The following is a 69,161-nucleotide window of genomic DNA, read 5'->3' as shown; positions in this document are numbered from 1 at the left end:
CTAAACTGTAGAAAAGAAGTTAGAGCGTGTCTCTAAAAGATTTGTGGTGCTTTGCAAGTGACTTTAGAATTAACGTAATAGCTTTTGTTATTGACTTATGAAGTTTGGACTGGAATTATTATATATTTCTTACTGCAGTTTCGATGAAGAAACGCTACACTAAATGTGACCTGTAGCCAAATAGAAACACAACTGACAAAGATCAGACATTTATTTCACAGGAAATAAATCAGACATATAAATCAGAAAGATCTCATCTGATGCCTGCCTTAATACAGCTTTACTGTGGCCCCAGGCAGAGGGAACAGCATAAGATAAAGTACATCAGTCGTAAAACGTCAATCACTGTGTAGCGCAGGCTGTTTGAAGATCATTTAAGATGCACTGATCGTGAAGAAATTTTTATTTTATTTATTTCAATTAATAATACGAGTGTTTAATTAGAATTGCATCTTTAAGCATTTTTATTGTTGTTATAAAATTGCAGATGTATTAGAGTTAATAACTGTAGGGTCTGGTATTTAAAAAAAAAAAAAAGAAAGAAAAGAAATATTTTTAAAAATTATTTTAGTTCATGGATTTAAGCAAAGCCAAGCTATACAATTTATTTATATTATTTAAAATATGAATTTTGTATATTTTCTCTAAGTGCCATCCTTCATATACTCACGTTTTACATTTACTTTATTTATCTTAACCATTTATTCAAGTTTTTATTAATTGACTCTCTAATCTCTCTCTGATGAATGCTCGATTCTGACTGGTCATAAGTTGTTACATTTTCTTACATAGCACCTCCTGACAATAGTGCCGGCTCCAAGGTTTATATCAATGCACTGAATCTAATGTGTTATTGTTTCTATAGTCAGAGCTAGAGAAAAAATATATTTAAAGAACATATATTTTGGAGTTTGCTGGGAGAAGAAGTTTATTTAGCAGTCCTCAGTTCCAGCACACTGAAACAAACCATCAGTGTTTTCCTACACAGGAAAGTTGTAAAGATAAAGGCGTTTGCATTATTATTTTTTGTTTGTTTGTTTGTTTTGTTTTTGTGATAATTATAGCATGACAAGCTGCAATATTCAGTGTTATAAAGTTCATGATAGGGGGGAAAAAAGTAAGAAGGCTGATGAGGAAACAGTTTAAAGCTGTTATAAAGCAAAGTAATGACAGGAACTAAATGGTTCTGTCAATGTTCCATTAAACATTAATGGATATAAATGAATAAAACGTTCAACATATCATTCTTTAATGAACACAAAAATTGCTAGTGTTAGCAAATTGGTGTAGAATAAGAGGAATAAAAAACCTCACACTTCACATCATGTCATTGTTTATTTTCCTGTTACAGCACATCCCATTGTGTTATTTTCTTTATTTAACAAAGGCAAAACAGTCGGAAGAGAACAATGAGTCACAATTAAAATGCATGCACCTTCAGAGAGAAAGCCAGGAGGAATCACAGCTAAACACCAGGGTTAGATAAAGTACAAGTTCAGTGGAGTGCTATAAATGTCCAGCTTTGATCAAACTAATTCGACATTTAGGGGTCTGCTATAGATATCTGGCAACAAAGAGCTTAAGTACTTTCAATTATAATGAGTTTTGCAACAGAAATGAATGTAATGAAGCACTGTTTCAATTAAAAAGAAAATATATATATATATTAGTGTAAATTATTGAAATGACCAATCTGACAGAAATCTGCTTTCTCACAGGATCTGTGCCAAATTGATCTGACCGGATGTCATCTTCATTCGAAAGATGAAGTGTGCTTCTGCCACTTCTTAATGAGTCAGCAGATCATGCCAAGAAGGTGGTCATTACCTCATGGGTTAGAGAGAAATCCACTCAGCGCCTAAACTGAACCGGTTCTCTCAGTGCAGTCATTCAAACTTTCATTGCGTCCTCTGATTAAAGAAAAGTCTAAAAAAGTTTAATACTTCAAGACAGAGGTTTGTATTTTGGGAGAACAGGCTAAAAAATACACAGATCAGGCATAACATTATGACCACCTGCCTAATATTGTGCTGGTCAGCCTTTTGCTGCCAAAACAGCTCTGACCCGTCATGCACTGTGTATTCTGACACCTTTCTATCAGAACCAGCATTAACTTTGTCAGCAATTTGAGCAACAGTAGCTCGTCTGTTGGATCAATGAGCCTTGGCCGCCCATGACCCTGTCGCCGGTTCACCACTGTTCCTTCCTTGGACCACTTTTGATAGATACTGACCACTGCAGACCGGGAACACCCCACAAGAGCTGCAGTTTTGGAGATACTCTGATCCAGTCGTCTAGACATCACAATTTGGCCCTAGTCAAACTCGCTCAAATCCTTACACTTGCCCATTTTTCCTGCTTCTAACACATCAACTTTGAGGACAAAATGTTTACTTGCTGCCTAATATATCCCACCCACTAACAGGTGCCATGATGAGGAGATCATCAGTGTTATTCACGTCACCTCTCAGTGTTCATAATGTTATGGCTGATCGGTGTATATACAGTCGGGGTAATAAGTTTGCATACATCTTGCAGAATGTTAATAAGTTAAAAAAACATATTTCACATATATCTCATTTAGTCTATAAGACACAATAATAACTAAATGTACACATCAACCAGCTCAAAAGTTCACATCCCACTCGATGCTTAATAGTATGTGTTGTTACATGAAGATCAAGAACTCTTTTTATTTTTTGGGATAGTTCTCCATGAGTCCTTTTTTGTTTTGTCCTGAGCAGTTAAACTGCCCGCAGGTCTTCAGATATCTTCAGATAAATCCTCCAGCTTCTGCAAATTTTTTTTTGCTTTTCCAGCAACTTCTGCACATTTGACCCATTTCCAACAGAGAGCTGTATGATTTTGAGATCCATCTTTTCACACTTAGGACAACTTAGGGACTTGTACACAACTATTACAGAAGGTGCAATGTCCAAGAAGGTACAATAAACGACACATTAAGAGCCAGTGATGTGTGTAAACGTTTAAACAGCAGGATTGGTGTAAATTGTCATTAAATTTAGTCTTGTGGGAAATATGAAAATTCCTTAAGTAGCTACTGAAGGGCAGGACTATATAAAAATATAAGGTCATTAAACAAAATGATAACAATTAACAATTTACACTGATCAGCCTGCTCAAAATTTTATACCCCCCTGGCTCTTATATATAATCCATCCATTTATCCTACACAGGATTGTGGAAAACTTGGAACCTATCCCAGGGGTCTCAGGACACCAGGCAGGGGATACCTCATCCCTTATCGCAAGCTATAATCACACACACTCACACACACACACACACTCACTCACCCATTCACACACTCTGGACAATGTAGAGATGCCATTCAGCCCACAATGCATGAGAAAATTAACAGAGCAGAGCCTCAACCCCCAGAGGTACAAGGCAAGCACTGCAAGTACTGCAATAAAGCTCTTACAAGAAAAGACAGGTTTAGCTTTCATCATTATAATAGCAGTGCTGGCAGTTTTATCAAATTTGTACACATAATGTCAATGAAGATGTTCCATAGAAACAGTTGTAGAGAAAGTAATAATGGGTGTTTATATGGAATTTTCTGTAAGAAGATGTATATATAGAATATAAATATATATAGAATATATATATTTGAAAGGAAACTCCAGAGCATTGTAACAGCCAGAGGGAAAGCGGTACAAGTTCTGACAGAAGAGACAGAGAGCTTTGTCGTTTCTCACTAACCTGACAAGTTGCCCTTTTAACTTTCTGTGGCAAAATTCTGTGGTATAAGAGGAACAAAACACTCTGTAATGTCCAGAAAAATAATTGGCTTCAGGAAGGAAATAGTAACTCCATTTCACTTGGGAATCCACTTATTATTTTCCTATAACATCGTGTCCTGTCATGTTCCTCTACACTGTATGCTTTAAATCTGAGTTTTTTCTCTTTTTTTTGGACAATTTCTTAGACTTTAATAATCCTTCTTTGATTTCTAGGGCTTGTTTGTCCCTGCAAAATTTGTCAATTTTAGCTTAGTTGAGCAGTATACAGGACACATAATAGTGTAATAAGTATACAGAGTCATGACTATCCTAAAGCTTCACAGACAATTTGTTTTTATTTCAGACATTTCTACATCGTTATGTAGCACCTTTTTTTGCCGCTCTATTGAAATTATTTTCCCTCAAGCCTTCCTGTCTCATAAAAGTCACTACTTATTTTTCCTTATGCCAGTCCATATTTAGTCCCTGTTGCACTATGGGAAAGCAAAAGCAGCTTGCTCAGTGAGAAAGATAAAAGCCTTATGTGTTAATTAACCTATGATGAATAGGCCGTGCTCCTGCAAACAGTTCTCTTATGAGTCCCCAGTGTATTTCCTGTGTGTGTGTGTGTGTGTTGGTGATGCAGTAAGGAGATGTGCAGATAAACGATGTGTATCTGGGGGCTCTCCAAAGTCACGAACGAGCAATGCTCCAGAGAAGTGGGGCCTCTCTCATCACCATCATCAGCGGCAGCAGCATCGTTGTCGTCATCACAACGACATATCTAAATCTGCTTAGTTAGTGAGCTCTGACTAACGAATTATCAGCCAGATTTGAGTAATAGACTCCTCATTTGGGCCTAATGCGTTTTGCATAGAGAGCAACCTCCTCTCATCAGTCTTAAAGATGAATCGGCTTCGCAGGCAAAATTCTAAAGATATTAGTCTAGCAACCACTGCATAAATCATAAGATTTTTACTAATGGGACCAAAGTTAAACACACTCCTATCCTCTTAAGGACACAAAGAAGATTATTATAATGTCAGGATTACAGATGTATTGAAGCAAAGGTTACTTTTATTTAGAGCACACATGGACGATGGCTTTTTCAAAATATGATAGATGTTTTTTCGATGTCCCTTAGCCCTATAACAAACTGCACATAGGGAATAGTATGTATTAAAGAAATTATAGTCATTTCTAACCATGCCAAGTCATTGAGGGAAGGTTTATTGTGTTGACTTAGATAACCGGGAGTTTGGAGAAAGCTGACTCACAGAGTCCAACACGGCGTGACCATCTGAGCTTGTTTTCTGTTATATGATAACAAGATGATATACAGGTTGTTTTTTTTTGGAAACTCATCATATTTACAAAAAAAAAAAAAAGCCCCAAGCATCCTATTTATATCAAAGCTCCACTCAAATCTAATTCAGTTTCTGTAACTGTAATATTCACTATCGTATTTTTTGTCGTTAGAACAATTGACCGTGTTGTACAGAAGAGATAACAAAGGGATTTGCTTTCGGCAGGAGAATAAGGGAAGTGGGAATGTCAAGGCGCACGGCGGAATCAAAAGCCCCGCTGCTTTCGTCTGCGTCTCTTTTGTGAGTCCTCCTCTCCGGAGGCCTGTCATACAAGACTACTCCTCTCCCCTTCATTAGACAGGCGTTCGCTTCCTGCACCCTATATGCGCCTCACCCCCCGCTGTCAAATTAAGCACACACACACATATGCACACATGATCCCACGCACAGTAAGCCTCATGCCAAACTACTATTTGTGTGTGCCTGAACTGTCATACCATCCTCACACACACACACATGTGCAGGTAGCATGCATGCTTTCATTCTCACACAGCACATACATCGCTTTGTCATGCATGTAGCCTACATTCGTGGTCGAAGGCACCGTCCCGGTATCAGCAATGTTTGTATTTGTGTGTGTGTGAGTGTGTGTGTGTGTGCAGGTGCATGTGTGATGGCACTGGCTTTGTTTTGTAAGTCTAATTTGACAGAGCATTAGCTGGGGCCCCGGCACTTGCCAGCTTGGATGCCTGTGAGGAGCCAGAGGTGCTTGCTTGAAGCCGCTCTGTGAAGCACAGTCACTTTGAACAAGGCCGTGCTCACCCCACACTGCTCGCACCGAGGGCCTCTCTCCTCTCTCTTGTTTCCTCATCGGCTTCGAAGTGGAGTGTAAGGGGAGGTGGGGGGCTTGTATAGAAAGCAGGACGACTGGCCTGAAAAAAACACACACACACAAAAAAAAACTTGCTCTCTTCTCCGGAGTGTTCGATTCTTCAATCAGCAGTGTGCTTGAAGTTTGTCAAAGCAGAGATGACAGAGATGACCCTGTCCCTCTCACCCTCTTTCATTACAAATTCGGAGGGGGGCTGTCGGCCTTGGGCTGCTTCGGTGGGATGCTTTGCTCATTAGAGGAAGAAAGAGCGACTTGAAGCTCCATTACACCGCAGCTCTGCCTGAAAACAGGTGTGGAGGAAAAAGAGTCGTCGGTGTTACAACAGCCCCCCACTGGCTTACTGAGAGCATGGAGTGGCCAGAGCAGGAGGACAAACAAGGGCCAGTGTGTGTTGCGTCTGTTTCCTGACACCATACGTTCAAGGCTGGGAAACAAAAGATGACACCAGTGCCGAGAGAAGCTGGAAGAGGAAAACATCTCTGACCTTTAAACCCGGAACATTCTTTAAAATATGCTGGTGTCACACGAGCAGGTTTAGGAAGGCAAGATCACGACCTTACACATTTTTAGCATCTAGTGTATGTTAATATAATCATTATAACGACCGTTAAAACATCATAACATATTTCTACCTGACTAATATTTTGATACGTTATTGCCACAAGTAAATTCTGACCCAAAAAAAAGATTTTTTTTTTTCTTTTTTCATTTTATTAAATCAAGTATTAAATAAATTCAACAGAAATCCAGTTACTTTTCCACAAAAAAAAATATATAGGAAATACAAATTCTGTGTGTTCTGTGTGAGAGGGCTTCTAAAGATAAGATCGCACATGATATAGGGGAAATAGGTGATATACCTCTGCTATCTAGATATCATGCAGTCATTCCAGATTTCCTTTGGGATAAAGGATATCAGTGTCATATCAGATGGGTTTAGCAAACGGGAGCGGGAATTTAACTGAAGGCATTGTTGCAGTGTGAGGCAGCAGAGTTGAACAACACAGATAGATCCAGCCAGAAATGTAAGACATAGAGGAATTTTTTCTCTCTATATATAGCTAAAATCTATGTACATATTTGATATATTTGACCACTGTAAATATTTCAGATATAAAATACTTTTTACACTGTGATAAGCTCAAAAAAATCCTGACCCTATACAGTATGCTGATAGTTTAATGAATTGATAATAATTCTCATTTCATAGCCACTGCAAAAAAAATAATAATTAAAAAAAAAATTCAGATGTTCATTATATCTCCTCAAAATCACGCCAGGTGAACTGGACTGGACTGGACTGGACATTTCCACCAATCTGGACCAGGTACCAGCATGGAAGTGAAAGGAAAACCAATTAGTCGTTCACTTTTTGGGGTTTCTGGGGAAGTGTCTATTTCTGGAGTATTATTCGTCACCCTGCTGCTCTCTGTAGCTGGATCAGTGTCTGTGTGTATGTCCTTTTAGCTGCTGCTTTAATGGAGCTCGTTGTTGGGAAGGCACAATACGACTAGCTGACAGTGCCATCTATTGACTGAGGAATGGCACGAGCTCATCATACACCGGTCACTGAAGGATTATAGAGAGTTATGTAGATAATCTGAGGAAACTACCCAGAAAATGATTTATTTTGTTATTCCATGTCAAGTCCTCATTTCCACAGTTAGCATATATCTAATAGCAGTGTTAGCATCAGCGTTGGGGTTTATTATTAACAATTCCACCAGCCTTGAGAGCATTAAAGGATCTGAGCTATTTACAACATAAAAGCTTTTCTGGTGTAGTGTAGCATGACAAAACTAGCTGGCTAGTAGAGGTAAATGCTTCTTAACAAGAAGGTTTAAAAACAGAAATGTGAAATCTTTTTGTTGTGGAATATTATTGTACAGAAAATGTACATGTTTTGGTTTTGTGTGATAGATCAGCTGCACTATCAAATAAGATGCTTTTTCTCACTCTGACAAAGTCGCTTCAGTGGATTTAGTAGCTTGCAGTGTATAGCTAGCTATTTCCTCACAAACCATTTACAGTAACAGCACATGAATAACCATGCACTAATACCTGAATTGATACCTGGTTAAATATGAACTAAAGACGAGTTAAGGCATGTACTAATCACAAGAGCTAACCTTAACTATGACCTGAGTCTTATGAATTTATACACAATAAATACCACATTATGTACATGTTTGTGAGTTTGTGATTGTATTAACACATAAGATAACTCCAACCTGCAGTATAATAACATATATGAATTAAAAGTGCATAATTTCAAACAATTTGCCATATGCAGCCTCATACATAAACATAACTGGATGGCACTGGGATTACTTTCATATTTTACACTGATCCGCATTAGTGAATACTGAAAGAAAGACTAATAATAAAAAACAAGCATTTCATCTCAACCCCGTTTTGTGTCATTTTTCCATTTCTTTTCACTGTAGTACTAGCACATGCTCTGTCTGGCTCAGGCCTGGGGGCCTGCTCTTTTATCCAAAAGAGTAAAATGAATACAGTAACATCTATCTATCTATCTATCTATCTATCTATCTATCTATCTATCTATCTATCTATCTATCTATCTATCTATCTATCTATCTATCTATCTATCTATCTATCTATCTATCTATCTATCTATCTATCAGATGCTGTTATCTATTAACATTTTAAACCAGAGATCTATAAAATTATTTACTCAAATTGTAGAAGATGAGAAGAAGCATGTTTGATTTAGTGCCTTAATACATTAACTAACATACATGTAAACTGAAAACACACAACTCATTCAACGTACATCTATGATTACAGCACCACTCGTAAACATGTTGTTTTTGCACATCTCTATTTAATTGCTGCCATCAGCTGCTGCTACTTGCAAATGCTATTGCATTTCTGACAGACACACTTATCTGGAGCAACTATTTCTCTCATTTTATACAACTGAGCAAGTGAGGGTTAAGGGCCTTGCTCAGAGGCCTAGCGGTGGCAACTTGGTGGACCTGGGGTTCGAACTCAACTCAACTCAAGCTTTATTGTCATTCTTCCACATACACAGTACATAAAAGAATGAAATGTCATTACTAACGGACCAAGGTGCATAGACTGTAAAATAGCAAGAGTAAACAAATATAACAGAGTCAAATTGCAATAAACATGAGGTAGATGTGATAAGTATGAGGTTGAAATGTAAGTAATGTAAGAACAAGAGTGAAGTAAAGTGCAAGTGGACAGTCAGAGGTAACCGTGTGCAATGTCCAATGTGCATATTTTAACAGAATGAGTGGATGTCTAGAGTAAACAGTAAAACAGTTAAAGTCCCTGAGTGCAGATGTCTGCAGATGTGCTATAATGTCCAATGTGCATTTTTAGTGCACAGTAAAGTGGCTGATTGTGGGTGCGTGTTAATGTCAGTTGAGTGACCATTAATGTCTATAGTGCACAGTTAAGGAGGTGGAGGCAAGGTGATGGGTGGCACCGGGGTGTTCAGGGCTCTGACAGCTTGGGCGAAGAAGCTGTTGCAGAACCTTGTAGTGCGGGTCCTGATGCTTCGGAACCTCCTGCCTGATGGCAGAGGCTTGAACAGACTGTGGGAGGGGTGAGATGGCTCCTTCACAATGGCAAAGGCTCTGTGTATGCAGTGTGTATGAAAGATGTCCTGGATAGAGGGGAGGGAAGACCCCTATGATCCTCTCAGCTGTCCTCACAGCGTTCTAAGGTTTTGCAGTTTCTGAACCACACAGTGATGCAGCTGACCAGGATGCTCTCTACGGTTCCTCGGTAGAAGGTGGTGAGGATTAGTGGTAGGAGGTTTACAACCTTACAATCACACCTTCCAATCAGTAGTCCAACACCTTAGCCACTTATATCCCACATATGTTTACAAGAATCCTCTTACTGTTTACATCTTCAACAACTGTAGACTGAACAGTGGTCAGCGTTATTTTATTTTATGTCCTGTAAGTGTACTGTATTATCTGTCAGCCCTGTGGCTTGTCTTTGCACTAAGTTGCAAACTATACACTTTATTTGGCTGGGACAACTTTCTTTAAGTCCTTAGCTTTGTGTTGTTTTATGTAGCACCAAGGTCCTGGATAAACATTATTTCATATCACTGTGTACTGTGTCAGCTATATATGGCCAAAATGACAATAAAAGCTTCTTGATTCGACTCTTTATAACATGTACTTAGGGTGGTTGTAATTAACGCATGAATTCATAAGACTCTTCTAACATCTTACAATCCATCACGCTCCTTAAGATCACAAAACTCCGGACTTCTGGTAGTTCCCGGAATATCAAAGTCCACAAAAGGGGGTAGAGCGTTTTCGTATTTAGCTCCTAAACTTTGGAATAGCCTTCCTGACAGTGTTCTGCTCAGACACAGTCTCCCAGTTTAAACATAGATTAAAGACATATCTCTTTAGCCAGGCGTACACATAATACATCCCATAACCTTGTGCTCCAGTACATCTGATTAAAGGCACACTATCATCTAGTGCTGCTAATATCATGAACAGAAGCTACGCTAATTCCTTTCCACTTGTTCCCTTTTTCTACACATCCCGAAGCATCTAGAGACGGACCAGCTCCTAATGGGTTCTGCTTCGTGAGGATTTGGGTATTCAAAGCAACGCTGCCAAACCTGTGTGAACTTTGAGGATGACAACAACCTCCTAATTAATACACACACTAACATTCTACATATGCTGTATCTGCATCACACAACTGACTGTATATGACTGTAGAAAGGACATTGTTCATAATCACACTCTTCAGTGTTTAGAATAATTTATAATCACACTCTCCGCTGTCACCCACATGAGGATGAGGTTCCCTTTTCAGTCTGGTTCCTCTCAAGGTTTCTTCCTCCTGAGCGAGTTTTTCCTTGCCACAGTCACCTCAGGCTTGCTCACTAGGGAGGATTTTGTCAAACATCTAGGACTTTTTGCACTATGCTTTTTGTTTCTTATGCTCTGTAAAGCTGCTTTGAGACAATGTCCGTTGTTAAAAGTGCTATACGGAAAAAAGTCAAATTGAATTGAATTGAATTGAACATCATAGTGCGTCATTAGTTTGTGATTAGTACATGCCTGAACTCATCATTAGTTCATATTTAAGTAAATATTAATTTAGGTGTTAGTGCATGATTATTCAAGTATTGTTATTTTATCTAAAGGGAAGATCTGAATGCAGCTTAGCTGTTTTAAATCACGTGTAGTTTAATACACTACACTTGCAAAGTAAGTTCCATGGCACTGATTACTATTCAACTGAAGCACATTATAACTCAAGCGTCCGAAATGTAATAAAGGAAAACATGAAAATAAAGGAAAACAAGGTTTTAGGACAATATATGCTTTTTTTTAAAACATGATCTTTTATGATGTATCATTAGACCATGTTTTATCAGAATGTAGTAAATGATTATATATAATAATATATACTTTTATTTATGTTATACCCCAAAAAAGTAGGTTTTACGCTGCTTATCCAAAATGTCTTTTCAAATGATACATTTTCATAGCTTATTTTTAAGGGTTACATTCCCATAATTGTACCGTATTATTCCCCAATAGCTTATATTCTGTTTTAAAAATGCTTTTCTGTCCTTTCTCATGCTTTCATGCCACACAAAAACGTCCTATGTCAAAACATCGCGAATACAGACACTAGAAATTCAATCTCATATTTCAATCCTGATTCCTATACTGACATTTTTACCTTGTGTGTGACTTTTGCTTTTTTTCTGACATTTGACACTTTTTTTTTATACAGATAGCTGGCTTTCTAAAGAAGGTATACACCTATGACCATGTCTATTGATCAAAGTTCTCTGACCCGAGCGGATTCATCTGGACTGGACCGAATTCTCTGCAGCAGATATTGCCTGGAATTGCAGTTATTTCCCCGTGTGTATGTGTGAGTTACTTCCTCACTGTTAACAGAAATATTGTAGGATTGTTCTGGCCCTGCTTGCATGCATTTACTCATGTTGGGAGCTCATATGCCTATGGATTGGGAATAGTATAATGTTTGACAGTAGTAACACAATCGTATACACCTTTGAGCAAATATCTCACTGCAGGGGTTTGTGGTTTCTCTGTGCAAGTTATCATCCAACAAGCATTGTACGAAGAAGTATTCATCTTTATGTTATTATAAATTATTACAGCACTGCATTTCAAATCTGTCTTCATTTCAGTTCAAGAGATAGAGAGAGAACAGACAAGAGGCTGGTGAAGGAGTTAAAAATGTAATGAATAACAAGAACTAACTCACTGATCTTCCATCTATCAAGAGTTAAACATGTGAAATGTTATTTATTAATACACGAAAAGTCGTAATTGTTGGTAAATTGCTGTGGTATAAACTTAAAAGAAACACATAATGATATAATAAAATATTTAACTTTTATCACACCAAATCATTAGCACTGACTATTTTCCTCTAAAACTACAAAACATCCTGGTTTACTCCTTACTTGCAGCACTCCGACATAGTGCTATGATTTAGGAAGCTGTTTCAGTGTCAAGGTTTGAATTTTTAGCTACTTGACACGGATCGCTTGAATGTTTTCTGCTGTCTTGGATATTAAAATAAAAAAATCAGAATTGAAAAACATTTAATATTCGTCATTATTTGATGTTATACTCTAAAATGATTATGTACATGCTAGCTCTCCTAAATTTAATTTAGCTGATTAATGATTAGAAATATCAATGCACGTATATATTATTTCCCTCACATTCATATTCCATATTATGTATTGTCTTTTATCAGCCATGTTGCCCACAATAAACCATAATACCCTAACATTACTCATGAAAAGACAAATTATTATTGCTGTATGCATTATTTGGGTAAAGTTATCCAGGTATTTTAAATGCTAGATAATGTCAAAGAAAAAGCTTTTGGGAATAAATTAATAATAATGTTCTGACATTTTTAAAGAGTGTACCAATGTATCAATTCTTGCAGGGCAAATAAGGACAGTGAGCATTGTGTAGAGAACAAACATTTCTGATGCAAGGTATTTATATATATATATATATATATATATATATATATATATATATATATATATATATATATATATATAGCCTTTATATGTCACATATACATTACAGCACTGTGAAATTCTTTCTTCGCATATCCCAGCCTTGGAGGTTGGGGTCAGAGCACAGGGCCACAATCAGCCATGATACAGCACCCCTGGAGCAGAGAGGGTTAAGCCCAACAGTGGTGCTGGGGCTTGAACCACCAATCTTCTGGTCAACGACCCAGAGCCGTAACCACGTGAGCCACCACCGGCCCTATACAGTATATATAGCTTTTGCCTGAAAAACGCTTTTTTTTAATCCATCATGCTGTGCCTCAATATTAACAGTTTTTATCAGCATCCATATCTTTAAAATAATTCTACATACAATAATGTCCAACAACACAACTTCTTGGGAATTTTTTCTCTCAGCTCATAAAAAAAACAAAAACATAAGCATGATACACGTTACTGTCAAAAGCCACTTGTTAAAATCATTTTTCTCATGGCCAGCTCACTGTGTGTGCGTTCACTAATGTTTCGGAGCTTGACAGGAGCCATTTTGCACGGGCGAGGAGGCTGAAGAGGCCTGGTGACCCCTTTCCACCACAATTTCCCCACATCACACTGTGAGACTTCATTAACTCTGAGGGCAAATTCGACACTTTTTTTTCTGAGGCATTACCATCGTAGAGTGCTGTATATTACACAGCCTTGCCACATAAATGAAATTCAATAATAAGGTGTTTAGCATGAAGGCCACAGGACCGGCTTTTCACTTTAGCTATAAATTTAATGGAGTCATTCTTCTTGTGTGTGTCAGGGGCTTGACAGGAAATGATGGACAACTGTACCAAACCTTTCCATTTTTTTTATCCAGTGTACTATTTCTTTTTTGTTTGTTTGTTTTTAATAAACACAGAACTTTACCTAAAAGATGAAAATACTAAACTTAAATCTATGCCACCTCATATATGGCCTTTTTGCTTTGTATATATCCATTATTTTTGGTCACAATCCTAATAGATTCAACTTAAGAGCAGAAAAATTTGACTGTTCATTTTTTTCTGTTATTGGTCTGTCTCTGAGGAGTACAGGATGCTTTGTGGAAGAGTTATAAAAAGTGAAATGGCGCCCCCTTCTGAGAATTATTCAGTCACAGCAGTCCAGGTGAAGTTTTATAAGAAAATAATTTACCAATGTTCATAATATCTTGCATGTAGGGAACACAAATAATAACTTTATTCTTTTACAGTCTGTGGAGAGGTATATATATTGGCATCAGAACACAGCCTGTCTGTCTGTCCTACAAAGACAAGATCTGAATTACTTGAGCTACATATCCTCCCAGACAGGACAGTCCAGTCCCTGTGCACTCCAATAAGCGATGTTCATCTGTCTAAGCGTATCTATAAACTCTTTGCCCTACCAGTACCTTTAAATGATACATGAAGTAACAGGGGGAGCTTTCTGGAGAGACAAATGCCAATGGCTCGCTCAGAAATGTCAAACATGACAGTTCGAGACATCTGATGGGAAGATCTGCGTGATCAATTTGAAGCACTGCTGCTCATATGATTGCCGGCAACGGTGGATTTGACCTGCCTAGAGGTCAAATGTCTCTCCACTTCAAGCATGAATGGAGCTGTTTACTGTCTGGAACTCAAGGGAGGGAAAAGGCAAAGGCACCTATAAACAAGTTAAAGCCAAAAAATAAATAAAAATATGGACATCCCTTATGGGTGCACACCGATCAGACATTAGATTAAAACAACCTGCCTAATATTGTCTGAGTCTCCTTTATGCCTCCAAAACATACAGCTCGGATGCCTCGAGGCATAGACTCCACAAGACCACAAGAAGGTGTGCTGAGGTTTCTGGTCCCAAGACTTTAGCAGCACATCCTTTAACCTCCTAAACATCAAACTCCAACTGGAGAAGAATGAGGCTGCCTGGACTTTTGCAACTCTTAAAGCATTTTTCTCTGTGATGTTACATTTACCACTACATGTGACTATTTTCTACAACTACAAATAATAGAGGTGCTAAGTTTTCCTCTAATAATACACCGATCAGCCATAACATTATGAGCAGTAAGAGGTGAAGTGAATAACACTGATGATCTCCTCATCATGGCTCCTGTTAGTGGGTGGGATATATTAGGCAGCAAGTGAACATTTTGTCCTCAAAGTTGATGCGTTAGAAGCAGGAAAAATGGACAAGCGTAAGGATTTGAGCGAGTTTGACAAAGGGCCAAATTGTGATGGCTAGACCACTGGATCAGAGCATCTCCAAAACTGCAGCTCTTGTGGGGTGTTCCCAATCTGCAGTGGTCAATATCTATCAAACGTATTCTTTACATCCTGTAAGTTCTTTAAGTCGTGTAAGCAACTTACAGCACTGAAAGGATCTGCTGCGAACATCTTGGTACCAGATATCACAGCACACCTTCAGGGATCTAGTGGACTCCATGCCTCGATGGGTCAGGGCTGTTTTGGCAGCAAAAGGGGGACCAACTCAATATTAGGCAGGTGGTCATAATGTTATGCCTGACCAGTGTACCTTCACAACCTTCTTTTATTTATCCAGCTCTGATGTTTATGTCCCCATTGTAGGTACTTTCTGTAATGTACACTGACTGGTCTGCAGCTACACAGTATGTGATGCACTGTATTCTGACACCTTTCTATTAGATCCAACATTAACTTTTACAGCAATTTGTGCTACAGTAGCTTTTCTGCAGTCCTGGACCAGACCTTAACTCCCCACACCTATCAGTGAGCTGAGGGTGTCCATGACCCCATCACTGTGTCACTGGTTGTCCTTCCTTGGTTCACTTTTAGTAGGTACTAACCACTGCATACCACAATGCCTTCTAGCCATCACAATTTGGCCCATGTCTCTCAAATCCTTACTCATGCCCATTTTTCCTGCATGTCATATATCAACTTTGAAAACTGACTGTTAACTTGCTGCCTAATATATCCCACAGACTTCTTGACAGGTGCCACTGTAGCAAGATAATCACCATTATTCACTTCACCGGTCAGTGGTTTTAATGTTATGGCTGATGGGTGTATTCTTGCCTCATGTCCATCTACTTACCCTTGACTGCAGCAAAGCAGTTACTGAAAAAGAAGGAATTATATATAGTGCATTCTTAATAATAACAACACCACTGGCATATAATGATGGATAAATAACTTTAATGGTATTTTGGGTAGATTTCCTTGTGTATGTGAGACCTTTGCACTCCCAAACAGCACACGTTAACCAACTACCAAATTGTTACTCCAGTGAAATGGGTCTTTATTTCAGGAAGGCACATAAGTTATAAACAGATCAAGGATGCTTAGTAGATTTAAAATAATCTTAAATTAAAAGCTTTTAATTCACATTAATAGACAAATACCGAATGCAACACTCCATTCAGGCAAACCTTATCTAAACTTATATAAAGGCAGTCAGTAATTATACAGGGGGATTTATACACTTTACAGTAGTTTCAGATCACTTAAAATATTTAAGTAAGAACACAATATGGTAGGTCTGGGCAATATGACGATACACTATTAATAGTGTCATTAATTACAGCAAAAATACAATTTTCTTAGATACTGTGCTAATATTTTTTTTAACACTGACCAGCTCCATGGTTGATAATCGTAATTAACAGGATGTTATCGTTTTATTTCATGATAAATTCCTTTCTAGAATTTAGATCTTTTAATTGCATTATTATTCTGCTGGTGTGTAAGTATTACGATGCATATTATGCATCTTGACAATATCTTGAAGTATCAGTATGGTGAGATTTTTATTCCCCCTATCGCCCGAGCCGATCATATAATCAGTGTAATACATTCACAGCCGTTTCTTCATTATCGTCTCCTCACAGTTAGACATGCAGCTCTTCAGGAAAGTCCGGCACCTGTTCGAATAATCGTCAGGACAGTCTCGAAACAGGCTGACGTGAGCCGGGGTGATGAAGTCGAAGCTCTCAACAAACACCCCTTTCTCCTGAAGTGATTTCACCATCTTCTCCACATCTCTATACCTGATCACTCGGTCTGCTCTGGAGTAGAGGTACATCTGAGGCCAAGGTGCCGGACGCTCCATCATGGCGTCGTAGTGGTTCTTGTGGAAGTGTTTGGTCACGGGGTATAAGACGACCCTTAGCAGGAACACGGCCACAGCAAACAGAGCCAAGAGGAGACAGCGCAGCAGGACGTTGACCTTTGTGCCCAGTGTAGTTTTGAGAGCTCGTAGAGCACCGATGACATTCTGGCTCCCTGGTGAGCTGTCCATCACCGAACCCACCACATACAGTGAGCTGAACTGCTTGTGGCTTTGCAAGAGCTCCACCATGTAGCGATAAAGCATGAAGCCACCGTTGCTGAACACATGGAAGAAGATCGGGTTGTTCTCTACTTCGTAGTCATACAGGATCTCAAGCAGTTTGTGTGCCGTGCTTCGGAGCTCCTTGTAACCAAACGATTCAGAGATAAACACTGTCTTCAAGGGGGCTGTATAGCGGACGGTCACGCATCCCTGAAATGATGGCAGAAGAAGCATAAGGCATTGATGATAATGTGCACATAGAAAGTACAACATCTCCTGCTCACCCAACCTGGAACTTCTGACCATCAAATGTCGCCCTTTCTACCTTCCTCGGGAATTTAGTTCGGTCATAGTCAGCACCGTTTATATTCCACCTCCACAGTCACTGCTTTAGGGAGCTGCATGAAACCCTCACTCTTCACCAGACACAACACCAGGACGCTGCTCTCATTGTAGCGAGGGACTTTAATAGTGCTAACCTCAAACACACAGCACCAAACTTTCATCAACACATCACCTGCCCCACCAGGGGTGGAAGACAAAGCTACAAAGCCCAGTCATGTCCACTGTTTGGGCAATCGGACCACGTTGCCATCTTCCTCATGCCTAAATATAAACAAAGGCTAAAGCAGGAAGACACGGTTCAGCAGGAGGTCATGTGCTGGACGAACCAATCAGTGGCCGCTCTGCAAGACACTTTGGATGACGCAGACTGGGACATGTTTAGGCACAGCTCTGATGACGTCAAGGTGTTTACGGAAGCGGTTGTGGGATTTACTGGGAAAATAGCAGTTCGCAAAACCATCATCGGAACGTTTCCCAATCAGAAGCCGTGGGTGGATAAATCCGTCCACGATGCCCTGAGATCCCGCTCTGTCGTGTACAACACGGGGTACGCCAGTGGAAATATGGACGAGTACAAAGCTGCATCCTACAGCATGTGCAGAGTGGTGAAGGAGGCAAAGCGGCGCTACAGAAAGAAACTAGAGTCACAATTTCATCAAAGTGGCTCTAGAAGTCTGTGGCAGGGACTGAGGACAATAACGGATTACAAAACACCATCTTCCAAAATGGTGAATGCCGACGCTTCTCTGGCAGACGAGCTAAACACCTTTAATGCTCGCTTCAAGGCTGCAGCTCACAGCGCTAAAGGCGCTATAAGCAGCATGCATGCGGAGAATGCCGGAGAGGAAAGCGTGTTCATCATCTCGGAGCACGATGCGAGAAAGGCATTCAGGAGAGTGAATATCAGGGAAGCAGCAGGACCAGATGGCATCACGGGTCGGGTCCTGACGGCCTGTGCCGACCAGCTTGCCCCTGTGTCCATTATATATATATTCAACCTCTGCCTGGAACAGTCTATAATCCCGACATGCTTTAAATGGTCCACCACTGTTCCTGTCCCCAAGAAACCCCAGCCCGCCTGCCTCAATGACTTCCATCCAGTAGCCCTGACCTCAGTAGTGATGAAGTGCTTCGAAAGACTAATCAGACACTTCATCACTTCTTCCCTACCTGACACCCAGGACCCGCTACAGTTCACGTCCCGGCCCAACCGAAATACAGAGGACACCATCGCACACCTCCATCACACAGCCCTGAGCCACCTGGACAGCAGAAAGGGGAATTATGTTAAAATGCTGTTTGTTGACTACAGTTCAGCGTTTAACACCATAATTCCCTCCATACTCACCACTAAGTTGGAGATCCTAGGCCTCAGCCCATCCCTGTGTCGATGGATCTCCAACTTCCTGACAGACAGACCACAGGCAGTACAGGTGGGTAACCATGTCTCACCCTCACTCACCCTTAGCACTGGAGCCCCCCAGGGTTGTGTTCTGAGCCCCCTGCTGTACTCACTGTACAAATACAACTGTGTGGCCGCTTTCACCATCATCATTAACTTTGTGGACGATACTGTGGTGGTGGGCCTGATCTCCAACAACGATGAGACGACCTACCTGGAGGAGATTAAAAACCTGGAGACATGGTGCCAGGACAACGATCTCCTCCCGAACGTCAGCAAGACTCAAGAGCTGGTAAAGGACTTCAGCCCAAAGCAGGAGAGGAATTACCAGCCCCTCACTATAAATGGGACCCCAGTGGAGAGAGTGGACAGTTTCCAGTATCTAGGTGTTCACATCACGCAGGACCTGTCATGGTCTTGTCATGTTAACAACCTGGTGAAGAAGACCTGGCAGCGTCTTTACCATCTTAGACGCCTAAAGGACTTCAAACTGCCCTCAAAGGTGCTAAAGACATTCTACACCTGCACCAGTGACAGCATCCTGACAGGAAGTATTACAGCCTGGTTTGGAAACAGCACCAAGCAGGACAGACAAGCTCTCCAGAGGGTGGTGCGATCAGCTGAGCGTACCATCCGCCCCAAGCTTCCTGACCTAGAGACTACATACAGCAAGTGGTGCTGTACCAAGGCCAGGAAGATAATGAAGGACCTCAGTCATCCCAACAATGGACTCTTCTCTCTGTTGCAGTCAGGGAAACGTTTCCGCTCCTTGAAGACAAACAGAGAGAATGAGGAGGAGCTTCTTCCCGCAGGCCATTCGAGGCCCTCAACCAGAACACCTAGAACCTGGACTTTCTGGACTTTTTCTCAGGACTTCCTCACACATCATATTCTACCTAGACTGTTGCACACACATAACTGCACTACACTGCACAGGTCACACTTTGTTTTGCACCGTCACTTTACCGTTTACATTTACTGTTAATTGGATATTTACATTTATGTCTTTTATATCTATATATTTATCTCATGTATATATTGTATTTTCTAATATATATATATATATATATATATATATATATATATATATATATATATATATATATATATATATATATATATATAAAAACACATTTTTGTTTGTATATGCATATCCTATCTCTCATTGGTTTTTCTTTAATTCATCATATTTTTAAATATTTTTTTTAACAATATTTTTATATATATTTTTTAATTATCATATTTTATATTTCTATTACTTGTTAATTTTCATATTTCTATTTTTCTTTAACCTTATTTCTCTCTCTCTTGGAACAAGGACAATCGTAAAAAGCATTTCACTACATGTCATACTGTGTATGATTTTGTATGTGACAAATAAAATTTGAATTTGAACTAAATGACGAGTAATCAAAGCTCACAGCTTACTTGTTCATTATAAATCGAGCTGTACTTTGAGAGATGCTTGTCTCGACATCCGGCCCAGCCTAAAAGGATAACAACCGGTTGCTTCGATCCACTCCAGTATCTCTCTACAAAAAAAGAACAACTTAATTGATGACATGCAAAGCACAATGCACAAAGTTCTTTTGTCCACACCATATAAATGGCCATATGTCTATTTTACACTTAGGTTCAACTGCAGTTGGCCCACCCTTTGCAGCTATAACAGCTTCAACTCTTCTGGGAAGGCTTTCCACAAGGTTTAGGAGTGTGTTTATGGGAATTTTTTACCATTCATCTAGAAGCGCATTTGTGAGGTCAGGCACTGATGTAGGACGAGATGGTCTGGCTTGCAATCTCCACTCTAATTCATCCCAAAGGTGTTCTATCAGGTTGTAGAACAGGACTCTGTGCAGGTCAGTCAAGTTCCTCCACTCGAAACTTGCTCATCCATTTCTTTATGGACCTTGCTTTGTGCACTGGTGTACAGTCATGTTGGAACAGGAAGGGGTCATCCTCAAACTGTTCCCACAAAGTTAGGAGCATGAAATTGTCCAAAATGTCTTGGTATGCTGAAGCATTAAGAGGAACCGAGGGGCCGAGCCCAACCCCTGAATTCAATGATTTGGAGTGGTGTGCCAAAATTGTTAGCAATATAGTGCAAGTGATGCATTGTTAAAGCTATTATGGACTACTCTGTTTTAATTATGAACTTCAAAACCATTACCTGTTGACCTGACTAATTAATAATTAATAACTTGCACTACACAAGCAAAGGTGCCATGGTTTTGGTTTACTGTCACTAGAACATTCTGAGTTAGAAAGGTTAATTATCTAAATCAGGATGAGCTGCTAATATGCTGTAAGTCAATGGCTCACTTCATTCCCAAATCTATTAAATTATGCGCGTTTGTCTTGTCGCGAATTTATGACGTTTTCCTAATCATACATGGAGATCAAGATTAAACATTGTACTGTATTTTATATGCAGTGCTTTTGTTTTTCATGGGCAGAAACTAACCATACGCGCACTCGAAATGTTGACTGGACAATGCGTGGAAGAAGATGCCTCACGGTGGAACACAATAACCGGCTTTACTGCACAGCAGCGCCATTAGAAAGGGGCGGAACTTGCTACTGTTAGCCTGCTAGCTGACACTAGTGCATCTAGCCCGACTTACCTGAGATCTCGGGCTCCGGAAAAACTATATTGTAGTCCATGCCATCATCTCCCATATTGAGACGTTTTATTATCCCTCTTGTCTGACTGCCATCAATATGAAATATGACAACGAGCCTTAGCTTCACTTCAGGCTCTCTGCTCTAGAGAACCACAGTGACAGAAAGACTCGAAGAACAGTTTTCCTTTACACTTCCGGTGACGTCTCAGGCTCAGTCCTAGTTTGCATCATTTTTACAAATAGTCCACTACATACCGTGCATGTTTGTGCTCTATTTAGTGCACTTATATAGGCAGCAAAGACCCATTTGGTATGCAACCTTAAATTCAATTAAAGATTAAAACCGAAGCGTAATAATTAACCCTGATTTGGGCCTTTGCACATCCTATAAAGAATAACTGAATTTCTTTTTTCTTTAAAGTATTTAGGAAATATATTTCTATATATATATATATAAAACCTTTATGGTACTTGAATTTATGTTAATCATGTAAATAGGAGAACCTTTGCCATAGCCTTATTCTTCTGGTGATGTACAATGTTACCATTAAAAATTTGTGGGGAAAAAAATAGAACATAGACATGATTAGGTTTTATTTTTAATATGTCTGAGTCTAGAGAAACATAATGTGAAATAAAACTATAAAACAGTGCAAAAAAAAAAAGAAACAAAAAACAAAAATCTGGACGACTACATTCCCAGGTTTACAGCTTGTATGGGTTTACATTGGCTTTTCATAAACACGCCCCCTATATTCCTTAACCCCGCCCACACCTCAGTTTTATTCTGGTGATGGGAAGTTCGGATCATTTTAGTGACTCGGTTCGTTGAATGTCGTTCAGCAGAATGAACTCATGTTTTTTGTGTCATTTCGTTCAGTTCAGCAGAATGTAAATACAGTGTTACGTATTAATAGGAGAGGGTGTCCTGACTGCTTTAAATGAATGTTTTTCCATTTTTGTTTTACTCACAGAAGTTATATTTGAATATGGAGTATTTTTGTTTTGTTTTTTTCTTAATACTTAGTTACTGCCAAGTGAGTCTTCTACCAGCGAGTGTGTTTCTGTGGTTGACCTACCAATGATCTGGAGGAAGGACAAGATCATAGAGTTTTGTGCCATCTGAATGTCTCTATAAGCAAGAATTTCTTAACTGTGTTGTAGTTATGTGGTGCTTAGACCGAGGGTGTATGTGAAAATAAGAAGCTCAGATGATAACTTAAACTTTTTATTCAGGTCAATATATATATATATATATATATATATATATATATATATATATATATATATATATATATATATAAAGAAAACACTGTGTACACAGAACTATTCAATATCAATGTCAATAAATGCTTCTGAAAAAAAATGCCAAGAACATTTTAGTTTTAGTTGAACTAATACAGTTGAATCCTATATATTAAGTTATATTACATACATAATTTATACAAAAAGAAGTGAGGAACAACCTTTTAGTTTACACAGAGAAGCGATTATTAAGGAAAACCAAAGCTGCGCATTGGCAATCCTCTGTCAGTTACCTGATAGGAGAAAGGTTTTCCCATCAGAAAGCACTCCTCCTTCTGGTTCCAGAATAATGGAGGGCACAGGTATGCTGCTAACTCTGTCAGCCTTCACCATTTTCTGCCCAATTCCTGTGCTCATGCCAGGCTGCTCTGGAGGAATGGCAGTGTCTGAAGAGATCTCTGTAGACACACGTCTGGCAAAAGGCAGCGAGTTGGCACTGGAGCCATCAGCCTCACTGTCTGTCCAGCAGGACTCAGTGTCAGAAGCCGAGGATAGCCGTGTCTTCCCCCAGCGGCAGTTAGCACGTGTGGCTTTGCCAATCCGGACACCAAGGGCATGCTGGCTGGTTAGAGCTGTCTGATGAGAAGAGGCGCCACTGGTAGAGATGGAGGACGAGTGCTTATTCATTCCAACACACAGGATAAGGCGGAAAAGAGGAACATAACGCACAATGGCTAGTCGGTATTTAGGGTGTGTAATAGCATAGATTATGGGGTTGTGGATGGCAGAAGCTTTGGCGATCACCGCAGGGATGGAGTTCATATAAGGTGTAAGGACATGAGCATAGCCAGCTGTTGCTGTGAGAGCTACCACGGAGTACGGCGACCAGGAAATCACAAATAGTAAGATAACCAAGAGGGCCACTTTAGCCATCTTCCATTCAGTCTTGATGCATTCGAGCACCTTATGCGTCTCACCGGAGTCAAGCCGTCGTACCTCTCTGCGGGTTTTTCGAATGGCTCGGAAGATGGCCAGGTAACAGGCAGCAATGATGCTCAGAGGCATGAAGAAGACAAATATGAACAAAAGAATGGTGTAGGTGCGCACCGACGGCGTGAACGACATGTAGTCCCAAGAGCAGGAGGTCTGCAGACCCTCTGGAACATATGCGCTCCAGCCGAAGAAAGGAGGTAGACTCCAGCCCAGAGCATAGAGCCATAGCAGGGTGAGCACTGTACCAGTCCTGCCTTGATTGACCTGACCCAGCAAAGCAAGAGGCCGGGTTATGGCGAGGCAGCGGTCGACAGCTATAGCTGTTAGAGTCATCATGGAACAGATCCCAAAAAGTCCACCACAGAAGGCATACAGTTCACATGCAAGCTCACCAAACACCCAACGCCTGTGCAGACTGGCCACAAAAAACACAGGCGACTGTGTGAGTGACATGAAAAAGTCAGACACAGCCAAGTTGACTACCAACATGTTCCCTGGTGTACGTAGTGGACGGCTGCGACAGAACACGTAAATGACCAGAGCGTTTCCTATTACTCCTGTGATCCCCACCATGAGGATGACCGTCCCGAGAATGTAGTGAGCATGATCCGGGACATCCACGGTGGGAAACAGGTGTGAAAAATCGTTGTGGATGATGGGGGTTGGCCCATGGGACGGTTCGTGCTGCATCTTGTAGTTCTCAGCACTCAGAGACTCTTTAAACATAGCCGTGCAGTTAGAGTCCCCCGGGTGGCAGAGATACACACTTTGAGTTGAATGGAGGTTCATCTTGGGGAATGCAAAAATTCACCAGGATTGGTCCAAAATATAACGTATATTTAAGACAAAAAAAGAAGATTTGATGGAAAGTGTAAAAAAAGTATCTCATCCTGCTTTCAAGCTGAGTGAAATGTCTTCAGCATTAGCTTTTTATATGCATATTGATCATTGCATGCAGAATGCTAATTGATTTGTGTTCTAGAGTCTGATTTTACATCTATGGATTGATGTTCTCACCTAGGATGAAGATTTAAAAATAGAATCAAACTCAGAATCACGCCTGTCCACAAACGACACACGCATGCACACATTTGTTTACCATCAATATATGGTTTACCCAAAATTGTGTGCGTCATCTGGCAAAGAACCAGACTATTACAGCAAAAGGAAAAAGTAGACCATGACAAACTATGGATTTTAGGAGTCATTAACTGACTAACTGTCACTAGCACTTGGGTTTCCGGTTAAAATTGAAGCCATAAAGAGCCACGGATGGAAAAACGACAACTTTCTGACCCAGAATGAAGCTAAATAGATCGTTTGAGTGGTTGTAGTGAGCTGAATCAATTAAAGCAGAGCATTTAGTCCTGTAATTAACATCCGTTATTTTAAGAAGTGCTTAGTGACCTGAACATTATCCTCGATTTCCAGGAAAGTCTCAGAAATCCCAAAATCTCAGAAATCTCAATTTACAAACATAAACTGAAATAGATATTAAAAAAACAAACAAACAGACTTTAAACATGTATTAGGGATGTTAAGTGTGTATTGAGTTAGAATAACATGCTATTGTATAGAAATTCAATGTGGTATTAAATTTCACTTCATCCAGTTAGAAAAATAGAAATACTAGACAAACGCAACACCATGAACACGAATGATTTAGTCCTCTGCTTTTTAGAATTAAAACAAAAGTATTAGGAGGATTTTTATAGCATTGATGTTGATGATAGCAGGGATGTAGACAGGCTTAAACGAACCAGGAGGTGGCACCACAATGCCTGGAGATAAGCCAAGCCTATAGCATTAAATCAAGGTATATGATTAATATAGCAGCCCAGGTTTATTAGACATCACAGTTGTAGTATCTTCATTACACATCTTCTTACACCATGTCTGCACCAATATCAGCACCTTTGAGAGACCAGGAAAAAGAATATGATCTTAAGATCATGATTAACGTTAACATGGGCAACATGACCTTGTGTCCGACAACATAAGACTTAGACTCAGACACTCACTCTGTATTTTTGGTTTAAAGCAATCAGCTTTACTGAAAGACATCCAGTGATCTTACTCACACTTTGATTTCTCATTTTCCTTCAATAACGATGCGTCATAAAGTATAGTTTCAGTGTTGGCCAAGCAGAATCCTACAGACCTCCATACATCTGGAAAGCAGAAGATCACCATCTGTTATAATGATTAATGAATAAAATGATTGATTGTGCTTTTATAGGAAGATAATCAGTGATGGCTTGGAACAATTATGCCACGGCGCTGACGAATTCTCCGTTCTGATTGGTCAGAACACCAATTGTGCCAGTTCTGACTGGCTCCTCCTTATATCTTTCCTATCATATCTATAGTAACAGATCATTTACAGAAATTTGTATGGCAGTCTCTCTAAACCTAATGAAAACAATTAAATAATGCGCTATTTAACAAAGGAAAATTGTGTAAATGTTAACATGGTGTCGTTTTTTGTGTACAGATTTTATTTAGCATTCATGAAAGGAGTCTCCAGCGTTAGCACTTTGTAAAAGTCAAAGGTAAAGTAACATAACAAGCTGAATATTTTATTCAAAAGAGAAATGCCTGCTATAACAAATGATTACAGGAACTAACTTGTCTTACAGAACATTCATTCAAATTATAATCTTTTGTTGTTTATTAACTGATCCTGGGGATCATTCCATCACTGATTATTATCCCAGAAGTATGACGTTCTTCACAGTCATCTGAAGACTCACCTGCCTCAGTGACGGGACTGATAGGCCGAGCCGGGTCATAGGTGAGCATCATAGCCTGCTCAGATTGGGGTTCCTCAACTAATGTGAGCAATGCCTCAGACTGGGAATACTGACAAGACAAAAATTTATAGAAAACCTGCCTCTAAGTGTTCAAAAACCTTATTGAACTAAGTGTTTCCATACCTTATTGAACATGCAGATTATACTGGTCAGTAATTTCTCCACCTCGTCCAACTGGCTTTGTGTCATTGTTGACTCCATGATGCTTTTAGCTCCTGAGGGTCACCCTAATAGAAGAAATGTTTTAAAAATATAAAAAATTGCATCATTTCTATGAAATTCCTGCCATCTGCTTAAAAGTGTTGGGTCGTTCAATTGAAGTGTGAAATTTGCAGCAATAAACACCAGGATCCCACCTTCTGGAAATGATTATTCGAAATTTCTAACACTCTTTTCCCAACGAGATCATAAACACACCTTACATTTTTTGTTTGACTCTTTGCCCAGTTTTTAATGCCTTACTTCTGGCATGGAAAGTAGTGGACTATAAACACTTCAGGACTTCACACGCCTAGACTAAAGATTTCTCTACGGATGGTTAAAGGTTCTTACCGCCTTAAAAGGTTTTTTTTTTTAACAATGACCATGGCTACATTCGGCCTAGTGATGTACTAAAGAGTGCAGTGAAATGATATGCATCTAAAGAACCTCTAGAAAACATCTTGTGCTGCGAAACCAAATATGCATTCAGAGTAAATATCATGAAAAATGAAACACTCACCCAAATCCACTTCACGCTAACTACAGATGGAACTCTTTCGCAGTTCTGATTTTTTAAACAAAACAAAAAAAACCATGGATTTTCAGTACATAAAGTAGAATTAATGTATGTGCCTTCTCTATCGGGCTGTGTGAAGTAGTGTGAGCTACAATAACCAGCACTGTTTGTTAGAACCCAGAGTGCACCAGCCTGTAAGTGTAAATCTTGGTTGACTTCAGCTTGGAGGTATTCCAACATTCCCCTGCGTGTCTATGGAAAACACGGCTGTTTGAGACACAGTGTTGGTTACACTTAAATTGCACTAGTAGTGGGATTTCAGTCTGTGCACCAAACGTTTAGCTCACTAAGTTTAGAGCACATCATTTGACACATGCATTCAATATCTTATTATGTAAAACAGCCCTGACCCATCATGCACTGTGTATACTGATACCTTTCTATCAGAACCAGCATTAACTTCTTCAGCAGTTTGAGCAACAGTAGCTCATCTGTTGGATCGGATCACACGGGCCAGCCTTTGCTCCCCACGTGCATCAATCAGCCTTGGCCGCCCATGACCCTGTCGCCGGTTCACCACTGTTCCTTCCTTGGACCACTTTTGATAGATACTGACCACTGCAGACCGGGAACACCCCACAAGAGCTGCAGTTTTGGAGATGCTCTGATCCAGTGGTCTAACCATCACAATTTGGCCCTTGTCAAACTCTCTCAAATCCTTACACTTGCCCATTTTTCCTGCTTCTAACACATCAACTTTGAGGACAAAATGTTCACTTGCTGCCTAATATATCCCACCCACTAACAGGTGCCATGATGAGGAGATAATCAGTTTTATTCACTTCACCTCTGTGTTCATAATGTTATGGCTGATCGGTGTATAACATTATTTAATTTCCAAATTATAACAGTGCAATAAAAAAAGACATTTCACAACAATCACATTATAAAACATACGCTTAAACAAATCCACTCAAAAGTGCAAATATTTTAACAGTAGTCTGTAGGGATGACAAAAAAAAACCTTTTATTAATCAGCAAAATATTTTTGGATATTTACCATATGGCATGGTTTATTGTTTTTACAATAATATAATTTAAAAATTGTGTAGAGAAATAATCTTTAACCATTATTCTAATTCCAGTTATTATTTCAATTACAGATAAGGAATTTTATATTAATTTTTTTATTATTATTATTTTAAATACACAGAACTCGATTTCTTTGAATTTTGTGCCATTAAATTGACTTTTTTCCTCCCTGTCTTTATCAAAACTATATGAAATCACATTATAAAACAGACACACTACACACTCACAAACCAGGAGCTTTTGGTCGCTTATGGTTTTAAAAACTTGTACTGTCTCTGCTTTACGCAGACTGCATTGTACCAGTCTTAATTTCATGAAGTGTTTTAGGATTTACTTTTTCATTTCTTTGTCACTGATACCAACATTCGAAATTGTGTCTAGAAGAGAGTCATGTCCCCATGAGTTCAGTGTGAAACAATATTAAATCTTTCCCGACATGATGACCTTCTTGTTAGCTAATCAAGGAGCCTATATGTTGCAAGTGAAATCTTTCAATCTGTTTTTTGGTATTTAAAACTGCCTCAAAAGCATTAAGCAGCTCTGTGCACTAGTACCCTGTGTATTACAGTACTAGTCTCAGCACTACTGCTGCCCCCAGTGGCTTCACCTGGTATTACATTCCCCTCAGAAATAGAAACAAGTGCTCTCTTACATTTGTCAATTGTTAAGTAAATTAAGTCATTTTCCCTCATTTTTCTTAATCACTGCAGATAGCTGTGTTATTTGGAGGTTCGAGCTCTTTTAGAAGTCGGCGCACTCCTCGTCCCGAGTACAGTAGAGTTCTCAGAGGTGTGGTGTTTGCGTGTGTGGCGCAGCAACAGTTGCCGGTCCGGTGTTGAATACTGGCACAGCGGGCAGGGGAATGACTCTCCCGTGTGATGCCGCCGTGAGTGAAGGTCCAAGCTTTTCTTTTGGATGCTGCAATAATAACAAGAGATGCAATTCTCAGGTATACATGCAAGCCTGTATACAGTATATTTGTGTGTATATGAATGTCTATAAACTCATTTAATTTAAGGAGCTGCTTTAGCGTGTTTAGGGTCAGAGTGGATACACAGCTTTTTGTGGATACACATCCTTTTTCCATAATAGGTGAATTTAGAGTAGCTGATCCATCTACCAGCACGTTTTTGTGGGAAGTGGAAGGAAAATAGAGAACATGTGAGAGCAACCACCATGTTGCTGCATCTCCATCCCTTATTTGCAAAATATAAATCTACACAGCAGCATGACTCTAAAAATGAACATACAACATATATCTAGAGTTGCTTGCAAAAGTTTGTATCTCCTTGGTTTCTGGGTTGCAAAAAAATCTCTAAAATAAAACTGTATGTTTATTTCAACCTTACAACCTAAACTAACGTCATTTAAATTACAGCATTTGAGTGTAAATCAGCAGATAGCTCTATTAGCAGTCTCACTTGTTTGCCTCCCACATGAAATGCTAAAGTCAATTTATTTGAATAGACCTTATTAAGCACTGCTATTTGGGTGGAACGATTAAAGCTACAATATTCACAAATATTACAACATCAGAAAAACTAGCAATTTAAACATTTAAGCCATGTTACTGTAAGAAATGTCAAGACTCTTTAAAATATCACAGTAAAATACAGCAGTTTCAGGGCAATGTTTACAACAGCCTAGTACTTCATACTTACAGTACCGGAACCATCATAGGAAAGAAAAGGAGTTTCGGATGCTTATTAACATGGAGAACGTCACCTTATTAACACCAAAAGTCATGATTCAAACAGTATTTAAAGTTTAGCGTTTGGGGTCCAGTCTAACTCTGCTGAACCCAAGGTACTTTTACATGCTTTGCAACTCCAAGTATGTAAATAACGTAACTATTCACATTTATATTTCTGGCATTTGGCAGATGCCCTTATCCAGGGCATCTTACAATTTATCTCATTTTATACAACTGAGCAATTGAGGGTTAAAGGCCTTGCTCAAGGGTCCAGCAGCTCAGTGGAACTGGGATTCAATCTCATGACCTTCCAATCAGTAAGCCAACACCTTTAACCACTAGGCTACCACATCCCCCATCTTCCCATCAAGAATGACCTGCATCCCTATTTTTATTACATTACCTATATTCCTTATATTGCATAAACCAGGGGTGTCCAATCTTATCCGCAAAGGGCCAGTGTGGGTGCAGGTTTTAAGTCCAACTGAGCAGAAGCCAATCCTGTGTATACTGAAAGCCAAGATCAGCTGATTAGCCAGTTGGAATCAGGTGTAGCTTCTGCTTGGTTGGAATGAAAACCTGCACCCACACCGGCCCTTTCTGGATAAGATTGGACACCCCTGGCATAAACTAACTGTTCCTGCCCATGGTTAGTTGTGTTGAGTTGAGAGAATGTTTGCATATGTGTGTGTGTGTGTGTGTGTGTTTTTACCAGCTATAAGGGCAGTACTGGCAGCAGTAGGGCTTTTCCTGAGTGTGTGTCCGTGAGTGTCGTCTCAGAGAGCTCCTGTCGATGGAGGCGTATGGACATTGGGGACACTTGTAAGGCTTTTCACCTACAGCAAGCAAAAAAAATGCATGTATTAAACCTACAGGGTTTAAATTCAGCCTATAAGACTCTTTGATGTCATGGCAACCGAAGTCTCTAAATCTAAATAATGTGCTGGATAAATGAGATGCTGTTGGGCAACCAGACTTTCTTTCACACGGCTGAGAAAATGTTTCCTGACCACAATTTATTCACAGAGAAGAAAAATGCAAAACAACAGCTCAATTATATATTATATGGTCCTGTATACAATTACAGGTGAATTGCTCATTGGTCTGAATGCAAGATCAGTAGCGGATATACACTGTATGTGCGTCTGGAAAACCCCTCTGTGACTGAGAGACTCTGGCAAAAACAGTCAGACTTAAGGTGTTAAAAACCTTGCTAGCTAAGTGTGATTTCCACCCACGGTGAATGTTACACCTTTGTTAAGGTGTGTGCTGCAAAACAGACGTAAAACCTTTTCAGTTCAGTTTGTAACCACACACTGGCTGTCAGATTGCCCTCAGTGCTACTGCGGTATGGTTAAAATGAAATCTTTCCATGTAGTTTTCTTTCTTTTCGTGAGAGACATATAAAATAGAAACAACTATGTTTCTGTTCAGGAAAGCAAGCAGCCTTGAACTTCTGTTGTATTTTAATATTGTGTATGGTTGTGTATGTGACAAATAACTTGAATCTGATCTAAATTTATTCCATATAGTAGTAAATGTCAAACCAGCCAAATTTTCATCCTCTTTATTTTGCGCTGTTCTGTTATTGATAAAGTGAAAATGCATAAACAAATAGTTTGGCCTTTTATCGATAAAACGCTGTGCATTAGAGTGATATCACTTTTACGAAAACGAATTGTTGCATAGGTTTCAGGTCTCACTAAAGAAATCTGCTCTTGAACGGTTTCCCTACATACTTTTAGGTAAAATTGTGTTTTTGCATCCCACGTGTCATCAAATCTTTGAAGAGAGTAAGGAGAAAATGAATTGGCCTGGCTCGCTGTCATTTTAATATCACACAGAACTGCAACTGTATGAAATATCAAAACACTAGGTCAGAATAAAGCAGTTGCTTCACCAAGTAACTACCCTGATGCAATGAAGTCTATGGTTCTGGCAGAAAGAATGCAAACGGTGCTCTGGGAAGTAGTGGTGGAGACACACTTCACAGGAAGTTTCTGGCTGCAACACGCTCAGACTAGTAGGCAGGGGCTTTCAGGGTTATTAAAATTACCCTCCATCGATATACACCGATCAGGCATAACATTATCCATTATACCATCTGCCTAATATTGTGTTGGTCCCCCTTTTGCTGCCAAAACAGCCCTGAGCTGTCAAGGCATGGACTCAACTAGATCCCTGAAGGTGTGCTGTGGTATCTGGTACCTGGATGTTAGCAGCAGATCCTTCAAGTCTGGTATTTACTGGACTTAAAGGACTTAAAAAGATACTTTTGATAGATACTGAAAAATAATTAACAGGCTGTCAAATGTAGCAGAGACCAATGAAACTGAATACTGTAATTTCTTCAGTGCATCTTGTGCTACAGGTTTATGGTGTGCTGGATGACCCACATATCCTTTCTTCTATTCTTTCCTGATGGATGGCTACCATGATTACTTTAATCACAAAGCCATCACAAAGCCAATGTTGATGAAAAGTGATATGAATATGTGACCCTTAAAAAGTCAACACATGAAATTTTAGAGATCATTTCCATCAGCTATATCAGTAAACATTTCCATTCCATTCCACTGTCTGTACCGCTTATCCGATCTATCATCAGGTCACGGGAAGCCTCAGGTGCCATCGGGCATCAAGGCAGGATACACCCTGGATGGAATGCCAACCCATCGCAGGGCACACACACACACACATATTCACTCACGCAGTCACACACTACGGGCAATTTAGAGACTCCAATCAGCCTAGAAGCATGTCTTTGGACTGTGGGAGGAAACCGGAGCACCCGGAGGAAACCCACCAAGCACAGGGAGAACATGCAAACTCCACACACACAGTGAGCGGGAGCGAGACTCGAACCCAGGACGCTGGAGGTGTGAGGCAAACGTGATAACCACTACAGTAAACATTTCAATAGGTTAAATTTTTTCCCAAAAAAAAAAAAATCCTTGGATGGAAGCATAGCAACTGTTATCACCTGAAGGGTTTTCCCAGACTGCCACACATTTAAAACACACTATTTAAGACTGCACTGATGAGCTGTTTGTATGCCATATACATACTTGATTTAAACTGTAAAATGATGCAACAGTATATGCTCCTGAAGTAATAAAAGCTGTGAACCTGTGTGGACACGCATGTGCTGGATGAGCGAGGCTTTCAGTCTGGTGCTATAGTGACAGCGAAGGCACTTATAAGCCTTCTCCCCCTGATGAATATCCATGTGACGCCGCATGGTCAGCTTGGTGGAAAATTTTCTGTGAACACAAAGAAAGGTTTCTTAGTCTGTGACCTAGTAAACCAGCATCTGTGTGTTCAGTGATACAGACTTGTGCCATACACCATAGATGTAAATAACAAAGCTGTAATTGTTATTAATGTGGTTTAAAGCCCTATAATCTATAATGCAGCCCTACAAAGATTTCTACACACAAACGGTTACTGGTAACTGGAAAGAGGGTGAATATAACATACTTATCACACAGCAAACAGCAGAAGTCTTTCCGTTTAGGGGCCTTCAATCCCACACTTATCTCCTGCTTGGTGGATGTTAAGTAGTCTCTTTTGTCCTTGTCACTTTTCTTCTTTTCTACAACCTCACTCATCTTTGTCGCATGTCTCCATGGCTCCACCTGCACATCTCCAAGGCTTTTGGAGTAACCAAACTTCAGGGCTGATGATCTGTGTGCGAATAACAAATGAACCATTCAGCATCGTATGAACTGGCAGTACTGCCGATGAATCGGGCGTCATGTATGTTAGTAGAATTTGAGCGTGGCACACCGTCGGCTGGTACAAAAACACACAAGGTACTTACACGTTACAGGAAACATCATGGTGCGACTCTCCATCAGTCTGGGTGTGCTGATGGAGGATGTGCTTGTACGTCTTCTTCCAAGCTTTTTCTAAGAGAACGGATATAAACAAATAGGATAAGATGGGCTTAATCTCACTGGCACCACTTCTATAAAGCTGAGCAGTTGCATGCTTGTCATTTCTGCTATTTTGACATTAACAGAATAACAGTGTTTAGATATGTACATAGAGAAACATTGTTCTAGACATTTTTCTTTTTCCTGTGGGTTTAATCAAATTCAAAAATACTGTATAAAAATAAAAACACTGCATAAATCAATGTTCAAAGTACATCTTAAGCATAATCAATAAAATGCTAAACAATAAAATGTAAACTCCTCATTGCATTGCTTCTCCAGAAGTACATCTATACAGCTATATACCGCTACAGTGAAACATGGAACTGTGGTATTGTTTTCTGCTGTTCTAGCCTGTATAAATTCAGTAAATGGTGGTGTGGTTCATGCAAGGACATGCTCTCATTATGTGCAAGTATGAATCCTGACATGTCTGCAGTGTCACACTCGCAGAAATATAACTCTTAAAACATAAGGTCAAATAGATCTATGTACAAGACTATATTTAATCCAGTTTCCACTGGCTTCTGACAGAACTCTGACCAAACTCGCCCATTCTCACAGGAATTCTCTGACTAATGCTGACCATGCTGTGAGTTATTATTGCTCGCACCCACATGTGACGTTTTCTGACAAACCTAGTTGTCAGAAACTTGTCTAATTCTCATAATGTAAACAAATTGGTAACGTAAACCTAAGCAGATAATACCACAATGTAACCAATGAACTCAATGGCGCTTTCACACTGGCAGTTTAGTCTGAAAATGAGCACAGTTTGCAAAAAAAAAAAAAAAAAAAACTGGTCATGCGAAAGCTGTCATGTGGACCAGGAAGCGCAACATGGAACTGAACCCGAGACTAGCTGTAGGAGGTGGTGTGAGTTCAGTTGAACTAGAACTGTGATTCCCATGAAGTAAAGTGTGTTTTAGCCGAAGACAACATCATTAGTTTCCACAACACACATGTAGCATGAGAGGCAGGGAAATAATGTGGGGGTGAAGTGACTTACTGCACATAATAGCGCCAGAATAATGAAAGAAAAAGGTTTTAAGTGCTCCTGAACCCGAAAGAATACTGCAGGGCACACTGGAAACAATCACACTAGGTGTCAAAAACCACCTACGTTATTTTGGCTTACCTGTGAAATCACAATACAGGCACTTAAAGCCTCCCTGAAAGTGACAGCGCTGGTGCATCTCCCACTCCTGCCCGGGGCGGCACCACGTGAAACACAATGAGCACTGGGTCTGAGAAGAAGGCTTATTTCGAGCTTGGTTGTGCCTCTTCTGGTGAGCGTCACACAAGTCTGCTCTTCTGAACGTCCGGGGACAAAAAGAACACTTGTGGTGTTTAGACCTCTTCCTTCTTGTATGGCTCCTCCAGTGGCACTCCATATCAGCCCAGTCTGCTGCTGCTCGGCCACAGCGTGGGCATTTGAACCCCTGTTCACCGTCATGGCATTTCAAGTGCACCTCTAAGAGGCTATGATTGGCCAAGACTGCTTGACAAAAAACACATGAAAGCCCCATTTCCTCTTCAGCCTGCTTTTGTATTTCATTTGCTGTCAGAAGGGGTTGTTTGTCTTCCAAGGAAGTCTCTGAGACGTCCTGTCCACCTGAAGGCACCGACAGGGCAGTAGGCTGAGAGGGACATTTAGCACTAGAGATTCTGCACAGGCCAAGGGTCATTAAATGAGCAGACTGCGCCATTTCTTCATCCTCAACACAGGTGATTTCAGTGGAAAGGGGCCCTTGGAGCCCATGGTTGGAATCCTCCAGCTGGAAGACGTTCTCCTCATCGCTGTGTCTGTCTTCGTCAAACAAAGTGCTCACCTTGACGAAACGTACCAAGCACATCATATTAAAACGCATACAGTTATGTCACATATCAACATATTATGTTTTCTGGTTATAGAGCTGCTACAATAAGTTATGACTCACCTCGCACGTCTGGGCCACATGAAGGTTGCTGTCAGAATTGGCACTCAAACTGATATCGCATGGCGGTGGGCTGATGTTCTGCAACATGCCATACATTGGGAGCAGGAACATGCGGTCCATGTCCATGTGGTCCTCACCATTTTTGGAGCTAGAATGGAGATCATAAGGAGAGGCATTCTGGTCCAGCTCAGTCAAGCCATCCTCCTCCTCCTCTTTCTCTTTCTCCAGGCAGGAAAGGTGGTGGCATGGTGATGATGATGCCGAGGAATGGCTATCGGTGATGTGACTACAGATCCTAGTCTTCAGACTGCTGGTGAACTGACACATTCGGCAGCGAAACACCTCAACCAAAAACGCCTCCACCAGAGTGGACAAACGAGAGTCGAAGCCCTTGACAGAGCTGCAGTAAAGTTGTGATGTGATGCTCTCTTCTCCAAGGCTCAGCGTTACAGGGTCTATGAGTTGATATGCATCTTTAATCCCAGCCATACTATGACATAAAGGGAACAAACACACACACATCAGTGGGACATTAAGTGAAGAAAGATGTCTAGAGAAAATCATTTTAGTGTACATTTCAGGATGCACAGCTTAACACTTCATAACACATAAATAAAAAGGCCTGCTGTGAATTTTATTTACACTTTCGTGTTTAAGATGAACCGAAATAATGCACTGATGTTCCTGTAAGTTCAGTGATGGTATTAGATTTGTTCGCGTGATTACAGAAACACTATACACTCCTATACTGTACTGTATTTGCACGTGGGGCAGTTTCATTGAAACATTTCTCTCATATTATACACATACTGACGCTGATTAGCTTTCATTAACTTCACCTCACCTGTTTTCTAACTTCTTTGTTCTCAGTAAAGTATTTATCTGGCATTAACACACCTTATCATAACAGAACCGGTGATCTGTGTTGTTTTTATGACATTACAGGACTGAAGGAAAATGAACGGTGGAAATGTAACTAGCTGAGCAGCTAGCATAACTATTGTTTAGGGGTCAGTGCAAAATGCCCAGGAAAAAAATTAAACGTAAAAAATCACCTCTACACAGCTTATCTGTTATAAAAATCCTTCACAATGTCTAAACAACCCTTAAATACAAATAACGTTCCACTCACTTGTATAACTATTGAAATCTCACTGATCGGAACTATGCTGGCTTTTCGGAATGGTTGCGTTTATTTTTACACGGCCCCTATATTTGTCCTGTCCTCTCGCACTGCGCATGCGCTTAGTGAAGCTGGGCTAGTTCCGTTTAGCCTAAATTGCTACTGCTAAAGATGGAAACCATGATTAACGACGGTGTAAACCATTTCACGTGAGAGAGTTTTTGTTTGTATTTGTCTTTACCCGTCAAATATATACGTGTCCTCTTGGGCAAAGCAAGATGAAATTTATAACTGTTTGTATATATTTAGTGATTAGTTTCAGTTGTTATGTAAACGTTAGAAAGTGTGAGGCAATCTGGCTAGCTAACTTCTAAGCTAAGCAGCTAGTTTAGCTCGGATTGCTAGCGCGATAGCAAACAGCTCTTTCCTATTTTTTTAAAAAAAAATATATAAATAACCTTCCCAGTGAAAAACTGAAACGATATATGATTAGAACTAGTTCCACTGTTTGTGTTGTATAATGTAATCTATTATTCTGATAAAATAATCGGAATTACCTAAGAATAATGTTTAGTAGCCAGCTAGGTATCTTTTCAACAGTAGCGTCAACATGTTAGCTTGCTAGCTAGCATCAATGAAATGTTTATTGAAAGAATAAAACAGTTAGTATATACACATTTTATATATATAGATAGATAGATAGATAGATGTGCTTAATTTAATCTAGTAGTAGCTTCAACATTATATATTGCACTTAATTCTTTTAGTTCTTTGTGTGTGAGCACAGAATTTGATAAAATGTTAAACTTATACACTCCTTTCTATTTGTACATGTTTTATAGAAGTAGCAATGCATCAGGTGAAGAGGAAGAGAGTAGACTCGGGGCATGTAAGGACGGTGACAGCACGGAGAAACACAAGCGAAAAAAACACAAGCATCACAGCAAGCACAGAAAGCACAAATATTCATCACTGGAGGAAAAAGAACACAGACACAAGCACAAACACAAGCATAAAAAGCGCAGACACAGAGATTCCTCCCGGATGGAAGATGGAGACGTTGAGGACGCAGATGAAGCCGTGTCACTGAAGAGGACCAGATTGGATGACCTGGCAGCCCTGGAGGATTTGGAAAAGCAAAGGGCCCTAATCCAAGCAGAGCTTGATAATGAGCTGATGGAGGGAAGGGTGCACTCAGGAATGGGACTGATACTGCAGGGATATAACTCGGGCTCAGATGAGGATGTGGATGTGCAAGAGCGGACGTGTAATGGGGATGAGCAGAGGGAGAATCTAGAACAGCTGTATGTGGCTGGGGGACAAGAAATCCAGTCTGTTGCTAAAGACACAGAACAAAGTCAGCACAGTTCTATGGACGATGAAAGAATGGCTCCTTGGCGGCGTAGTAGAAGTAAGTCTGAAGAGAAGGCAGCTATCCAACATAAATCAGATAAAAGGAAGAGTAGAACTGAATCAGATTCGGACAACAAGGACAAAACTCAAGATCCTTGCCCATCTTTAGAGAAGAGACCATCCCATAACGTGCAGCAGCCCAGAGGTGGACGTCCAAAATCTAGATCTCCTGCATTATCCAGGAAACAGAATAACACGCACAAGGATCCCCATTCAGGTTCTGCAGAGAAAGAACAGGGAAGTAAAAGAGACTCCTCATCTTCATTTCGCCAGTCTGGGACCAGAAGTACTGACCCTGCCAAATCGCCAGAGAAGGCAAGATGCTCCAGATCAAAAGAAAGACATAGAAGATTACCTGAGCCTGACCGCAAGCGGGACAGGGACAAGCCATCAGCCAAGTCTCCTTGTAAGGAGGTCTCATCAGGCAAGGAGAACAGATCCCCTCATAGAAGGCACATGCATAGTCCAGTACGGGATAGATCCTCTCGCAGGAGCAGGGAACGTCATTCCCCTCAACAGCCTTCCAACTGCCGATCCGCCGCCCGCAACAGATCTCCAGCCAGAAGGGAACGATCTCGCTCCACTGATAGAAGACGTAGAGAATCCGACCGACAGAGACTCTCACCTGTCAGGTTTGAATCAGACAGATTTACTTTTTAGTTATATTTGTTATAAAGTTGTTTTTTCCTTTTAATTGTTTTCTATTTCTTACAATGCTGAATCATATTCGGTCAGTTTTGCTTGTTATACAAATACAGAAGGAATTTTAGTTCGGACTGGTGAGCTTGGGTGCTACAGCATCCTGATATATTAAAATATATTAAACAGTAATGATTAGTCATGGTATGCAGACTGCAACAAAACACATGAACAAGAAACCTTTATAGTAAGCAGTAAAGAGGTAAATCTGTCTGTAAGCAGTGCAAAAATAACTAAACACCTTTAAATCTTGATGAAAGGTCTATATGAGTAACTCCAGTGTCTGTGCTATGCTGCATGGGCACAAGGGGGTGCAATAGTTAAAATGTTAATAATAGTGGCTAGGCATTTTTACATTTTTCTTCGTTTTATATTGTTCTTCCCTCATGTTCTTTACAGGATGAGGTCCCGTGATGATGCAGCCAGCTCCAGTGGGCCGAGTCCCTCTCTCGGCTCCAGGGGAAGGCCGAGTCGTTCCCCCAGGAGACGCACCAGCAGATCTCCTCTTCCCAGACGAAGGTCTGTGCAAGATGTCTCTCGCTTTAATTATAATGTAATATTTTTTTTCTCTGGGGATCTATGACAGTTCTCCTGGGTTTGCCACTTTACAGTTTTTTTTAACCTGCACTGCTGTTGCTTTAGGTCTGTGGAGCGGGGCAGGATGGGCCACAGGCAGCAGGCACGCTCAGGATCTCAGGAACGGAAGAGGAGAAGCAGAGAGAGAGATGATAAGTTTAAGGGCAGTCTGTCCGAAGGCATGAAAGCTGACCAAGATGAATCGGATGAAGAAGTGTAAGTGCATAAGAGCATGATTTCAGGCATAAAAACATTTACCCGTTTTAGATTACCATTAAATAGTTTTGACAAAGTGTAATTATGGATTTATTTTGTGTATAGTTTGGAGGATTACGATGTGGATGAAGAGGATGAGGAGGCACTGATAGAGCAGAGGAGACTCCAGCGCTTGGCAATTGTGCAGGTACGTTGTTTTTTTTGTTTTGTTTTGTTTTTTAATTGTATAACTTGCCCCATGTCTGTTGCTTTTGATATTTGCAAAACATCTACATGATATTAAATGACCTCCATTCTCTCAAGTTTTGAAAGGCTACAAGCTTTATAATAGTCCATATCTATCAATATGCAGGTATATACAATTCATGTGGAAGTGTTTTGTATGCATGCAGCTGAGTTTAGGTGTACTCTAGCATTTGACTGGACACTATTAGTGACAGTTTTAACCTGTACATTAGTTAAAAAGGCACATACTTTTTACAGTATGCAATTAAGAATACTGGCAAACCATTCCTCTGCACTAAAACTAACTTTTCAATACTTTATACACTCTGCCCATGTTTGTCCTGTACAGAAATATAAGGAAGTAAATGAGGACACCAGCAAGTCAGAGCCTTGCAGTCCTCAGAGTAGCTCCCACAGCCGCTCACCCTCTCCGGACGATGTTCTAGAGCGAGTTGCAGCTGATGTAAAGGCTTATGAGCAAGAGAACCTAGACACCTTCGAGGCCAACATTAAGGCGAAACACAATCTGCTCACCCAAGATAAAGATGGTATGGTTTATTATGTAGTAAGGTTTATCAGAACATAACTAGATGGAAAAGTTGCATATTGCTTTCTTTTGTGGTGGTTTTTGTCTCCCATTTCATTGGAGACATGCAGCCACTTTGTTGGCCGTTATCTTGATTATGTGATGGTTGCTTGCCAGCTTCCAAAAAAAATTTCCCTGGCAAGGATAATGTTACTGAAGTCAAAGTGCTCTGTAGCTTATAAATAATATATTTTGCAGAAATCTTTGTTATTAATTATCACTTTGTTTTAATGACACCACAACTAACCTGATAATGAACCTTAATGACCTAGCCATCATCAGCATTTGTAATACTTATCATGGATATATCCCAACAGGAGCAGGCTTGATGTTCAAAGCGTCCCAGTATAAAAACAATAACAGCCTGTCAGCTAGAAAGCTTACCTTACGAGATTTTATCATAGATGACACTTAAAGGAACAAAATCCATCAGTTACTTGCTGTGTAGTGACAGCGTCATGATAATTCTGATGATTCAATATTTTTTTGTAGTTGATCTTTGAATTCAGTGTGTGTTTGTCTGTTTTTTCAGCAAGTAATCCAAAAAAGCAATCAGCTCCTGACATGTTTACGGAATCGGATGACATGTTTGCTGCATACTTTGACGTAAGTAGCCAGGAAATGGTTTTGCATTGCATGGGTTTGAGACTTTCCATGCCTGAGCGCTTAAATAAAGTTGTCTGTGTAAGGAGATCTGCACAGGTAGAATTGCATAGTCCTGCAAAAGATCTGGTCTTTCCCTTATTGGCTTTTTGCTGTGTAGGTAAGCTGAACTCCTGCTCTGTGCTGCCTCCTCAGTAGGACTGCAGGAACAAAATGTCATAGTGAGATTATGTTGTTATTGTGATAGGGCTTGCAGTGTGACAAGACACTAGGGAGCACTGGAGGTTTCAGTGACCCACAGAGGTCCACAACCTTTCAACTAAAACCCAATAAAGTTTTAAAGTAATAACATACAAGTATTCTATAGTGTATGAGGTAGTTCCTATGATCATGTTTCGTTTGTAAATCGGGATCAAATAAATATACTCTTGGTGGTCAGCATCACAAAGCATTCACTTATAGCACTGAACATTAAGTATTTCTGTAGTTAACGTATCTGCTTAACGTATATGTTTTAGAATAATGACATGCCAGTTCAGTAAAAAAAAATGGCAATGGAAAAAGATGCACAGTTAGTTTTATTCAAATCAGTTATTCAGATTGTATGAAGATTAAAAGAGATCTGTGATTTTCTAGTGATAGTTTTCAGTTTGTCAGCACAATTAATTTTATCATAAGGTTATATACAATTAGAATATTTTATTTGGTTAACAGGTAATAAAGACAGTACAGACCACAAAGCACATCATAACTGCCATATACAAGCTTTGTAAAATGGGTCTGTCTGAATATGGCCTTGGTCTCTGTCTTAATATGTTTACCATTTTTCTATTTAGAGTGCGAGGTTGCGTGCAGCAGGCATTGGGAAGGACTTTAAAGAGAACCCCAGTCTTAAAGACAACTGGACAGATGCTGAGGGCTATTATCGTAAGTGGCATTAAAAGTATACATGAGTCTTCTCTCAGTTGCCTGCCTATTCTACAGAGCAGTAAAAGATACCATGCTGATGAATAATCATGTCTTTTATTTTCCTCTTGTTTTCAGGTGTGAACATTGGAGAGACGTTAGATAAACGATATGACGTTTATGGCTACACCGGGCAGGGTGTGTTCAGTAACGTTATCCGTGCAAGGGATCTGGCACGAGCCGGGCAGGAAGTTGCTATTAAAATCATACGCAACAATGAGCTTATGTAAGTACTCATAGTTGCTTAAACACAACTGTCGCAATTACCAAAGATTGTGAAATGACATTATATTGCAATATACGTTTCCAATTAACTGTTGTTTAAAGGAACGAGTAGCCATGAAATATAGAAATGTTCATTTAAAAAATGTCTCCTTATAGGCAGAAGACAGGCCTTAAAGAGCTTGAGTTCCTGAAGAAGCTGAATGATGCAGATCCCGATGATAAATTCCACTGTGTGCGCCTGTTCAGGCACTTCTACCACAAGCAGCATCTGTGTTTGGTGTTTGAGCCACTCAGGTGAGGTTCTTCCCCTTTTTATCTGTGTGTGTTACTTTCCAGATTAAAGATTTCAGGGGGATGTTATTCTTCTGGAAAATTAGATCAGCATGAGTGGTTGGTTGGTTTGGTTTTTCCCCTCATCAACAACATTTAATATTCCCACAAAGGTTCACAAATAGTTGTACAGTTTGTCAGTACACATATGGTAAGCCTTTAAGAAACTTGGAAGTGGTGTGGCTTTTTTTTTTTTTTTTTTTTCTTTTCAATAGTGAAATAAATGTTGCATAAACATATGATTTGTTTCCAGTATGAACCTGCGGGAGGTCCTGAAGAAGTATGGCAAAGATGTGGGTCTCCACATCAAGGCGGTGCGCTCCTACAGCCAGCAGATCTTCCTAGCCCTCAAACTCCTCAAGCGCTGCAACATCCTTCATGCTGACATCAAACCCGATAACATCCTGGTAAAGTTCATGAACAGTGTTACCGTGCAACATAACACCAAGTCTCTGTGTCTGGTATCATTTCATTTCTTAATTGCATCCTCTTCCACCAGGTGAATGAGTCGAAGACCATACTGAAGCTCTGTGACTTTGGCTCTGCATCCCACATTGCTGAGAATGACATCACGCCGTACTTGGTCAGCAGGTTCTACAGAGCACCTGAAATCAGTGAGTTTCTATTAGTGGCTTGTGTGCTGTGTAGGCAATAATGACATGCTGGATTAAAAATCTGCTTTCATTCTGCATGAAGAATACTAGATATAGATTATTCATGAAGTAAGGCTTCAGTGTAAAGAACAGTTTACATGTGCATCTTGCATATTCTTAAACTCCAGTTAAAGTTGAGACTTGAAGTCTCTTAAACTGAATAGTTTGTTTTATGTTTTCAATCGTATGGTTTATCTGGATTTAAAGCTTCTGGTTATTTTCTCTTCAAGTCATTGGAAAACCTTATGATTATGGAATCGACATGTGGTCTGTGGGTTGCACACTGTACGAGCTGTACACGGGAAAAATCCTCTTCCCTGGGAAGACCAACAACCACATGCTGAAACTTGCTATGGACCTTAAAGGGAAAATGCCCAACAAGGTAATGTGATGGACATTTGATTTAAATGCAAATATTGTATTACAAGCCTATTACATTTATCATGTTAAACTTCTTATAAACGTGTAATTTCATCAGATGACTAATACTGGAAAAATATCTGAACAGATTAAATATTGGTAAAATGTTCACAGATGATCAGGAAAGGCTTGTTCAAGGACCAACACTTTGATCAAAACTTGAACTTCTTGTATACAGAGGTAGATAAAGTTACTGAACGGGTAAGCATCATTTATTTGCACTTATTTGTTCTGTTGCAATCCATTGTAAAACACCCATTTTCCTCGTGCTGTTTCCCCACTGTCTTTTTTTTTAGTCCCGCTAACTCTGTCTTTTGTGTGTTTATTTTCTTCTCTCTTATTGAATATCCTGCTCTCCAGGAGAAAGTGACAGTGATGAGCAGCATCAACTCCACTAAGGACCTATTAAACGACATGGTTGGTCGTCAGAGACTCCCAGAGGACCAGCGGAAGAAGGTGGTTCAGCTCAAAGACCTGATAGATCAGATTCTGGTGCTCGACCCAGCCAAGCGGATCAGCATCAACCAGGCCCTGCAACACCCCTACATCCAGGAGAGGATGTGACTGTCATACACTTCAGAGGATACACAACACCAAGTCCTTGAAAAGTCTGCCAACAAAGTGACGGTTTTGTATCTGCAGGCATGACTGAATAGATGAAGAGACATTTTATGTCTAAAGTTAAAATGTTTTTTTTTGTTTGTTTGTTTTGCTTTCTGAACACACGTTATCTCACTTTCAGTTTTAAATTTATGATGCCCTGATAAACATGTGCCACCAGCCCCCTGAATTTTTTAGGTTCACATACACTAGATTAAAACTTCTTTTTGTTTTGTTTGGTTTTTTTTATGTTCATGCTATAATCGATACAAGCTGAAAGCAGCAAAATGACTGTATCTATACATTTACTGGTGTTCCAATAGTCTGAGCCTCCCCTAACACTGTACGTGATTATGTGAGTTCAGGATAAATGCAGTCTATATCCGCATCTCCCTCAGGTGCTAGAGCGACAGCGCCCACTGGTGCACAGGCCTGTAGGTGTGCGTCTGCTGAAATCGGAGCTCTTGAGCCCTACCTGAGCCTGTCTGCAGGGAAAGGCCTCCTCTGTAAAGGCAGGTTGTGTTCCTCTATCAGTACACTGAAGGTAAGCTCGGCCGGCCAAAATTGCCAGTATACGGTGCCTCTGTTATACGTTTTGGCTCATGAAAAAAAAACAGTATGCTCAATTTCTGGCATCTTTTGCATGTAGAGACGAGGAGTGGTCTAAACCCATCATCCTTCCACAGAGCCAAAGTTAAATCCTAAAAAGCAAAGTTCTTGCGTAAACAAGTCGGGAAAGGAATTCCAAGGCAGTCACTATTGCTGTTAAGGGTAAGGGAAAAGGGGCAGTCTGAAATATTTGACTTGAACAGGCACCTTCAGTGTACTGCCTCTGACAGTCATGTATTGTTCATAAGCAATGTTTGTGACTCTCAGTGGATATGCATTTGTTCTATCTAATGTTCTCGCAAGGGGTGCATGTGATCTAAAATGCTGTGCACTTGTATGAGCTTTTTTTTTGTGTACTTCAGCCTGTGTTCCTTTGTCCTGACGTGATCGTGTTGTCTTTTGATACAGGGATATTCCTCATCTGCTCTATGAATCTGCTTGTTTTGAGCGGTAATTGATTCTTTACTTCATATTGCTCTTTATTGTTATAATTAAGACACAGAACTAGCTCATCCAACTTGTATATTATCCATACTACGTCCTGCATGTTTAAAAAAAAAATAGTTTGCATAATTGTAAATATATAATTGTGTGTTATCATAAAACAGTGTAAAAATAAAAAAATGTTTGATGTGGAGAAAAAGTAAGAAAAATATGGTCATAGACCTCCTGGTCTGTTTTGTGTGCACCCAGTGGCAGGTAATTATGGTTTAAGATACCATACACTTAATATTTAAGTTTCACTGACACTAACTGCTCTTTGTGATGTTTCTCCCACTGTTCCCTTGTGGTTGCTGAGAGAGAGAGATAATATTCTCCAGCCAAAGGAGGCTCTTCTCTGTGCACCATCCTCCAGCCTGCCTCTGCTCTCAAAGAGACAAGACCTCCACAAGACCCCTATTCCAGGTCACTCCTAAAGGCATGTGTAGCTCCAAAATAGCATAGACAGAAATGACCAGTCTAATTAATGAAATGGAGGGTGTTGACATTTCTGCTTTTGTTTTTGAGTCCACACTTTCTCAGACCTGTTAAGCCCCAGTACCGAAGAGTTTATCACAGATCTTTATTTCCTATATGTAGCATGAATGCATAGTGAGAAGATAGCATGTGCTTATTCGTCTAGCCCTGCTAATGTTCAGTGTAAACATGGACTAGTTTTGGGCTTGGATTATTCCAAAGTCTTAAAGAGTCTGAATTTTATCTTATTTTGTATGATAAATGTCTTGATTATGAATGAGGATCAGCAAATAATAGAGTCCATAATTGTAACGGGTATTGATGGTAAATATTCAAGGGAGTTGATGATTATGCAACACATCTCCCGTAATGATGTTCTGTTTTAGCAGTTGATGTCTAGTTCATAGTGATTAAAGTGACCTTAAAGAAGTAATTTAAGTGGACAGGCTGATGTTTTAATCATCACTTTGGATTGTAGTGACATTGGTTGAATGACTGTTGCCACACTGGGAAGAAAAAAAGAGATACTGGTTTATTTGTTCTCTGTATTTTAGGTGCTGTCCATTAGAGAAGACTCTTAAAGGGACTCGCATCTGACCAAAGGTTTTTGCTTTAGAGAGTGATCTTTACTAGTTTTTTCCCCCTTCATTCAACATTTCAGCGAAATTAATTTGGATTTAATGAGTCTCATTTGTTAGCAATTAAACACAACCTGAGCCAATTATGATACAGGTATACTTATGTTACAAAGTGTCACAGCTACTTGGCTTGTTAGTAAAGGGAAATAAAACCTAATGTTGGATTCAGTGAACTGTGTAGGCTTTTGGTTAACGGGCATCATAAGATCAGCCAGCCCATGCCACCTACAGAGTCTCGTCTAGTTTTACTTCAGCTGTATTTGTTTTCTGAAACATTGGTGGTACATAATAAATTATTATAATAATTAATACATTGGTGGTATAGCCAAATTTGAACAACTGAAAGGTAATACCCTTCTTTTTTCACTGACCCGTGTTTTTACGCATGATCCTTAATACTAATCTGAATTTGTCTCTATTTTAGGGTAAGTCAACATTTCCTTCCTGTTCTGATCAATATACAACCTACAAAGAGGAAATCCTGTCTAGTCACGCACCTTTTTGCTGAAATGCCTTTTTAAAGAAGCCCATCACCTCTTCAATTATTCACAAACACCAAAATGAACTGTTCGAATAGTGCATTCATATTCAGTCAACATATGCACAGTGTATAATGAAAACATGACACCATGAATAAATAAAGAAAAAAAAACTTTTAATACTCCTGTGGTGTTTTTTTTTTCTCTCCATCTTTTCTAGTGCTAATATTTTGAGCAATAAACAACTCTGACCATAGATATACAGCACTGCAATTCCTTAATAACAAACATCCAACACTGATGATTAACAGGGTTAAGTTTTTCTGTTGGGAACTGTTGCCTTTTTAGCTGACATTGAGCTTCTCTGTGTCTTTGAACTCTTGGTCCTGTTTGGCACACGTGGGACCTTTACGTTCTCGGAGAAATTTGGGCGCCCAGATTCAGCTGTTTTGCATTTGCCTGATAAACTGTCAGGACATTTAGGCAAGGTGGGATGTGGCAACTTGCTCCTGGCAACTTGCCCTGGTTTTGGGCAAGTAGGATTCCTGCACCTGCATGAAGAGTTGGGACAAACCATAAGTTTGGTAAAACTACACATAACTGAGTTGAATTCTGCATCCTTTGAAATCCCTGTCTTGCATCCTGAAAGGTCATTTTTTCTCGATCGTTTGTTGCGTGTGTTAGCAGTAGCTGGACGGGGTCGAGCTAGCTTTGCTCGCTCTTTCTGCACAGTAGCAGCCTGAAGCCTTTCTAGCTCAATCAGCCGCGCTATTACAGAAGCAAGGCAAGGATCAATCACATCAAGACTTTCAGAGGAAAGATTCTGTGTGGAGTCCAGGAGTGACGCAGGAAGAACCTCTGGGTAAAATGCAGTTTCTGTGAAATGATAATCCAGGCCCAAGTCCTCATCAAAAGGCTCTGGCTTTAAGTCTAATTCCACAGCAGCTGCCCATTTTGACATTTCGATGCTTTCCTGCTCTTGATCTGAAAGGTCAGTGTGGCACTCTGATGATCCTGATGTGTTATACGATGAGTGTTTGTCACTTATTTTCCCTTCTGAAAGTCCAACTTCAGAGCTGTTTGAACTTAAACAGTGTGAGCCATCTGTTTCCATATTTTCTCTTTGAGCTGCAGCTTGGCTTGCCTGTATGGGGGTGATTTTCAGCAGAGAGTTGGTTTTCATTGCAAGTTGCTCCTTTTTATGGCTCTGCTCACGTATATGCTCCTTCCTGTTACTACTGACAGGATCTGGAACACCAAGCTTCTTCCACCTGTGGGTCAGCATCCTTAGCTTGTTCTTATGATGATGTCTCAGACTATAAGAGATGATAAATGTACCATAATTAATCGGGAAAACAAGAGCCAAAAATAATAGAATATATCTCTATCCTGAAGATACTTCTCAACAGCCAGGAACTCATATCAGACTTGATATCAGATCCCAGTAGTGCAGAAAGCAAGAGGTCTAATGTTGCAGGATAATGCAGAGCTACATGCAGTTCAACTACAGGTTAAGGAAGGATTTTGTTGAAGCATGCAGGCCCCAATGCCAAGCCTTGTCAGAAGCAGTGGCTATTTATTTATTTATTAAATACACAGCAAACTTACATTTTGAGATGGAAGGCAAGATGGGGAATCAAAAGGCCGTGAGTAAAGATCTCTTTGTTAGCTGGACAAATGGAAGTTAACAGGCAGCTACCAGTGCTCGTTGCTGGGAGCAAATGAGCCTGATATTTCACAACACTCTGTACTTGAACCCATAATGAAGATGCCTGTCATCAGGCTGGGAGTGTCTCTGGTGGGTGAAAAGAGACCTCTGTATCTACTTACACTTTGGCGGATTCCGGCCAGTCACGGCAGATGGCTGGCTTATGCACCAGATCGACACTTCTGACAGATGAAGCTTTCTGTAAGATGTTTAATTCGAGTTTAGAAGATTAGATGCTTTGCTATGCTTTGCAGTCAAACCAACTGAAAAAGTTGTCAAACACAGGTTCCACAGAAAATTCACAACACAGTAAAGTAAACTATTGGTACCTGATACCTTTGGTGCACTCAATCCTTTAGACAGGTGTAGATATTCAATTTGTTGTGTCAAGCATCTGATCAAGAGATCCTGTCAGGAGAAAATGTAATAGTGTGGAAGCATGTATTTATTTCTCTGCATGCACATGATATGTAGTACTTGTATGCACTACTATAGACACATCTATGCTTCATTTATATCGCATTTACATCATATTTCAATTTTCCTTTTTTATACGCACAAGACATTAGTATTAAAATATTTCACTTACTGTAAACAATGAACCCAACTTCTTGGTAAAGAGACACCTGTACTGAAACATTGAAATGAATTAAAAAAAGAAAAATATGAGAAAATTGACATTTACTAAATGCCCTGACCTTGAGATGGTGCAGGAATGGTGGGCAGTAGTGTCCTGTCCTCTTGGTTGAATACTCTGAGGCTTTTACGCTGAGAACAGAAATGGTGAAGCACAATCAACGAGAAGCTCCTGAGCAGCTGGACATCAGGTTGTTGAATGGCCTCTTACGTCATTAGGTGTTGGGCAGTGGGCGGGGTCATCGTAACCCGCTGGGCTAACACACCCCGCCCACCTGTTTCTCACTGTGCTAGCACGCCCCGCCCATTCACTCCACTCTTGGCCTATGGGTCCCGCCCATCTTACCCATAGACTCGCACTATGTACATGGAGTGGACGCTCTGCTCTAATGAACTATATAAAGAGAGGAAAAGTTTTCTTAAGGAGATACGATTTTAACAATGTTTTGTACAACAAACCAATACACTCCAAACCTGATAACCACGCCCACTTTTTTCCATGGTCCACATGTGTTATGGCTCCTATAGAGAGATTAACAACATGTTCCTTATGTTATGTCTCAAGATATTATATATGTATAGATATGTATATGTATGTATATACAAGCGATTGGAAATCTGCGATAATCAGAGCGACTGAACATTCAAAGAAGAACTTTACCTCAAATAATCCAACATCTTCTGTATAAATATTGGTGAATGGACTGCCAGAGACGCTTTTCATACTTCCTGTTGTCCGGAGTAAAACACTTTATCCATAGCAACCGACAGGAACAACATAAAACATGCTGATGTAGAGAAAGTCCTTCATTTCTTTATATACAAGCAGATCAGTCTAGATTGCTGTACAATGATGAGATATAACCTCAATATCACATTCAGCCACTATAATATTTATAACTCACTTTTAATATCATAACACATACGGTATGTATTTCCTATTTTGTCTTTTTTTTCTCCTTCCTAAAACTGGCTACACGTATTATATATTAGTATTTATTTGGTTTTTGTTTGTTTGTTTGTTTGTGTTTTCATTAATTTGATTTATTTGTTTTAATTCATTCAGACTTTTGACATTATTTGACATGTATTACTCAATATAAGAGTATTTTTTCATATAATAGCACGATTTCTGAAATTACGCCAAAAGAAACAAAAATCCAGAATTATTATTTTTTTAAATAGTTATATTTAGAATGAGTGCAATTGAGTAACACTATTAACACCCCCGCAAAGTAAATAGTGGAATGTTCCAGTCTTGTTTGCAGAGCTCGGGCGGTTCCATGTTTATCATTTAGAGGGGGTGACGACTGTCAGCAGAGTCTTGGTGGCCTCGTTGGTGGCTCTTCTTTTATATCTAATTAGGTAGGTTTATGCGTATACACAAAATGCGTTTTGTCTTTCCACACTGTTAAAGTTACTGTTAAAACCATTCGGATTCGCGGACTTATATCTCTGTTTATCGCTGTCTAGCAGGGTTCGCTATCTACTTCGCTCTAGTGCATTCGGCGCAGATCTCCTCTGATATTCATAGCATTGTGAAACGTAAGCGGTCTATGTGATATGAGCTGAAGATCAGTGCTCGTTTGTTTTTGTAACGTTCCTTTACCTATGGTGGTTGACTGACCTAATTAGCTCTACAGTTAAATCTGATAAGCGTGCACTGAAATAACGGTTCATGTTACCTTCTTACTGTTGATATAAACACTAGTTAACGTTCAAAACTAAATTTCAGGTACACAGCTAGTTATGTAGCTAGCTGCTGTTAACCAGTTAGCATCCTGACTCACTATCTTAGCCAATGGAAAGTGTAATAAATCCTACTTCATCCATTACTTGTTAAGATAAATGACCGTCATTTTATTTTATCTCACTTACTGCCATTGTTTAAAGTCCACTGCTGGTCATTTATAACACCCCCCCTCCCCCTCATTTCTTTCTTTTTTCTTTATTTTTTTAGTCCTTTCTCCTTGGATATTAAAGACAAACTGACAAAATGTCCAGCAAGAGGGCAAAGGTGAAGACCAGCAAAAAGCGTCCTCAGAGGGCCACTTCCAATGTGTTCGCCATGTTTGACCAGTCACAGATCCAAGAGTTCAAGGAGGCCTTCAATATGATCGACCAGAACCGTGATGGCTTCATAGATAAAGAGGACCTGCATGACATGCTGGCTTCATTAGGTAACACTGTGGCCCAGACACACCGCAGTGGCAGGATGGGAATTATGCTCCAAAAATCTGCACTAAAGTCCAGACTACTATTTCCAAATACACTTACGTTCTAACATCATTTATAATACATTTAGTGTTGCAACAACATTAACCTCGCTCCCCTCCTCAGTGCAAAGAATGGAACGTTCTAGATTGTTTTCAAGGCTGGGGATGTTCCATGTTGGTATTTTAGAGGGGGAGACACTCAGCAGAGCTCATCTTTTATATTGAACCTGGGTTAAAACTACACAGTTCTCTTAAATCCTTTAATACGGGCGGCATCACCACCTCACAGCTCCATAGGTTGATCCTGGCCTCAGTTTCTTTCTGTGGGAAATTTTACTTTACATGTTCTCCCTGTGTCTGTGTGGGTTTCCTCTGGGTTCTCCGGTATCTTCCCTCCTCTCCAAAACATAGCAGAGGTTGGATGGGGTTTTTTTTTTAAATTGCCCCAGCTATAAAGGAGTGTCTGTGGCTGCACTGAGGTGTATTCCACCAAATGCTCAGTTTTCCAGTGTTCATAAGCTTTATGATAACTTACAGATGACAATTTTTTTATATTGCTCCTGAGCAGCTGGACATTAGGTTGTTGAATGGCCTCTTACATTATCAGTTGTTGGGCAGAGGGTGGGGTCATTGTAACCTGCTGGGCTAACATGCCCTGCCCATCATTCTCTCACTGGGCTAACACTCCCCGCACATTCACTCCACTCTTGGCCTATGGGTCCCGCCCGTCTTCCCCACAGAGTCTCACTATATACATGGACATACATATATACACTATAAACTATATACACAAACGAAGACACTCCAAACCTGACAACCCTGTTCTCTTTTTTCCATGGTCCACATGTAACCGACAAACAAGGCCTCTTGTGTTACGACTCCTATAGAGAGTTTAACAATATGTTCCTCATATCTCAGATATTGTGTACAAGCGGTTGGAAATATGCAGTAGACAGAGCGACTGAACATCTTGAACATCTTTTCCCCAAATATTCCAATATGTTTTATATTATTCGTATGTTTTTATACTGAACAAGAATAGCTATGAGAACGAGTACCATCTGATGCAGACCCAACACTTTAACCAGTCATATGTGTCTATTTTAATTTCATATTTATACTGTATTATTCCTGTCAACATGATGTACCCCAATATAGCACTATTTGCCCGTTAAATCACTACATTGTAATCACAATCACAGCCCAGGTACAGTATATATACACTGTATTGCCAAAAGTTTTGGGACACCCCTCCAAATAATTGAATTCAGGTGTTGTTTGTCGGGGTTGGGTTTGTCCCCTTAGTTCCAGTGAAAGGAACTCTTAATGCTTCAGCATGCCAAGACATTTGGGACAATTTCATGCTCCCAGCTTTGTGGGAACAGTTTGGGGATGACCTCTTCCTGTTCCATCATGACTGTACACCAGTGCACAAAGCAAGGTCCTTAAAGACATGGATGAGTGAGTTTGGTGTGGAGGAACTTCACAAAGCCTCATCCTGATAGAAACTTTGGGATGAATTAGTGTGGAAACTGTGAGCCAACAGACTGACCTCATCCAAAAGCCTGACCTCCCAAATGCGCTTTTAGAGGAACGGTCAAAAATTCCCATGAACACACTCCAAAACCTTGTGGACAGCCTTCCCAGAAGAGCTGAAGCTGTTATAGCTGCAAAGGGCAGGCCAACTCTATATTAAATTCATGTGCATGTAAAGGCAGACGTCCCAAAACATTTGCCAATATACTGTATGTAACATTCGACTTAGGCTTGCAAAGCACTGGTATAATTATTCAAACATAACCTGAAGCCCTAATAAATGAAATAAACTTTAAGGTAATTTAACAAGATATGGGACTAGCACACAGTTGGCTTTTCATACTGGTAATATTTAGGTCCTAGTAAGAATGTGTTGGTTAGTTTACGGTGGTACAGCACAATGTACTGTATCCAGTGATCTAAGGTTACGAGAGTACATTGCACGGTTGCTATTGCATGTTTTAATATATATATAGATGTCCAAACCTGGAGACAAAAAAATGAACCCAACAGCAGCAGTTCAATAGTAACTCAATTCTTCAGGACAACCGCAGACCTGATACTGGACCCAAGGTTCCAGGGACCATAAATAAAGCCTTGCTATCTGGTTGGTAAGGATGGAATTCCTTTCTCACCGTTATTCAAAGTGTCATTAGGCGATACTGGACACCGTTGAGCTCAGTAAATTCAGCCTAAGTACATTCAGTTGTTTGGCTTTGCACAAGAAGCAGTTAGTTACATCTTGTATCTCAGATCACATTGCGTGGTTATTACATTTACATTCTGGTATATTAGCTGATATGTGATAGCGAGAGATGGAGATGATAGGAATTAGCAACGTATGTATTAGAAAAGAAAAAAAAACACTAACCTTTTATGATACATCCTGTTTTTGTTAGGTAAGAACCCCACAGATGAGTATCTTGAGGCCATGATGAATGAAGCACCAGGACCCATCAACTTCACCATGTTCCTCACAATGTTTGGAGAGAAGCTGAATGGCACAGACCCCGAGGACGTCATCAGAAACGCTTTTGCTTGCTTTGACGAGGAAGGAACAGGTCATTCTTAAAAATAACAATAACAATAAACATTCTGGACCAGTACAGTGGGCATAATGCGTTTTCACTATTTTATAGTGAACTAGAGCTTTCTGCTTGTCACCAGTGTAAATGTATCCAGGTCATCTTAAATGATTTATGGTAATAAGTCAGTAAGACTGGGATTGTGGTAAAATCTCAGACAGTTTTTCTTTTCCGCTGTAAGAATTGTCCGGTATTTTCTCCTCTTCCAGGTTTTATCCAAGAGGAATACCTCAGGGAGCTCCTGACCACCATGGGCGACAGATTCACAGACGAAGAGGTTGACGAGCTCTTCCGAGAAGCTCCTATCGACAAGAAGGGCAACTTCAATTACGTGGCATTCACACGCATCTTAAAGCACGGTGCCAAGGACAAAGACGATTAGGAAGCGATTTGGTCCGAAGACCCCATGCAGATTACACATAACACTGCACATCATCTTTAATTGTCGTAGTAGGCCAATTCACACACGTTGGCTTTAGGAGGAAGGCACATAAAACACTAAAAAGTAAGACTGATAAACCTCGTTATTAAATATTGTCTTAATATACTTATATATTTCTACTCACATAGAAACAGTGGAGTACTCAGGAGCAAAAAGTGAAGCTGTAGCAGTGTTATAAGGTTAAGTTAAGCTTACAGTTAAGTCTGAAGTGTGACGACACCATTGCTGTATCGAATTATTTCCGCACTAATTTTCCATTGCACTCTGACGCTATTTAGATGGTGTGTATTTGTTTGTTCGGTCATGACAGCAAAGACTCCGGTCAGTGCTACTGCTCAGATGTTAGCAAAGGTGCTTACAATCAACCAATTGAATGTAACCACATGGTAGAGGCAGCTTCCACAATGTAACTACCATACGAGCTCCAGCATCTTAAACTAGCCTTTTGGTCATAGCTTTCCGTTTGTGGTGCAGTATTAAGGAATAATCTTACGCTGCAAAACTTCAGTCACATGCTCTGTGAAATACACTGACAGTGTATAGCTATAGCAACAGTAGAATCTTCATGAGCTGTTTATCCCCCTGCGGTTTCTCTCAGGTTTTCTCAGAACAGATATGCTCTATGATTGATTCACAATCTCTGCACTGAGAAAACATCACTTAAGATTCTTACATGCACTTGCAGGATATCTGGGTACCTCATCTCAACGACGTTTTTGCAACTCTACTGATTTCCTAGACCTGCCATTAGGAAAGTATTCAGTCCACCAGGGTGAATACATTTACATTCCCTAGACACTACATTTCAGGATCCTACCGCTTAGATGATGAGTATAATATTGTGTTCTTAACCTGTGTACAAATAAATGACAAATAAATTCCTCTCTTCTAGTCTCTTCAGGTGTGCTGCATGGAAATGAATCCTAACATGTGGTCTTGACTGAGATGTGAGAAAACCAGTGAAGCACGTCTCAAATGCACCAGTGTGTCGTTCAGAAAGTGACTAACATTATTTGGGTGCAATAGTTTGTACTTTTGCTTATTGCCCTGGGTTCAAAGAGTATAGTTTGACGTGTGAAAATGTACAGCATATCATCACTGCAAGTGTGAGTGAGAACTGAGCTGTTAGTTTTGTTGTGTGCGTGTCACTGGTCCCCCCCTTTAACCACTGCCACTTCCTGTCGTGCGAACATGAGTGAAGTGTGTGTGCATGTGTGCACGTCTGTGTATGTGTGTGTGTGTGTGGTTTGTTGAACCAATCTCAGTCTGTGGTATAACATTTTATTTTTCTGTACACTTAAAAATACATAAAAGACATATGCAGAAACAAATAAGAAGGTGAGGGCAGGTGGTAAGGGGTGGATTCGGTAGTATGGAAAAATGTGACACCTTTCTGGTTAAAAAGATAACAAGATAAATCTTACCTTGTGGTCAAAAGGTGTTGTACATTTGTACATAAATCTAAAAGTGTTTTTCTCCAATGTGCTCTAACATGCGCTTAAGGTATGATTTTAACTTGGAAAATAGTTTAAACACACACGCTGGCCACTTTATTAGGAGCTGTACTAATATTAGTTCTGAATATTCTCAGTTGGACTGTTGTAAATCAAACTCACTAACATACTCATGGAACATTATCTTGTTGGAAGTATTAAGGAAATAAATGTAATTTGATCGAGGTCATGAACTGCGCTCGGTCAGGCTGTGACGTTATAATGCTGGTCCACTGGATAGTAAGCGGTGCGATACGTGCCAAGAAATTACACCACCTCGACCAGGCTGAACTGCTGACACAGGGCAGATTAACTCCATGGAGTCATACTGACCTTCTATATGTAATATATGTATTATAAAGTTCTATGTAGGTGAGCTGTATTCAGGTTTTGACATTTCAGCTAGCAGAACCTATAACAAATTTCCATGATGGAAGTTTTGAGACATTTAAAAAAGTGTTTGTTTGTTTTTTTTTGTTTTGTTTTTTAACAAACAACAAAATGAGGAAGCAGGAGTTTTGGGTGCAGAAATTGACAATAAACATTCAAATGAAAGAGTGTTTTTCACCTCTTCTGTTTGAACGACAGACGAGACTCCATGCCCGCAAGTGCCACAGTGTCTCCTGCATTCGAAAGTTGAACGTCATGTTCACAACGGTTTTTTAACCACAGTGTGTACCATTCTCACCGTGTGACCCAGGGCTTTGCACGAAACACTCGACAAAGTAAACAAATAAGTGTAACCAAGGGATGTTACTTCTCCATGAAGAAACGTGAAGGGTTTTTGTGTGTGTGTGTGTGTGTGTGTTTGTGTTCAGTTTGAATTGTGTGTGTGTGTGTGTGTGTGTGTGTTTGTGTTCAGTTTGAATTGTGTGTGTGTGTGTGTTTGTGTTCAGTTTGAATTGTGTGTGTGTGTGTTTGTGTTCAGTTTGAATTGTGTGTGTGTGTGTGTGTGTGTGTTTGTGTTCAGTTTGAATTGTGTGTGTGTGTGTTTGTGTTCAGTTTGAATTGTGTGTGTGTGTGTTTGTGTTCAGTTTGAATTGTGTGTGTGTGTGTGTGTTTGTGTTCAGTTTGAATTGTGTGTGTGTGTGTGTTTGTGTTCAGTTTGAATTGTGTGTGTGTGTGTGTGTTTGTGTTCAGTTTGAATTGTGTGTGTGTGTGTGTGTGTTTGTGTTCAGTTTGAATTGTGTGTGTGTGTGTGTTTGTGTTCAGTTTGAATTGTGTGTGTGTGTGTGTGTGTGTGTGTGTTTGTGTTCAGTTTGAATTGTGTGTGTGTGTGTGTTTGTGTTCAGTTTGAATTGTGTGTGTGTGTGTTTGTGTTCAGTTTGAATTGTGTGTGTGTGTGTGTGTGTGTGTGTTTGTGTTCAGTTTGAATTGTGTGTGTGTGTGTTTGTGTTCAGTTTGAATTGTGTGTGTGTGTGTTTGTGTTCAGTTTGAATTGTGTGTGTGTGTGTGTGTGTCCAAACCAAACTGAAAAGATTAGTTTTTTTAAAATTTAATTTAGTCTTGGTACAAAAATGTCACATCAAATATATACATAGGCTCAGTTATGTGTTACAGTGATTTCCAGGTAATACTGTGAGGATTAAAAAAAGAGAAATGAAAGAAAATGCATAGAGAATTTCTCACAGGAAAGAAAGTTGAGACACCTGGAGTCGTGAAAGTCAGACATAAAATTCAGCAAAACATATCACCTAGATGTTATTTACATAGCTTTGAAGGTAGTCAAACCTTCTTTAATACACATGTCAGAAAATGATATATATCTCTTCTGCACATTCTGTGTAATTATTCCTCATTCACAGTCTTCTACACATACACTGCTTCTTTTCAGTGGCCTCAGCATTTAGCAGGATCCTGCATTCAATCCGAGGCACCTGTTGTGCACAACGTCCCAGAAAAAATCTGTCTCCCTATCACAGATTCATGAACTTTCTGGTAACCTTTTGAGAACTCATTCCTGATCTCGTGCACTAGGACTGTCCCAAGGCTGAGTTTACAGCGAGAAAGCCATGGTGCTTTCTGTATCAGACATGACAGAAGGTCGATGTGGAGCTCCATGTTTGCCGGATTTGGATGTTGTGAATCCGTACTTTCTGTACAGCTTTTTCAGGTCTTTTCGGAAACGCACCCCGATGAAGGCATATAGGAAAGGGTTGAGGCAGCTGTGCATGTACGCCAAACTCTTCATGACCTGGGTGGCGATGTCAAAGCTCTGGGACTCAGCGCAGTCTGTGATGGTGGTGTTCGCTGCCTGTGCTGCCTCCACCACCAGCAAGCTGTTATACGGCAGCTGGGAGATGATAAACACAGTCACGACTGCCAGGATGACACGCAGTGCTTTGTGCTTCTCGAAGTTCTTGGCCTTGAGCAAGGTTCTAATGATGACAGAGTAGCAGTAGATCATGATTAGGAGTGGAATGCAGAAGCCCATGCTGATCTGAAGAGCCAGGACCAGGATCTTTGTTTGGTTGTTTTCGTTGTTCCAGTAGACCATGGTGCAAAACTGATTGCCCTCAAAGTCCACCTTGGTTTGAGCAAAAATGAACTCGGGAATGGACAATATGATGGCCACGAGCCAGACAAACACGCACACCACTTTACTGCAGGCCAGACGCAGCTCCTTGGAGTTCTGTGCCTTGGTGGTCTGCACGATTGAGATGTACCTGTCCACGCTGATGCAAGTCAGGAGAAACATGCTGCTGAAGAAGTTGATCTTGTACAACGCCGATATGCCCTTACACAGAGCAGTGCCAAATGACCAGCCCTTCATCGCATCTGCCGCCCATAAAGGAAGCGTACACAAGAAGAGCAGGTCAGCTAAGGCAAGGTTCAGCAGGTACACATCTGTCATGGTCTTCAGCCTGTTTTTCAATTGCGTGTAGATCCATAGCACCAGCCCGTTTCCTATGAAGCCCAGGAGGACGATGAGAAGGTAAAATGGGGGTTCATAGAACATGCGGAAGCGTCTCACGGTACTTTTATCACAAGGGCTGTAAAATTCAAAATCCCCCAAACCACTGCCACTGCCATAATCATCCTACAGATAGAAGAAGAATATTAATGATACGATGAATTCATTTCAATGAGTAAATAAATCAACATACGAAGAGAGCTATGGCTTTAAATGTAGCAGGTGATTCTCAGCATTCTCAGGTGATTCTTTAGATGCTACTTACTGTTGGAGTGACTGTCGACAAGAAGCCAGCCAAAGTATCGGTCATATTTATCATGTTTATTCTCTGAGGTTTCTCTCAATTCTTCTCAGAAATCTAAAACAAACAAACAAACAAAACACGTAAACATTAATAACTTATTATTTCAGACATAACATACCAGAGTAGATTTGAAATAAATTGTCTTTTTAACTTAAAAGCCTTCAAACAATCTATTGAGAAAATTGATTTTATTATTTGTATATGTATTTATTTTCTGTTACAGGTACTGGTAAAGTTTACTTACATGTTGGCAGATGTCCTAGAGTCGACAGTAAGTGAGGTAAGAAGGTTGCAGCTGGGGCTGAGGTCTGTCTCTCACTCTGTGTTTTGCAGAAGCTTTTAAGGTCTCGGATAAACCGCACTGACGCACGCTTGTTTTTTTTTTTTTTTCTCATTTCCTGTAGTAGTCGCATCGTGAACTTACAGAACCTACTCTGTGTAATCAAATGAATAATTACTGAGCCAAAGCAGGGGATTAACCCAGCATTATGTTAAGAGCAGGGACCCTAATAAATATTTATCTAATTCATATCTAAGTGGTTTAGTATGATTGGTAATAGTATTATCTGTACACAGCGGATGTTATTAGTTATCAGTTTTGATCCTCACTGTAGAAGCATAGCAAGTGTGCATATATTATTATTTTAACTGATGACTAATGAGGTTTTAATGATTCCATATGGATCAGCAGAAGCATCGAAATTTGGATTGAAATCTGATTCATTATAAATCATTAGATGTTTAAAGCCTCGGGTTAATCAGGCTTCGTGTATCTGAGCCTACTTGTTGTTGTTGTCGATCTTTCGGCTGCTCCCTACGTGCATGAGCGGTCGCCACAGCGGACCAACTGGTCCGCACAACAACTTGGCACAGGTTTTACGCCGGATGCCCTTCCCGACGCAACCCTCCCATTTTATCTGGGTTTGGGACCACCACTGCATCCAGTGGCTGGGGTACTATTACTGAATAAATCATAATACTGAAACAAAGCGTAATGTAGTTCAGAGAGGAAGGAATTCTGGGAAAGTCTGGGTCTGTTTGTGGTGTCCTGAAATTTTAAGAAAATTTACACTTAAATTCTTAAAAATGCTTGGGGCATGATTTAGCTCCCCACTTAGAATCTATTTTCTTAAAAAAAATAACCAGATGATTGCATTATTTCCAATCCAAATGATCTTTTATTAACAGGTCCTGTATTAACCTCAGTGGCTTTTAACTTCTCGACGAACTCAGAGAGAGAGAGAAAGAGAGAAGCGTTACCTTTGACCTCTTGTGTTTTGTTGATGTCCGTGTCTTTTGACGTATTGTTTTCACAGTGTTGCATGGAACAACCAAAAAAAATACGTGTAATCGTCTCTTTTGTCTTCTCCTTTTCTTGTTGTTCATTTCTGTAGTCAGTCACGCGCACACACACACGCGTACACACACATGTGGTGTCCTACGGTCACAGATTCCCTTATATGAAAGTATTCACCCATGCATAGGAGAGTTCTTCTAGAAAGTAAAAGATCATAGCTTTGTCTTAAGCTCAGTTTATAGTTTTAGAACGCTGGGGAAAAAAATCTGATATTTCATAAATCAAAAACTATCTGAGTCTAGTTCCTCTATAAAAGCTGTTTTGCATTTAAGACATCCTGTTTTTCATTTCACCTTCTAAACTCGTCTAGACTCATATCACATATTTTTTGTCTGCTTTATGTCACATCCTGAGTTGTTGCATTAGTTCCCCCCAAATATTATGTTTTGCAAGGTTCAAGCAACAAAATATTCTATACAGCAACATACCTGAATGTAGAGCAAATAAAGTGAAAGTTCAAACCAAACTACTCAAATTTAGCATCTGGAAAACACTGCTGCTGTCCACTGAAGGTTTCATTTCACTGACCCCCTTTTCGATAATGTCCCAGTTCAACACACAGTCAACCTTTTTTTTTTGGCCTGCCATGAGCTAAACAGGAAGGAACACAGGTGGCACCTCTCACATTCTGAATTACAGCATTAAAAACCTCAGGATATAACATATCAACAAAGAGAGAATCAAATAGTTTATTTAGGAACTAATCTGTTATGATGACTCATATGTGCATGACATCCCGCTTTGCTTCTGAGGAGCTCTGAGGTCAGAGACAAGCAGTTGGTCTGAAACAAACATAAACGCTCCTGAACATCTTGCGGTTTTCTCTTTCTTTTGCACAATGCACATTAAAGAAGGAACTGAGTGAGGGGCAGGGTGTGTTCATACTTTTGCAACCGCTCACCTTTTGCTCTTTTTGTTTAGCCTACAGATGTTGGATTATGTAGAAACCATTTGTTCTATATTTCTATGCTTATTAGGATGTGGACACCCCTTATATTGAGAGAGAGTTCAGGAGTTTTAGCTACACACATCAGGTGCATAGAATCAAGCACAGAGATATGCAGTCTCCATAGAGAAACACTTGGCCTCCATCATGCGTGCGTGGAGTTTGCATGTTCTCCCCATGCTTCGGGGGCTGCTTCAGGGTTTCCTTCCCCTGTCTAAAGACATGTAGACTCTCAAACTTGGCATCTCAAACTTGTCCATAGTGTTAGAGCTTTTGTCCTTAGCTTTGTGTTGCTCTGTAGCTCTAGGTTAAATGTAGCACCAGAGTCCTGGAGAAACGTTATCTTATTTCACTGTGTACTGCATCAGCTATATAAGGTTGAAATGACAGTAAAAACGTCTTGACTCGACTTGACTTGAGTATGTGTACGATTGTGCCCTGAGTCTCCTGGGATAGGCTCCAGTTTCCCTAAGTCCTAGTAGGATAAAAGAAGGGATGGATGGATAGATCTGTCCAGTCTACTACAAGTGGTGCTATAGTGAAATGTATGTGTGTCACAATATTCTTAAATGGGCTTCAATTAATAGAAGACAAAGGATTAAATTTTGGGGGGAAAAAAGCACAAATGAGTGTAATGGCCAGATGTTCACAAACGTTTGGCCATCTTGTATTCTGTATGTGTATGTATAATCCTTGCTGAAACCTAAAGGGCACTGTGGAGAATTTCATAGGAAAAATACATAAAGGTTAAGCATTGTAGTCATCTCCAGAAGATAATATCGAAGAGACACTAAAGGCCAAGTCACTAGAAAGTAAAGTTGTCTGTACTGAGAAAAAATTGATTCACTTTTCTCTTGTTTGGCAAGATTTGTCTTTAATCTTGCAGTTTGCACAAGGTTGCATAAATACACTTTATGTGAATAGTTCTTTGTTGTCTTTTGTAGCTCAGTGTCTTGTATAGCACCAGGATCCTGGAGGAACATTGTTTGATTTCATTATATACTCCATCAGCTATATATGGGCAAAACAACAAAAAAAACCCTCAACTTGACTCGACTTACCAGTAGAATTCAGTCAGGTTGCTATACCAGCTGCTGTTGAAGTCCCTAGAAGACAATAGAATCTGTTGAAATTAAGGGACTTTCAGAAGTGGGTTATCAGCTTGCAGACAAACCCCAAACACCGCAGACAGTGTCCGTATGTCAGTAACTCTCCCTCTAGCAAACTAGCCACAAGGGCAGCATTTCTTTTACTATACTAAAATACCGCATTAGATTAATAAGAATATGGATCTTCAACTAGAACTACTCTCCTGGTTATGCAACTGTACATTTTGATGCAGTACACAGTTATAGACAGGTTTTCCATAATCACACTATCCAGTGTCACCTAGATAACTTTTGAATCTAGTTCCTCTCAAGGGTTCTTCCTCACATCATCTCAGGGAGTTTTTCTTTGCCGTTATCTCCTGTGGCTTGCTTATTATGCATATATTTAAGTTTATCATTTATATCCTGAATTTATATATTCCCGTAAAGCTGCTTTGTGACAAAAAAAAAGCGATAATAAGAAATAAGAATTGAATTGAATTGAATTGAATGGGATTAGACCCATATACCAGAAATGGATTGACAAAAAAAGTCTTCGGCTCAAATGACACGAAATCCTCTTCATGGAACAAAATGTGTCTGTGTAACAATCTGAGATGCAAGGTGTTTTCTGGTAAAGTCTGCTAAACCAATACCAAGACCTATACATAAATAGTAACGGCATCTTTTTATTCTGGAACATTTGCATGTCAGTGTTGAATTCCTATTTCAGCAGTGCAGTGATTGTATCTGACCACATACACTCTCCATTTCATTACCTGTGTGTCATACCTACACACTTTACCAACTGCCTAGCTTTCTTCTAGTTTTATCTTCATTGTGCAGTCAAACCGAAATCATCTTTTAGCCATTTAGTGGCTGGTTACTTGCATGCATCTACCGTTGGAGGTTTAGTCTGCATCTGAAATCAGCTTTACCTGATTGGGCAGAACTGAGCAGATACACTGGATGGAGCTAAATACATTACTAAGCCTAGTGTTGCTGAGATGACAGTATGCAACACCCCAGTAGTTTGTTAAACAAGCCTTTTTTGATTGTTTGTTTTTTATTAAAAAAAAAAAGAAGTCAGGTTTCTGTTCACAGCTTGTGAGACCATGACAAAGGTAAAGACTCTCACAGGTAAAGCGTCAGACTTGACAAGAAGGCTGCTAGACACTCTGCTTTTCACACCATTTTTTGTGTCTCTAGACTGTTTAGTCGTTTTACTGTGCTGTAATGTATATGTAAAAAAAACCCTCTTTCTTAAAAGAATGGCAGAGATTTAATGTGCTGTAATGTATATGTGACAAATGAAGGCTATTTCAATCACATTGGCCTACAGTTTTTTATCTGCAGATTTCTCCAGATTCTCCAAGGTAAACATTGTCCCTTATAGTGCCATGAGTGCAGCAGGCATTTCCCGAGCACCTTTTGTGTCAGTCCTAAAGTCAGTTCTCATGACATCAAAAGAAAATATAAATGAAAAATAAATGAAATATTGTATATATACAAAATGTATTCCGAAATAAAAATACAGTGCTAGCGAACTAAGAACCATATTGCACATGGTATGATGGTATGATATTGCACGTATAATAAGAATGAATAAAATAATGCAAATCTAAATAATAAGCAGAACTAACCTACTAATCTGATTTGTGTTAAATAATTATGCACAACCCCTGAAACGCTTATACCACTCATTTATACCATTCAGTCACATGATGTTTTCACAACAGTTTGTGGTCATCGAGTCGGTGATGAAGTGATAGTAGAGTGGAAAAAAACAACATTAAATATAGAACAAGTTGTGAGTTTGTGAGCAGACTTCCTCTTCTTCTTGTGGTGAGAACACCTCAGAGTTCAGGTGCATTATGTTTTTCTTTAAAGTGGATTTGAAAAGGGAACTTCATTTGCAATGTGTTTGAGTGCACAGTCAATTCATATAAACTGAACTAGAGGTGTCACAGAAAATAAGTCAGAAGGAAACATCAAGGAGATAGAGTGATGTAGATAAGGTCATTATGAAAAACACGGCAAGGTTCATATTACAAAATACCATAGACAAGCAGGATTTGGAACAGCTAAATCACAGTGATAACAAATTACTAATATTGCATGATTGCATGATATAGATCCACCCAGAAATCAGATCATGCTGCTTTGTTATGGTACTTAATGATCTAGTATTGAATAGGTGTGAAATGGAATGACACTGAATGTGTCCCTGTAGTGCTTCAAATACATCCGGAAATGCTTTTATATTTTGTGATAGTTCTTCAAGAGTGCCTTGTTTGACTTGAGCAGTTGAACTGCCCACAGTTCTTCCCGAAAAACCCTCCAGCTCCTGCACATTCTTTCTTTGAGGAGACTTTTAAATTATTAACATTTTCAGGATTCAGCAGAGGGGATGCAAACTTATGACCTCAACTGTAACACAGAAACCCCCCAGATAGATCCTGGCCAAAAGTTTTGGGACATCTGCCTTTACATGTACATGAATTTAATATGGAGTTGGCCCTCCCTTTGCAGCTATAACAGCTTCATCTCTTCTGGGAAGGCATTCTGGGAATTTTTGACCGTTCCTCTAGAAGTGCATTTGTGAGGTCTGACACTGATGTTGGACAAGAAGGTCTGGCTCGCAGTCTCCACTCTAATTCATCTCAAAGGTGTTCTATCAGGTTGAGGTCAGGACTCTGTGCAGGATAGTCAAGTTCCTCCACACCAAACTCTCTCATCCATGTCTTTATGGACCTTGCTTTGTGCACTGGTGTGCAGTCATGTTGGAACAGGAAGGGGTCATCCTCAAACTGTTCCCACAAAGTTGAGCATGAAATTGTCCAAAAGGTCTTGGTATGCTGAAGCATTAAGAGTGGGCCAAGCCCAACCCCGAAAAACAACACCTGAAATCAATGGTGTAGATAGATAGATAGATAGATAGATAGATAGATAGATAGATAGATAGATAGATAGATAGATAGATAGATAGATAGATAGATAGATAGATAGATAGATAGATAGATAGATAGATAGATAGATAGATAGATAGATAGATAAATTAAGCCACTGTAACCACCTAGTATGGATCCAAAAGAACAAAGAAACAAGAGAGTATATTTGGAATGCAGCTTTATTGGAATAACAGTGAAGGGAGTTTGTATGTCCGTGAAACAAACTCTCAGTCAATCTGTCCTTTAGCATTCAAGAGGATTCGGTGTCTGCATCACTGATGACTGAAGTCTCTGTGTGCTCTATTGTTGAGATAGAGAAGAGAGAAAAGGGTCACATCCTGACAGATCAGCATTACAAAATGAAATATGCTGCATATGATTTTGAGAACAGCAGTGAAGCAAAATAACAATATGAATGTGTACCTCTTACGAACCTGTGATTATCTCTTTGACTTGAATTCCACCTCCACCAGCTGGAATGCAAAAAAATGGACAGAAATTTAAGTTTTTGTTCAAAACACAAGTGGTACAAACCATCCTGACCAACTGCATTCTGTGCTACCTTGTATTTACTAACTAACTTGACCTAGCTTAATATTACTCACTAACTCATTCTGAATGTTCTTAATCTTTTTGTCAGTATAACCCACTTTCACAACCGCATACCTCCCACCCAGACTGCTGGATCGATAAAGATTAATAACAACTTCAATGTTTGTGATTACTGACTCGGTGGAATGGTTAGACATGCACAGGAGGATGTGAGGTGGTTCAGTCACGGCAAGGAAATGACACAAACCATTTTTATATATGAGTCTGGTTCTATACTGGTGCTTGTTCTTGACAAGAAAGCCTTATTAGAAGAAATGTCTTATTAGCAGTTAAACCACAACTTGCTAAGTCCCTATGACTCTTTCAGTGGTTCGTGAGTATTTTATACACTTTTTCATAATAAGGTTTCCTGTGACCCCCTGCTACTGACCCTCAGTTAAGAACCGCTGCTATAAACAATGACAAGGACAGAAGCAGTGCTGCAGATGAACACTTTACTGTCTTTTCCAGTAGACATGTTGGTTTTTGCTTGTTATCTGTTAAAAAGCCCCTGCCTAGCATCTAGCGCTGTATATTTCATGTTAGGCAAAACTAGTATATCATCCAGTTCCTTTTACTTCAGTACATCTATTTGTATTTAACACACTGTATGAACACAATACCTTCAATGTGCTAAGTGAAGTGAGCACACAGAGAAACTGTCACATGTGAGAGCACTTCAGTTCTACAAGCACTGAGCACTGACACACAAGCACTTCCTATCCAAGTGCAATCCATGGCATCTTGCATTCATTTTTAATGCCCACACTCTGATCCTGGTGTGCAGGCAGATAAATAAAGTGTCCCATGACTCCCTCGATTGCTTACTGAGTAGGTTACTCATTTCATTAAAAGTCTTTATTGACACATACCTCAAACCAAATTCATTTCTTTTCATGGTACTGATGCTCCGCCAACTGGAACCATAGCTGAAGTCATCAAATGTCATATATTATATAGGCATGGTGTTAAAGAGGACTTGCCTTTGCGGATGTATCTAGTGTGTATTTCCATGGAGACTTGGGGTGAGTCCTGGGGCGTGCTGGTTTTGGGCGGGGCACTCCCTACAAGACGGAAAAGTGTAGGTAAGAGAGGGCCACCCCCACCCCCACGCCCCAGGACCCTCGTCCCTTTTGTCCACTTTACTATGTAGGTGAAGAAACGTCTACAAAGTCGTACATTTAAACATAATACAAAGGCAAAAGCTGAAAATCTCTCACTCTCTCTCTCTCTCTCTACTGTGTGTTTGTGTGTAAGATGGCTTTTTTAATGAATTTTTGGGCCCAATGCATTATGGAATGATTCTTGGGCCCAAATGAATAAAGTCTAGAGTACTCTATTAATTCTTACAAACGTTTGGCTCCTAGTGGCTAAGACTAAGTATGAGTCGTAGGTAAATAAACTAGTTGTAGGTCACACTCATAAACCGTGTTGTGTTATCAACAATTGATTTGCATCTCTATCAGTGATGCAGTCAGCTAAAATGTTGCTTCTCATGTGACTGTTATACCCAGGATCCTGATTGCTGGCTTAATTTGAAAAGATGAATTAAGCTTAGATTTTTCCCCCCTGGTTTCCATTGCTGTGGGGGATATGACTATTAGCAGGAAGCTGGAGAGGGTGTACATAATTATATTGTATCTACCACAAAGGTTTGTAGTCAGTCATAATATTTTTCATCCAACAACACCTGAGTCTGGTTACCTAGTTTTTATATAACACAAGGAAGTGTTGTCTAACTAATCTGATATTTTGTGGCAATGATTTAGACAGTAAATGCTCTTACCTGAGAAAGTGTAGGATGTCTCTGTAAATTCAGGCAGTCTAACAAAAGAAAATAAAGAGAGTGGTTTAATGCCAAACCTCAGAGTAACAAATGATAAATCTTCCACAATCCTCTATTGTGGAGGCAAATTTATTGGTCTTGTGTTATGAGTCAATTAGAACAAGGCTCACTTGAAGTCATCTCCCTCCAGGAGCTTTCTGTAGGTGGCAATTTCCACATCTAGGGCAAGTTTGACGTCAAGCAGCTCTTGGTAGGCCAGAATCTGTTTGTGAAGGTCAGCTTTAGCTGCCTCGATGGCAGACGTGAGGCTGGCGATTTGGGCCTGGTATTCAGCCACACCTACACTGGACTGGGCATTAGCCTCTGCAAGGCCCTGCTCCAGGGCCATGTTCTGGGAAAACATTATTCTTTTACTTTCAATTCAAAGTCATGGTGGATGCCTTGAGAACGCTGACATGAATCAAACCAGTTGAGTACTGAGAAATTCATTCCAGACATCTTTGTTATAGTGTGAATTAACCTGCCGGAAAGTCCCTAACTTCTCAACATTTTTTTTTTTTCACAAGGTATAATTGAGCAATGATGCAGTTAAAATGTTTATGAGATTCAGTTGTACTTTCTCTGAGAGAGTTCACTGTGAGAACATAGCTCTGTTTGTCTTG

The 69,161-nt window shown here is 39.9% G+C and overlaps 8 protein-coding genes across 21 annotated transcripts in view; 2 read left to right on the top strand and 6 right to left on the bottom strand.

The window, feature by feature from the left end:
• Window positions 1–16,184: 16,184 nt before the first annotated feature.
• On the bottom strand, window positions 16,185–21,888 carry tmem53 (transmembrane protein 53). Its single transcript, XM_058395836.1, has 3 exons — window positions 21,697–21,888; window positions 20,501–20,604; window positions 16,185–17,535 (listed from the first exon to the last, which is right to left on the bottom strand). The coding sequence occupies exons 1-3, from the start codon at window positions 21,749–21,751 to the stop codon at window positions 16,849–16,851; spliced, it is 846 nt and encodes a 281-aa protein (XP_058251819.1). The 5' UTR covers window positions 21,752–21,888; the 3' UTR covers window positions 16,185–16,848.
• A 1,135-nt stretch (window positions 21,889–23,023) lies between these two features.
• Window positions 23,024–27,675, bottom strand: opn4.1 (opsin 4.1). Of its 3 annotated transcripts, XM_058395832.1 has the most exons (5): window positions 27,469–27,673; window positions 26,871–26,974; window positions 26,688–26,796; window positions 26,016–26,105; window positions 23,024–25,848 (listed from the first exon to the last, which is right to left on the bottom strand). In XM_058395832.1, the coding sequence occupies exon 5, from the start codon at window positions 24,721–24,723 to the stop codon at window positions 23,227–23,229; it is 1,497 nt and encodes a 498-aa protein (XP_058251815.1). In that variant the 5' UTR covers window positions 24,724–25,848; window positions 26,016–26,105; window positions 26,688–26,796; window positions 26,871–26,974; window positions 27,469–27,673; the 3' UTR covers window positions 23,024–23,226. The 3 variants fall into 3 exon arrangements, with proteins under 3 accessions (XP_058251815.1, XP_058251817.1, XP_058251816.1); XM_058395834.1 differs by lacking the exon at window positions 26,688–26,796 and having other exon boundaries at window positions 27,469–27,675; XM_058395833.1 differs by having other exon boundaries at window positions 23,024–26,105; window positions 27,469–27,674.
• Window positions 27,676–28,443: 768 nt separating this feature from the next.
• Window positions 28,444–37,358, bottom strand: si:dkey-154p10.3 (zinc finger protein ZFP2). Of its 3 annotated transcripts, none has more exons than XM_058393847.1 (8): window positions 37,026–37,168; window positions 36,129–36,618; window positions 35,327–36,020; window positions 34,074–34,161; window positions 33,731–33,937; window positions 33,380–33,513; window positions 30,963–31,086; window positions 28,444–29,475 (listed from the first exon to the last, which is right to left on the bottom strand). In XM_058393847.1, exons 1-8 carry the CDS (start codon window positions 37,121–37,123, stop codon window positions 29,277–29,279), a joined length of 2,034 nt encoding a protein of 677 aa, XP_058249830.1. In that variant the 5' UTR covers window positions 37,124–37,168; the 3' UTR covers window positions 28,444–29,276. The 3 variants fall into 3 exon arrangements, with proteins under 3 accessions (XP_058249830.1, XP_058249832.1, XP_058249831.1); XM_058393849.1 differs by lacking the exon at window positions 37,026–37,168 and adding an exon at window positions 37,261–37,358 and having other exon boundaries at window positions 28,445–29,475; XM_058393848.1 differs by having other exon boundaries at window positions 28,447–29,475; window positions 36,973–37,132.
• On the top strand, window positions 37,336–47,626 carry prpf4ba (pre-mRNA processing factor 4Ba). 5 transcript variants are annotated; one of them, XR_009204871.1, is made up of 17 exons: window positions 37,336–37,460; window positions 38,094–39,296; window positions 39,763–39,882; window positions 40,006–40,155; window positions 40,261–40,342; window positions 40,730–40,928; window positions 41,499–41,572; window positions 42,406–42,496; window positions 42,614–42,761; window positions 42,917–43,054; window positions 43,344–43,497; window positions 43,590–43,704; window positions 43,974–44,125; window positions 44,278–44,364; window positions 44,524–45,307; window positions 45,413–45,534; window positions 45,781–47,626. XR_009204871.1 is itself a non-coding variant. In XM_058393846.1 (15 exons), exons 1-15 carry the CDS (start codon window positions 37,423–37,425, stop codon window positions 44,725–44,727), a joined length of 2,955 nt encoding a protein of 984 aa, XP_058249829.1. In that variant the 5' UTR covers window positions 37,336–37,422; the 3' UTR covers window positions 44,728–47,626. The 5 variants fall into 5 exon arrangements, 1 of the variants encoding a protein (XP_058249829.1); XR_009204870.1 differs by having other exon boundaries at window positions 45,413–47,626; XR_009204868.1 differs by having other exon boundaries at window positions 44,524–45,534.
• LOC131355516 (protein FAM217A) lies at window positions 47,622–51,366 on the bottom strand. 3 transcript variants are annotated; one of them, XM_058393851.1, is made up of 6 exons: window positions 50,452–51,366; window positions 50,002–50,312; window positions 49,744–49,922; window positions 49,491–49,562; window positions 49,277–49,353; window positions 47,622–48,762 (listed from the first exon to the last, which is right to left on the bottom strand). In XM_058393851.1, the coding sequence occupies exons 3-6, from the start codon at window positions 49,792–49,794 to the stop codon at window positions 47,760–47,762; spliced, it is 1,203 nt and encodes a 400-aa protein (XP_058249834.1). In that variant the 5' UTR covers window positions 49,795–49,922; window positions 50,002–50,312; window positions 50,452–51,366; the 3' UTR covers window positions 47,622–47,759. The 3 variants fall into 3 exon arrangements, with proteins under 3 accessions (XP_058249834.1, XP_058249833.1, XP_058249835.1); XM_058393850.1 differs by having other exon boundaries at window positions 49,744–50,312; XM_058393852.1 differs by having other exon boundaries at window positions 49,484–49,562; window positions 49,744–50,312; window positions 50,452–51,365.
• LOC131355517 (myosin regulatory light chain 2, smooth muscle minor isoform) lies at window positions 51,047–55,965 on the top strand. The gene is made up of 4 exons (XM_058393853.1): window positions 51,047–51,155; window positions 51,751–51,970; window positions 54,442–54,603; window positions 54,837–55,965. The coding sequence occupies exons 2-4, from the start codon at window positions 51,787–51,789 to the stop codon at window positions 55,007–55,009; spliced, it is 519 nt and encodes a 172-aa protein (XP_058249836.1). The 5' UTR covers window positions 51,047–51,155; window positions 51,751–51,786; the 3' UTR covers window positions 55,010–55,965.
• A 2,076-nt stretch (window positions 55,966–58,041) lies between these two features.
• On the bottom strand, window positions 58,042–60,171 carry ccr9a (chemokine (C-C motif) receptor 9a). Its single transcript, XM_058396032.1, has 3 exons — window positions 60,025–60,171; window positions 59,742–59,834; window positions 58,042–59,602 (listed from the first exon to the last, which is right to left on the bottom strand). The coding sequence occupies exons 2-3, from the start codon at window positions 59,793–59,795 to the stop codon at window positions 58,559–58,561; spliced, it is 1,098 nt and encodes a 365-aa protein (XP_058252015.1). The 5' UTR covers window positions 59,796–59,834; window positions 60,025–60,171; the 3' UTR covers window positions 58,042–58,558.
• Window positions 60,172–66,283: 6,112 nt separating this feature from the next.
• zgc:136930 (uncharacterized protein LOC563946 homolog) overlaps window positions 66,284–69,161 on the bottom strand; it is a 5,592-nt gene continuing 2,714 nt past the window's right edge. Inside the window, exons 6-10 of one of the 4 annotated variants that reach the window (XM_058395823.1) lie at window positions 68,670–68,890; window positions 68,500–68,537; window positions 67,697–67,777; window positions 66,546–66,595; window positions 66,284–66,422 (exon numbers count right to left, since the gene is read on the bottom strand). In XM_058395823.1, coding sequence (XP_058251806.1) covers window positions 66,549–66,595; window positions 67,697–67,777; window positions 68,500–68,537; window positions 68,670–68,890 — 387 coding nt within the window. In that variant the 3' untranslated portion in view covers window positions 66,284–66,422; window positions 66,546–66,548. The remainder of the gene's footprint in view (window positions 66,423–66,545; window positions 66,596–67,696; window positions 67,778–68,499; window positions 68,538–68,669; window positions 68,891–69,161) is intronic. The other 3 variants (XM_058395822.1, XM_058395825.1, XM_058395824.1) reach the window with 3 other exon arrangements.

The sequence above is a fragment of the Hemibagrus wyckioides genome, linkage group LG07 (assembly GCF_019097595.1).
Source record: "Hemibagrus wyckioides isolate EC202008001 linkage group LG07, SWU_Hwy_1.0, whole genome shotgun sequence".
Taxonomy (NCBI): Eukaryota; Metazoa; Chordata; class Actinopteri; order Siluriformes; family Bagridae; genus Hemibagrus; species Hemibagrus wyckioides.
The sequence above is the reverse complement of the archived record's forward strand: the minus strand, read 5'-3'. Positions and strand labels throughout refer to the sequence as shown.

Bases quoted from the DNA above. Each gene is read 5' to 3' on its own strand.
- ccr9a (XM_058396032.1), bottom strand. From the start codon at position 59,795: ATGATAAATATGACCGATACTTTGGCTGGCTTCTTGTCGACAGTCACT. The intron at 59,603-59,741 runs GTAAGTAGCATC...TTCTATCTGTAG, and splicing joins TGTCGACAGTCACTCCAACA to GATGATTATGGCAGTGGCAG.
- opn4.1 (XM_058395834.1), bottom strand. From the start codon at position 24,723: ATGAACCTCCATTCAACTCAAAGTGTGTATCTCTGCCACCCGGGGGAC.
- prpf4ba (XM_058393846.1), top strand. From the start codon at position 37,423: ATGGAAACCATGATTAACGACGGTGTAAACCATTTCAC. The intron at 40,156-40,260 runs GTAAGTGCATAA...TTTTGTGTATAG, and splicing joins GATGAATCGGATGAAGAAGT to TTTGGAGGATTACGATGTGG. The intron at 44,126-44,277 runs GTAATGTGATGG...AAATGTTCACAG, and splicing joins AAGGGAAAATGCCCAACAAG to ATGATCAGGAAAGGCTTGTT.
- LOC131355517 (XM_058393853.1), top strand. From the start codon at position 51,787: ATGTCCAGCAAGAGGGCAAAGGTGAAGACCAGCAAAAAGCGTCCTCAG. The intron at 51,971-54,441 runs GTAACACTGTGG...TGTTTTTGTTAG, and splicing joins TGACATGCTGGCTTCATTAG to GTAAGAACCCCACAGATGAG. The intron at 54,604-54,836 runs GTCATTCTTAAA...CTCCTCTTCCAG, and splicing joins CTTTGACGAGGAAGGAACAG to GTTTTATCCAAGAGGAATAC.
- LOC131355516 (XM_058393850.1), bottom strand. From the start codon at position 49,794: ATGTTTCAGTACAGGTGTCTCTTTACCAAGAAGTTGGGTTCATTGTTT. The intron at 49,563-49,743 runs GTAAGTGAAATA...TTCTCCTGACAG, and splicing joins AGTTGGGTTCATTGTTTACA to GATCTCTTGATCAGATGCTT. The intron at 49,354-49,490 runs GTATCAGGTACC...AACATCTTACAG, and splicing joins AAGGATTGAGTGCACCAAAG to AAAGCTTCATCTGTCAGAAG.
- si:dkey-154p10.3 (XM_058393847.1), bottom strand. From the start codon at position 37,123: ATGCTAGCTGCTCAGCTAGTTACATTTCCACCGTTCATTTTCCTTCAG. The intron at 31,087-33,379 runs GTTCACAGCTTT...TGCTTGCTGTAG, and splicing joins GCACATGCGTGTCCACACAG to GTGAAAAGCCTTACAAGTGT. The intron at 29,476-30,962 runs GTAAAAACACAC...TTATTATTGCAG, and splicing joins CAGTACTGCCCTTATAGCTG to CATCCAAAAGAAAAGCTTGG.
- tmem53 (XM_058395836.1), bottom strand. From the start codon at position 21,751: ATGGGAGATGATGGCATGGACTACAATATAGTTTTTCCGGAGCCCGAG. The intron at 20,605-21,696 runs GTAAGTCGGGCT...CTTTTTTTGTAG, and splicing joins TCCGGAGCCCGAGATCTCAG to AGAGATACTGGAGTGGATCG. The intron at 17,536-20,500 runs GTAAGCTGTGAG...CCATCATTTCAG, and splicing joins GCTCGATTTATAATGAACAA to GGATGCGTGACCGTCCGCTA.